This window comes from Nipponia nippon, unplaced genomic scaffold (genome assembly GCF_047370975.1).
Source record: "Nipponia nippon isolate SJK-2023a ecotype South Korea unplaced genomic scaffold, ASM4737097v1 scaffold_4, whole genome shotgun sequence".
Taxonomy (NCBI): Eukaryota; Metazoa; Chordata; class Aves; order Pelecaniformes; family Threskiornithidae; genus Nipponia; species Nipponia nippon.
Window position 1 is genome coordinate 64,771,417 of NW_028262358.1, and position 72,089 is coordinate 64,843,505.

The 72,089-nt window shown below is 40.4% G+C and overlaps 1 protein-coding gene across 1 annotated transcript; it reads left to right on the forward strand.

The window, feature by feature from the left end:
• Window positions 1-1,757: 1,757 nt before the first annotated feature.
• MOXD1 (monooxygenase DBH like 1) lies at window positions 1,758-52,668 on the forward strand. Its single transcript, XM_087775663.1, has 12 exons — window positions 1,758-2,109; window positions 13,810-13,956; window positions 15,430-15,597; window positions 15,724-15,807; window positions 33,400-33,579; window positions 35,847-35,949; window positions 39,057-39,223; window positions 40,675-40,866; window positions 43,650-43,709; window positions 45,611-45,753; window positions 49,240-49,408; window positions 52,174-52,668. The coding sequence occupies exons 1-12, from the start codon at window positions 1,840-1,842 to the stop codon at window positions 52,336-52,338; spliced, it is 1,848 nt and encodes a 615-aa protein (XP_087631789.1). The 5' UTR covers window positions 1,758-1,839; the 3' UTR covers window positions 52,339-52,668.
• Window positions 52,669-72,089: the final 19,421 nt, after the last annotated feature.

Genomic DNA, 72,089 nt, shown 5'->3' on the forward strand with positions numbered 1-72,089 from the left:
GTGCCCACTGTTGTGGCTGAAAGGCAGCGATCCTCCTACCAGATGTGTAATTCAATCGTTCTTTCTGAGAGTGAAGTCGCTGTACGAGCTTGTCATGGCCACACGATTGAGACTTTCTGTCAGGGTTTCTGCTATGTAAAAACATAATATACAGCCTTATAAGAAAATTAAGTAAAAAGCTAATTTTAAGAAACGTCCTTCAGTCCTTCTTTGCCCCTGCTCCCAGAAAACATACTTTTTTTGTAACTGTCCTAAGGATCCCTTCTTTAACGTGCAGTTTTACAAAGGGTGCACACCCCAGTTGCGTGCTGAGGTCGCACCTTTTGCCTGGAGAGGTATCGTGTACTTGCAATTTCTCCTTAAATTAATCCACATCCACTTGTAGGTGTTAGCAATTTTTAAGAAGAGAATCCAAAACTCAGCATCTGACCATTTTCTATTTTGTCAGTCATCTGAGTTTGTACCTTTGAAGTTACTGCTCTAATTGGAAGAAAGGTCACACCAATCTATTCCCTTTAAAAATCATTTTCATTTCACCAGTACCTAATTATTGTTTTTCTCTCATTTCTTATGATGTTTGGAGTGAAAGTAATTTTTGGTGCTTATCACTTTTTAAGCATTTTCTTTTCTAGTAGTTGTTTTGTAGTTTGATGTATTCCTCACATCACAGTAGGTGGTGAAATTCTGGAAGCCCCAGAGATACTTGTGAAATATTTTCATGCAAAAGCCTAAAAAAGAAGCATTATTAATTTCCTCTCATGTACTAGTTTGTTTGGTTTTCATGGAATTAATGTTTCATTTCAGTTGAGTGCCAGGCTTTCTCTTTCATTTAAACATGAACAAAACACAATTCAAACAGCGTAACTTCATCTTAAAACTGATTTTGTATTGCTTGGAGCTTTCAAGGGCCAATACGACTTCTTATGGACCATGACCTTCTCGTTTTGGGTGCTATGCTATTTTTCCTTTCCGTCCAGATTTGCAGGGGGCCGGGGAACATTCCTCCAAAAGCACCTTCCTGATCTTTATTTTCCTAGCGAAATGGCGGTGGCGGTGCGCGGAGGGGAAGGGGCTGCCGCTTCTCTTACCGGTGCCTCGGGGGCGGCGTGGCCAGGCTCGCCGAGCGGTGGTGGCACCGGGGGCGGGGGTGTCAAGGGACACGGGTGGGGTTTTGAGCTGCGCTTTTGGAGCCGTCTCCGTGCAAATCACTCGGGGGGTCTCGTTTTCCACTTACGGAGCAAAAACAACTCTCCCGACGGGGGACCTCCTGCTCAGCCATCCGCCCGCGGCACCGCGCTCTCGCACTCACTGAAGAAGCGGCTGCGAGCTGGAAAGCGCTCGTTTGCCTCCGGGCTTCCCCCCGCGGACTTTTCTTCCACCGGAGTCGGAGCTCCCGCGGGGCCGGGGAGCAGCGGGAGAGCCCCGTCCGCCGCCTCCGCTCCGCTGCCCCCGCCAGGAGGAGGATTTTCGCTCGCGAAGGCGAACTCCGAGCGGCTCCCCGGGAAGCCCCCGGCAGCCGCGGCCAGCGCTCGGCAGGTGCTGCCGGCGCGGCGGGGGCTCGGCCCAGCCCGGCCCCGCCGGGCGGCGCGGGGGAACCGGGGGCGGCCGCCAGCGCCGGGCCGGGGCGGGGAGCCAACAAAGCGGCTGCCGAGGGCGCGCTGCCCCGACGGGGCCGGCCGGCACGGTGCCGCCCGCAGCGGGGGCGGGGTGACCGGGGCACCCGGCCCCCCTTCTCCGCGCACACACACGCAGCCACACACCCGCACGCACGCACACCCGCAGACACCCGCGCCCGGGCACACGCAGAGGCGGAGGCGGCCGCCGGTGCGCGGCGGGAGGATGCGGCGGCTGCGCCCCTGGGCGCTGGTGCTGGGCGGGCTGCTGTGTGCCGCCGCCGGGCCGCCGCCGGCCCGGAGCTACCCGCACAGCGCGGTGCTGGACGGGGCGGCCGCCTACCGCCTGCGCTGGGGCCGCCGCGGCAGCGCCCTCGCCTTCCGCCTGGAGGTGCGCACCCGCGGCTACGTGGGCTTCGGGCTCTCGGCCAGCGGCGGCATGGCCTCGGCCGACATCGTGGTGGGGGGCGTGGAGAGGGGCCAGCCCTACCTGCAGGTAAGGCCCGGCTCCTTCCCCTGCCGGGAGAGAGCGCTGCCGGCACCCCGCTCCCCGCCCCGCGTCCCGGCTCCTCTTTGTCCGCCCACCTTCCCCGCTCTCTCGGGACGCCCCTCTTTCCCTGCCCCTCTTTCCTTTGCAGCCTCCTCGCCCCTCATCTCCGTACCTCTTTGCCCCTTCCTTCCAGCTTTTTGGTTATTGCTCTTGTTCTGCCGTCCTCTCGCCCCGGAGGAGCTCTTCCTTTTCGGTCCGCTCCCTGCCAACCTTCCCTCTAAACTTCTACATGGGTTTCGTCAAAGGTGTCAGGTTTCCTTCCTCTTTATCCAGAAAATGCAACAGCCCTTTTCTCTCTCCTTGGGCACTCTCTCCCTGCGGCCCTCTGAGCCTAGACCCGAGGAGGAGAGGGGAGGGATGGCAGAGTGTCTCCCAGCGAGATGAGGCACCTTTTCCCTCACCCTGCCAAAAAGTGATGGAGCTTGGATGCCCTGGTGTCGCCTGAGCTTCCCCTTTGTAATCCCACTGGCACGAGGGCACGATCCCGCTAGCTTCCCAGCCTGCTGACGTACTCCTTGGCTGGGGCACGGCTGGTGCTGCTCCTCTCCTCGGTGTTCCTCCTCTCCTCACCTGGAGGTGTTTTGACCCAGATATTGAAAAGGACTTACAGAGTAACCGCTGGGGCTTCTGGTACTTGTCCTTGGTGTGGTGAAGCAACCTCAGAGAAGCCCAACTGTATCGGCGTAATTCTCTAGGTAGGTTTCTGCAGTTGTCTAGATATTGCCAGGGCTACAGCTGGGAACAGGAGTGTGGGACATGGGCTCCACTGGTGCTTCCAGCGAAGCATCCCCTCCAAGAGGCACCGGTAGCTGGTGGGGTAGGAGCTGTGAGAGGGGGAGGGACCCGCACCTTTGGTCCCCTCTCAGCGACCTGAGATCCAGCCTGGAGCAGTTGCTCTGGGGCCGGGGGAGCAGGGACACTGTGTCCCACGGGTGAGTGAAAGGGGAATCAGGCCCGGCATGACAACTTGTTGCCCCCAGTCGCCTGAATAATAACTTTTAAAGAAGCGATTCAAGAACAGAGCAACACCCAGTTGTTAGTATATGGTCTAGGAGAAGCTGTCTTTTCTTCGTTGTGTTAGAACTAGTTGATCTTTGAAGCTGCTGCTTAAATTTTGTGAGATTTTGCTTTAAGAATATGAATTTTTACCAACATTTCATCATAAGAAAACTAAATGCTTAATATCCTTCCCCTAATATTTACCAAGATTTCATAAAATCAAACCTTTTCTTTCTAGAAAAAGGGAGTTTTTAGCATAAATATTTCCTTTTTTTTTTTTCCTATTAGTTACCTGTGTGAACTTTAGGCAACTATTTGTTTTATCTAATTTCAGACTGATGATTTTCAGAATATTTTTTCCTCCATATTTCAAAATGAAGATAATTTTTCCAAAAACCTCAGTCTAAATAAATCACTAACAATAATAAAAAAATAACTATTCTGGTTATTAAGCAATGAGCTCTTAGCTCACAGAATGTAAGGCTTGCTGGAGCCTTACATTTCAGAAGATACACCTATTAACCATTAAAAGAAATACAAACTTTGTACTTGGTTAGTTCATAGATCCTGTTAGGGTGAAGCAAGCCTTTTAGAAAGGCACCCAAAGCTAGTGTAAAGACATCCAGTGACAAAGGATCCATCACTTCCCTTGATAGTTTTTGGCAATGGTGAGTCTTTGCTATTCCTGATTTCCAGTATTAGTTTATCTGGGTTCAGATTCCAGCTACGTATTTTTTCTACTGTATTAAAAAGTCTACTCCCCCCCATCCCGCCTCCATAAAGTTATTTATATGCTGCAATCAAATCACTCCTCAATTTTCTTTTGCATAAAATAAACAGATTGAGCTCTTTAAGCATCCCACTGCAGGACGTTTTCCCCAGCACTCAAAGCACTTTTGTGGCTCTTTTCAGCACCTCTCACAGGTTTTCAGCATCCTTTAAAAATGCCTTCATACAAATCACATTCTTCTTCCAAAGATTTTACTCACTGGCATCCCATGACAAATAGGGAAGGGAAAGGACTGTAGCAAGCACCTTCTGTTACAGAGCACCTGATGTTTTTCCTGAAGCACTAATTTAGCAGAGAACATCTGCTACGCTAAGTGCTATGAGTTATTTTGTTGCACTTTTGAGTAGGTAAGGCACAGAAGAAACACTTCTATCTGTTAAGCTTGCTTGCAGCCTGAGGTTTTCTCCATCTTCATTTTTTCTTCAGTTCTAGGCAGCAAGGTTTCTTTCTAAACAGGAATGACGTCTTTTCAAAAAGTTGCTCTGTTTAAATATTTCCGTACTTGCACCAACAAGGAAAGGCCAGAAACAAAGATGACAGAGAAACAAAATTTGTGCAAAAACTTCTTCTGGCCAGTCAGCGGAGATTGCTATAAAATGAATAACTTGTTCTAGAATGCTACTTCGATAATATCTAATTCTTCCCTTTACTGGACACACAAATACAGTCAATATTTTACAAACACGTTCTGTGTTAAGTGTATATCATCATCATTTACAGTATTTACTACTAAAAAAGAATTTTTCATAGATAGTACCCTTGAAAGTATGTGGTTTTATGCCTAGCTGCACTCTATAAAATATGTACACCCTATAATGAAAGAACTTACTTTTCTTTTCGGTTTTAGAAATATGTTTTTATTCCATGATCAACAGTCGGAAAATGTGCATCGTGGTCTAAACTCTTAGAAGGGTCGTTTTTTGGTTTCTTTGAAAGTTTTGAGATGCTTGTTCGTGGCCTGATTTTCAGAAGATGTTCTGAAACACCTTTATAGCCTTTCAAGTGGGCATTGAAATTGCTAGTCTCTTGGGAGAATTTAGCCTCTTCCCCCTCCCCCTTAAATTCTCTCTCCTCCTTTAAAAATAGAAAGTGTTCTTGGAGGAAAGAGTCCTCTTCTGAGAGCAAACATGTCCAGGTAGTTAGACTATAGCCGTCAGTAAAGGTAAAAGCAGATCCTCCTTAGTCTGTGGAAGATCGGTGTATTGAGGTAGAGGAAAACTTCCAGATAGTTTCCAGAGAAGAGAGAAAACATTTCCTCTGGCATTTATTCTTCATCCTCTCAGAGCAAGTAGATGCTGTGCCCACCATCAGCAGGCAGTGCTTTCCTTGAAAAAATCTGGTGACTCAAAGTTCTGGATATCTGAGATTGGGTTTTACTTTCTCAGTTTTTAGGTGTATCCTGAACTTGGGTGTAACGAGTTATTTGTTTTGGTTTGCTTTTCCGTGTTTGAGCTGTATTTAAGCTAAAAGGGTGTCTGGCATAATAAGCAAAGGCTAAGATGATTTGAAAGTCTGAGGTTTAGTTCTCTCTAAATATATCAAGGTGAAAAGTGTTTCGATGTCATGAGAGAAGAAAAATAAACCTTCCTGGTGTACCAGAGCAGTTTTTTGGAGAGCTGAATGATCAGAGAATTACACATTTACTATCCTAACATTTCAGAAGTCTGGTGTTTGGAATGGGAACCTAGACATATTTGGGGAGGATGTAGAGATCATAGCATGAATACATATATACATACATGCATAGCTTTACTGCATTGTCATGAGGGACACACCTCTACCAAGCAGAGGGAGAAAAAGAGGGAGATCAGTGAACAAATTATTCTGGCATGTTACTGAGAGCCCTGCGGTGGTGACAGAGTGGCAGATTATGCGGGGTTTGGGTGAGCATGTTTGAGACTGAGTAGAGGATACCAATGGGGGCTGGTGTTGGAAAGCTGGGAGCTGCCTTTGTCTCTATAGGGATAGGGTGTACTTGGAAGGAGAGTTCATACTTAGCAAAATGTTACCTTGAAATATTGCCATGGTCACTTGCAGCATGTGTTACTCTTCATAAAAGTTCTTGGGGCAGCCTCAGCTTTTGCATCTAGTTTTCTTTCCTCCTTTTTTTTTTCTTTCTTTTTTTCTTTTTTTTTTTTTTTTTTTAAATGCATCTCTTTTGTGCTTATGAATTGACACAGCATGCATTTTCATGCTAGACCCATGCCTTTTCCTTGGTCTCCACCCCTGTCTGGAACTGTGCATCCCCACCCACAGCACGTAGCTGCTGAGAGCCCCGTTTTGGGGAGAGTAATCCTCCTTGATGAATGCCTATTTTGTGCAAGTTATACAAGAGGGTTGCATTGTTCAAATCTTCTGTTGAACTTGCACAAAAATAGTCCCTACTCAGGGTGAATAGGGACTGTGTGTCACTAAAAAGTACTTTATTATTCATTACAGCCTTGCTTGTTAACTGTCACCCAAACTAAAGAATATCTGTTATCAAATGTATCCCATAGAGTTAGCTTAATTGCTCATAGGGAAGTACTTGGAAGAGATTTTAAAGGACAGAAAACAGTACGCATTCTCTGTACTTAACTATGCTGCTTTTAAGTGCACTCATGCCAACAGCAACAAAAGAAGTGTTTAGAAAACAACTTGAAAGGCACCAAGAGAAAGATGCAAAGTGAGTGCCACACTGACATATCTCAGTTGGGCTTTGTTGGAGGTATTTCATGCCTTTGGGCATGGGGGCAAAATCTCCAGATGACTAATGAGTCCCTCTTGGCTTCGATGTGGGGCATAAAGAGACACTCCAGTGTACATCTCCACTGGCTGGGTGCTTTGTAGTTCCCTTTCAGATTTACAATAGTTAGGACAAGGAAGCAACAGTTGGTGAACAAAAGATGAGAAGAATTCTGTAGCTCTTGTATTTTGCAGGCTTGGGGGGGGGGGCTGTTTTGCAAGGCTTTTTGATCTTTATAGTATTTTTTTCTTGCCCTTTGGATATTGGGAACACCAAGAAAATGAAATTTTCTTACCACTCCCCAAAAATAAGTACCTGGGGCAGGATGGAAATGTAGCCACCATGAGTGATGCAAAGGCTTAATATAATGGGGGAATGATTTCATTCTTGATATAAACAAGTATCTTAGAAGTAGGAGAGGGAGAGGGGAGATTTTTGAAGGCACATATAGAGATTTTGGGAACAAGTATCACTAATAATTGTGCTCAAAAATCCCGTAAGTGTTTTTAAAACTTCCTCATAATTGAAGTAATTAAAGTAATTAAAACAAGAAAACTTGTACTGGTTAAATGTGGCTCCAGTGTAAGGAATGTTCCTTGTGATACAGTATAGTTGAGATTGGATCACACAGTATCTCCTACTTAGAGGTTTTCTTCCCCTTAAAACACATTGCTACATGTTTTATCTAGTCTTTTTGTGTTAGGACAGCCTTTAATCTAGCTTTATAGCTTCTGATATAACTGGAATATAACCTCTTAAATCAACATTTATTCTTGATGTAAAGACTCGGATAGGTCCTTGGGACTGTGCTGCAAAGTCAAATTATCCATGCTGATAGGCGATGTCGTATTTCAACCTCTAACTGCTTGTGCTTCTTACACCTTTGTGTGGCAAGTTAGAGAGCTCTCCACATTTCAGTGTTTTTCATTTGTGTGTGGAGAAAGTGATATTTTTATATCTCCCAGGAATGCCACAGAAACCAAGGGGTGTCACTGCCGGCTGTAGGCTACTGGGAAGCTGCCCCGGGCAGCGTTTAACTAGATATAAGAAATACACTGAAGTGTATTCAAATGACTTGCAGTTTGAATGAGAAAAGACGTGTCTCTAAGTAAATAACTGTGTTTCATGTTTAAAAAATACACACCCTCTTTTTGCAAAGAAAATATATGTACATGTACACACACATACATGCGTTATCTCTTTCTGTAAATACACAAGTGGAAAATGCATGTCTATGTATATGTGTATGTCTGCATTTAAAATACAGACACACCCACTGTTATTTGTTATAGATAAAAATTTTCTGTCCTTGTTAAAGTTAGTAGTACAACTGAAGTAAATAAGCCACATTTACTCCAGTGTAATTCAGTTTAATTGGAATTGTACCGGGAATTGTGTATAGCTTCTCGGAACTGCCTGCATGAGTGAGATCCAGGCTTCCTAGCAAGAAGTGAATCACTTCATACTAATCTGCAGTTTAGGTAAAAATAAATAAATCCATCAGTAAATTAATTACAAACAGACTGCTCATAGGGCAGCAGCTGAACTTCCCGATCCCAGTTACTTTAGGAACTTCTTGCAACTGCTTGATTGCTGTTGCTGTACCCTTTCTGTGGATATTTTTTCATTTGGGGCCAATCCCAAGATTGGATCAGTCAACTGGAATGCTCTCAAGGTATTCTTATACTGGGCAGTGGTGCTTTCAGACTCCTGCTTCGTGTTAGTTTTCTGTGGGTGGGCTCTGTTTTTCCCTAACATAAGAACATAGTAAGATCTTTGCCTGAAACTCAAGCTGAAATTTATTTGAGGTCGCAAAAAAGTTTGGTTTGCTTGTTTGTAAACTCATGCTCTGTTTGCTTCTTGCCAAATACAATGTAAAAGCAGCTTCTTTTTGGTGGTAACATCCAGTGTGTGTTGGAACCATGAGGAGCAGGATTCCATCTAAGTTGAATGCAACAATAAAAGAGAAATGTTAACCACAGTTTTTGGGTTTTTTTTTTTGAAACCCAGAAAGGCATAGCTTGGTGCTTGTTTCAAACAAATGTTTTGGTCAGTTCTTTTGCGTACTGTAGCAATTTATCCATCCTATTTATACTCAGATAGATCCCCTCCTGTGCCAACTTTCATCTTGCTTACAACTTCCCGATTCCTTTTGCCAAACTTGTCTTCAGCCCTGGTCTTAGACATCAGTTTCGTAGCTTGGGGATGTTCAAAACTCCATGGGTTGGCTACAGACCATAGGTGAGGACTAGTTGCAACACAGCTTGTTTTTCCCCTCATTTCCCATTCCTGGCTTGTCCCTTTACTTGCTTGTAAGCGTTAAATTGCTGCCGAAATGGAAGCGATCTCCCAGTTAGAGAAGGGCAACGTGCATAAATCCCGGCTGCAGAGCTGCTCGCAAGCCAAGTCTGCAAGGCGATTGCTGGACGGGGCCACAGTTTGAGAGTCATTTTATGCTTCTTGAGGTTGAAAGGTGCTGTATATAATTTAGGATGGGAAACGGATATCATAAACAAAACAATCTTGTACATTGTAAAGATCTGGGGAGGGAGTCCCATAAACACCTGTTCAAGTCTGCAATGACAGCTGGTGGTGCTTTCGGGGTCAGGCTTCCCTCTGCAGCTGTGCTTACATTCTTGAAGGAGAAACCAGCCTCTTTTCACATCCTTAAGGAATCATTCTCCCTGACTGGTTGTAGAGCAGCAATCAGAAACCATATATGCCGCAAAACATTTTTTTTAAGAAAGAAGTTAATGGGATCTGAAAAACAGTATAACATGATCGGCTTCACATCTGGAAAAGAACATAAAATAACTTGTACTGTCAGGAAGATTTTTCATTTTCCATATGTTGTTTAAACTTCTAGGTAATGTGAGGAAGGAGATATCTAATTATTTGACTGATTGCACAACTTAGTCCAGAGTTTAAAATGCCATTTTATGCAATATTATCAAAGGGAGTACAGAAACTTTAAATGTTTCACATGTAAACAGTTTGCATAAGCAAATTCTGAAATAAAAAAATAACATCTTTGTTATTACGTAGCATGACCAATAACACTTCTGAAAATGTTAAAACGAACACACACTATTTAAATAACCAAAATAAGATAGTCATGCTAGAAAAATATAGTAGTTTCACCCTTATCTTCTCTTTCTGGAATGCTTACACTTCTGTAAAGTTTGTGTGAAACTTTAAAACTTTATCTTCATTTAACATATGATATATACTTTTGTGTGTATAAGAAACTGAAGAATCAGGATGCAAGTGCCGAATCGGTACATAAATCCATGTTGTCAGGTTTGTGCTGTGAGTGTTTCAGAAATTCAGTTTTAAGGACTCGATAATTATTGCACATCTCTGCTGGGACTCCATGAAATTCAGGGGGACTTAGATCAGTATAATCTGTCCTACAAAAGACACAGGCTTTCTAGCTAACTGTATGGGATGGCAACACCAAATCTGTGTAAAAGAGGTCGCCACATTAGAGCCTTTTCCCACTCGGTAGGAAGAATAAACTGTTCCAATACAAGGCACATTTCAGACCATCTGTGATAGTCATCGAAATACTGTAATTCTGTTCATGAAAATGTCACACTCCTTTCTCTACAGAATTAAATGAGTGAAACTTGTGAATTTAGATAAGTTCTGTAGTCTGGCCCCGAGAGACTTTCGAACCGTATTTAGATATCCTCAGTTCAGCTGGAGCCCAGATGCCTAACGTCCCCTCTCTGGCCTCTGGTGGATCCATCCTCTGTGCTGTCTTTTGGCCATATAAGTCACTTTTCAAAGGCCTTCAGAGGTACCCAGCTTCCTCCTTTGACTAGACACAAGGACTTAAATGGAGTGTAGCCTGTCCAAATGTGGTGGCTTTGATTGCATTTGTACCATAGGAGCAGGACTTTGATTTATTTTTATTTTTCTACTCTGAAAGGACACATAGGAAATGTATAAAGATACAGACATATATCTATATAGATATATCTACAACTAACTTTTTCTTACTTTTCCAAGATGCTGCTGAAAAAGATGCAGCATTGCAGTTTGTCAATGTGTCTTCATTTTTTATAACCTCCTTTTGTTCATTACGTTTTGTACAGAAACACATGTCTTAAAGGCTTTTAAGCTCTGATGAGTAAATTGAGCAAAGTCTTCATAGTTTGACTTAAAATCTTCTCTGTGAAGAGAAAGAGATCAGTATGTTTCCTTGGCAATGTGGCCTTGTTTTGTTTTAAAACTGGTAAACAAACCTTTTTGATGTGAGAGGTTGAGCAGTCAAATCCTGAGCTGTTCAGAAATTTTTTTTGTTACATTATTTGATTTTATTTTTGTGATGAACACCTGGATAATTTTCAACAAAGGAAATAAAAATAGTAATGGAGGCAGTTCGCTAACTCCTAAATAGCTCCTGGCAAGCATACTCACACTTGATTCCTCTGGGGCAGTCCCACTGCACTCAGTGGAGTTGTAGGATTTGGGGAATAAATGGACATCTCTGTCTTCCTGGGCACTACATAAATTTGCTTCCCAGGTATTCTCAGCACCCTGGTATTCAAGGGCTGTTTCAAGGTGGCCTGTATCAGGCAGAGAAAGTAAGTAGGGACAAGGAATTCATTACTTCACAGAAATTTTCACATGGGAAAGATTAACATTAGTTGGTCAGATTAGCATCTACCCACAAAATAATTTAAGGTGAGTCGCTGAGCGAGGTGCTGCTCAGCATTGACAGCAGGGGTAGGCAGCAAGTGCCCGGGCAGGCAGCGCTGAGAGCGCCCAGTGCAGTGGTCCTCTCCTGGGGCCTGGCCTTTGGGACCACCTTCCCCAAAGCATTCGCTGGGAACCACAGCACGAGCGCCTCGCAGTGAGCCAGTGCTGTGACCTGTCTTTGACTGTCATCCAGGCAAGTGAAATAATTACACTGACAATCACGTTATCAAGGCACATCTGAGCTAATACCTTAATTGCACAACTTCTTCGAGTTATTTTTGCATTCTCCCCGCGGGCTCATGGAAGTCAGGGCTATATTACAAGAGGTATTTTTGGTTACGGCTGTGTCCTCTAGACTTGTTAAGAAATGGTGAAGTTTACCAGCAAAATATTTGAGCATGCACGCCTAACTTAGCTTCACATTTTTGAGCTTTCCTTCACCGCGGTTTCAGGCAAAGACTTTCAACCTGTTTACATGAGGAAAAGCTAGTGTTGAATTTGTATTCCTAATAATTCAATGTGTGGGTGATTATTCTAATACAAGGGTGCTTTCCTCCAATTGAATGTAACATTTCAGCAAAGATATCACACTTTAATAAAAGCTGATGTTCACAAGGTTACATTTCTCGTCCAGACAAGTCCTTACTATTTTTAAGATGGAAGCAGAGATTCCACAGAGGAGTGTTTTCAGAACAGGGACGGTATTGCATGTAGATGTACACTGCCTCTTTCCAAGCTCTGTTGCAGGATTAAAGTGGAGCGTTTGGATCCCATAAAGTACCCGTCTTCAAGTGCCATCCCAGAACAGGCCCATTATTTCCCTCTGGAAAAGCAAATCCAAAATTCTTTCTCTAAACAAACATAACTCATCAGTTCCCTTTCTTTCAGCATACAACTTCAGGTCCCAGACTCCTCTTTTGCTTTTTTGGTGATTATTTTTCTATGTGTGTATTCTTTCACATATCTACTCATTCATTTGTAGTCATAAGAAGCGCTGACAGGAAAAAGAAGGGCTCTTTTTTGGTACCTTTCAAAATTTTTGAAATTTAGATTTGTTCCAGAACTGAAAAAATCCAAACTGTTTCAGTAGCTTTGGTAAGACAGAATTAAATCTGAATATTTTCATACTGATAAAAAATAGTCAGCTTTTTACCCTTTTCTTCCTTGAAACTGCATCATGACTGAGAGAATTTTATACAAATTTTCATTCAAATTAATATACCTTAATGAAATGTTTGGGCATGCAGTTAGTTGTGCATCTATAAAAGGCAGACCAGCTTGTGAACTCTGACTGGTGTGCATGTGGTCTCTTGCACACACACAGATTTCTAGGGTGGGGTTAAGCTTAAGATTACAGCTCCTAAATGATCCTTTAGTGAATTAATAAGGTATCAGGTACTTTTGCTGGTATCAAAATACTTGGACGTAACATTTTACAGTCTTTCAGCTTGGCTACCTCCACTTTAACAAAAGGGAAAAGCTAGAAATATCTCTAAAAGTTAATGGAGGTGCAAATAGCTACAGAAGTAAATGCCTTCTAGGAACAGCCGGAGCTGCATTATTCTGCAAGGGTGCTGCACAATTAATGGTGTCTGCCTGTAGCCTGTTTGGCATGAGAAATATATCTATTAGTTAAAAGCCCCCCTCCTGATCCCAAACTGGGCAGAAACAGTCTAAACCTCAAAGGTGGGTGACCGGAGGAGGTGCATCTGAGGTGGTGGCAAGCCCTTTCCAGGTGGCTGGGGTGGGAGGGGAGGGAGAGCTGGGTCCCAGCTGCGTGGGGCCACAGGAATTTGGGGTGAGGAGGTTAATGACCCGGCATTGCTGCAGATGCTCTTCCATTGTACCGTGCCTCTGCTGAACCCCAGACGGGGAGCGTCTTTCTTACAAACAGCTCCCCCCGCCCCCAAAACCCCAACCCAACCTCAACCCAACACCTTTTGTGTGAACTGAGCACTTTCTGTGCTAGTTAAGCCATAGGGTTTCTGGTTCTAGTCGTTGTTCATTCAAGAGGTTTGCTTTTTGTGGGGAAGAAAAAAGAAAGAAAAAGTTGTGTTGATGTGACTACTAAGTGAAATTCGTTCTCTCTGTAATTTCCCCTGAAGTTCATGACACCCCAGTCATGATAAATTAGGCTTCTTGGTTGTTGGGTACAGCCTTTATTTCTGCTGTTACGTACAGGCAGCATGTTATTAAAGTTGCTCAAGACATTCTTTAAGCTGCTTATCAAGGAGACTTGCTTTCCTGAAGATTTTTAATCAAAAAAATGTTCCGTGTCACCGCAAATTTATCATTTGATACAAAACTATGATACTTCAACATTTTACATAAAGATGTGTTTTAAGAGGCTTCAGTATTGGACATAAAGTTTTATTTTTAATTTAATATTAGATCCTAATAATGGCCCACCTTTTATTTTTGACAGGATTATTTTACGGATGAAAACAGAGTACTTAAAAAGGACCCTCAACAGGATTACCATCTGGAATATGCCATGGAGAACAGCACACATACAGTATTGGCTTTTAGCAGAGAACTGCACACTTGTGATACAAACGACAAAAGCATAACGGTAAGAGGCTCTGCCTATATGTAGAGAGATGAAGTAATTACTACAGGCCAAATGTATATGTGGTTATGAAGCTGGTTATTAAAATCTCATCTTAGTAAAAGGACAGAATTAGAGAAATTCACTTTCCAAAACATCTGTTTGGTCAACTTGAATTAACCATGTAAAATACTTGTGCTAGTTTTATTAAGCTCTTATATTTTAATTTCAGCTTTCTTGGTCCTTCTACTTTAATGCATTGTGTTCTCTGATTTCTAACACACCAAGTGAACACAGGATTGAAACAGGTACCTCTGGGCCATCAAGTCCCATATCCCACAGTTATAATCATTCCAGAGATGCCAACTTGAGAAACACTTTTTATGTCTTACACTAACTTGTAATTGATCTTAAAGATAGACTTTTTGAAAAGTTTGGAGCGGATATATTTAAAGTATGTATTTGTTTTATTTCTTTATTCAAAATTAAGAAGTTGAAGATTTTTGTGATAAAACATGGTAAAATACTTTTTGTGTTTAAATTCTTCTGTTGCCCTGGGGACTGCTGTACTGTTTCCTAAGCATAATTTTAAATTATATGAAGTTGACGACTTCTGTATTGGAAATGACAGATAGGTTAGAGAGGTTTGCAAGACTTTCTATGCTTTGGCTTGTTTACTACTCATTTTGGAAGCATTGCTACAGTAGTTCAACATTATTTTCATTATCTATGTTTTCACAATATACGCAATAATAACAACATGAGGAGCTGAAAGGTGCAGGAAGCAAACCACAGCTGTATAAACTGCTAGATTTCCAGGCAGTCAATAGATCTATGGTTTTCGCACCTGCTCCAAATTCTCAGTGTAATTTAACATTCTGGGACACTTCAGGATTTATTAGAGTACTTTGTCTCAAGGGTGATTATTGCAATCTGAGAATGGTTTACAGAGAATTGATCTGTGCTGTGGCTGTAGATTGATTTTTAAGATGTAAATCTGTTCTGTAATTGAATGTCTATCTTCCCTAGCACGTAAGAACAGCAGTTCACTGAAGGTATTCACATCTTTACAGAGCTGAGCCTGAAAAATGTTTTTGGGGGAAACCTTCTGATTGCTGGCCAAATAAGTGACCGCTCTAGAAAAACCTTTTTCATGTGTTTATTTGGTTACCTCTTTATGAGTCTGTTCTGCTCTTTGCAGTTATGATTTAAATTCACGACATTAATGAAGGAATCTATCAGAGAGAGATTCAACTTCTGCGTATCTCCAATGAACTCTATGAGTATAAAACATTATTAATTTTAAAGGCAAAATTGCGTCAGTAGGTGACTGCTCCTCTGGTATACATTGTTGTTGTTCAAATACAGCAACACCTACATCATACCTATCATAGGAATTATGTGAACTATGTAAGGAAGATATTGTTCCTATTCCTTATGGACTTTTTGGTTTGTTTGGTTTTTTTTGTTTTGTTTTGTTTGTTTGTTTTTTTTCAGGAGAGCACAGTGCGGGTAATATGGGCCTACCACCACAAAGACATGGGAGAAGCAGGTCAAAATTACCATGGGTCTAACCGTGGTACAAAGAGTCTACGTCTACTGAATCCTGAGAAAGAAGAAGTCTTATCTGCCTCTTTGCCATACTTTGATTTGACAAACAAAGACGTAAGTTACGCTGGGTTTTGGGTTTATGTGGAGATGGGGATAAGGTAGCAGCCAAAGCTGTGGGCTTATGCAACAAGGTAATGTGACTTTTATAATATTGTGTTCTTGCCCTTTTCATTAAGACAGGTGCCTGTACCAGACAAGGATACAACATATTGGTGCCAAATGTTTAAGATTCCTGTACAACATGAAAAGCATCACGTGACAAAGGTGAGCAATTCTGACTGAGCAAATTTAGAGGAGCGCAGATAACGATTGCTCTTCAAATCAATTATTGCACTTTCAAAATTTGTTTCAATACTTACTGGAATGAAAACAAGACCTCTTGTCTGTCTTCACAAACATGGGTCAAGTGTACGTGTATGTGTGCCCAGGATCTGATTCTGGCGTGCCCTGACAACCGGCATGTGCAGTGACAGAGCCCCTTTCTTCTCATACGTCCTCTCTCCCTTAAGAAAATGAGGTTGAAAATCATTTCTGTTCATAAACATTTTTGGCAAAGACTAAGTAAAACCATGTTCCATCAAGTTTCTACTTTTATATAAGAATGTCATTAATTTCTTTTAACGGAGAGTAACTTTAGATTAAAAAATAATTAGATGGTGAAGTTTGTTCAAATAAAGGGGCAGGTTCTTATTTGATTCCAATCACCTTTTTTGCAATGACCGCAGTGGTTATGCCACATTATATCATGTGAGCACAGACTGCATTATCTTCAGCTGTGTAAAAGCCAAATATTATGAAAAAAGAGATGGATGTTGTAGTTTATTTAAAAATTATTCAAAGTGTATAAACATCTACACAAGGTTCAGCAGGATCCAAGGTGATTTCAAAACCCACATGCATAAATATGTTTTCATATAACACATTTTCTAAGTTCTCTTTCAGTTTGGAACTGAAAGCTTAAGAGTGCTGGGGGAAAGATGGTTCTCACATTCCTTCCCAGAAGCAATATACTGAAGACCTCCTAAAAGAGCAGCTTCCTGTTATTGTTCTAGACTGCTTGAGATAGCATAGTGAGATAACTCTGGCCCTCATTTTTATCTTTCTTTGAACCCATCAATGATTTAAAGTATACAATTCTATTCCGTTTTTTGGATTATTGTCAGTCATATTTCTCCAGTGCATTCAGTAAACCTGAAATTTTAAATTAACTCAGACAATTTAACGTGATCTCCAGTGTATGTCTGAGAAATACGTATAGTTATTCTGAAATATTGTGGGTTTCTGCACTTTATCAGAATGAAGAATTGCAAGGTCCACATTTCTGCCTTCAGGTACTTGATCTGTAATCACATTTGAAATTTGTGACAGCTACTTTCACAGATCTGCATGAAAAGCAGAATTTGCTTGTAATACAGTATATATGTCAGGATTCCTAGCTTTCTGCTTTCAACTGAGAGAGCTTCAAAATGGTAGTATCAGAATTATGCTTTCCATGTTAAGTTTAGTGGAAGTTGTAGATACCTGCTGTTCTGCTAAAAAGTTATCGGAGCTATTTATTATTTATATTTTCTGAACTTCTTTTTAAATGTTTTGCCTGACTGCACATACGGTTATTAATTTTTTTAAAAAATTGTGGTTGGTTGAAGCTAAAACATGATTTTAGCTCAGAAATACATTGACTAATTTTTCAGAATAGTTTTATATTCTTTATTTTTACGATGATGTATAAAGAATATTATAATTTTAGAAATCATATTTTGAAATCAGTAATTTATTTAGTTTTTTATAAAGTTAAAGATTAGAGTAAAATCCTCAGTGATTTTTCGCCTTCAGAAAAGCAAACAAATTTCATCTTGCCACTTAAAAAATGTTTAAAGAGAGAAAAATGATTACAAAAAGAGAGAAGAATTATGTAGGAACACTTCCTTAGCATTTGTTTTCAGGGACACAACTTATTTTTTCATATACGTGACTTTTGTACATGGCACACAGAGGTTTGTTGTGGAATTGTATCTATGCACTCTTGCAAACTGATTAAACATTTCCTGAAGCCCACTGATACACAAAGGATGGGACTTATGGCTACTCAGGAGGGTATTAGCTATGCAAACAAAGATTTAATTTCACAAAGCGGAGGACAGATGAATTATTTGGCCTGATCAAACTGTCTGCGTTAGTTAAGTACTTACATAGATGTTGATTCTGGATACCTTCTGTAACACCATTTTTATACAAACCTACACATCTCATTTTTACAGACAGAAAAAAAAAAGTTTAGAAAATGGTACAAATTTGTCTCAAGTATAATTCAGTCTACTTAAGTAGTGCACATGTGAGCTGACTTTGGCCATTTCTGCCCTCCTGTATGGTTTTGTGGAGCACTGAAGTGCAGTTCAGCTCTTGTTGGACAATGTGTGCCACCAACACCATGGAAATGTGTACACTTAGCTGTGCGTACGTGTAAATCTGCTGGTGATCTGGAGTCTGAAGTAGGTGCAACAGCCACAATAAGAATTTTTTTGATACTGTTCATCTGTTCTCTGTCATTCCTTTCTTCTTGAAAATTGCTCTGAGCATTTTATAGTAATGTGTTTTTTAAAACATCAGCTTCATCAGGAAAGCACAATATTTTAATGAATGAAACTTTCTGAGAAAAAATTAGACCTATCATTAAAGGTAGAGGCCAAGACATTTAATCATCTCTGGTTAACAAATGCCAGATTCTGAATCTAGGTTCTGAATTAAAAAGGATTTTTTAACTTCCATTGACCACACATTATTTTAAAAAAGAGTACCTCTATGCTGTCAGGCAGAACACATTCAAAGCATTTACAAATATATTTTGTAAATATAATCTAGTGGTGCAACAGCTGGGTAAGTGATAACACTTGGTCTTAGGGTGCGTCTACAGTAGTGTTTTAGTTTGGATGAGAAGCACACTTTTGAAGCGAATCTTCAAGTTACTCTTGCTTACTTCGGCGTGGTTACTGCCATGGAACAGTCGTGGATCTTGTGAACTGAATCCCTTTGAGTGCAACTCAACAGGAGGTTGTGCTCCCGGAGCACAACAGAAGTCTCCCAGGTGGAAATGGGCCCTTGGTCCATGGGACCAGACCGGAGTTTGTACAAATAAAACATTTCTGATGCTGGATAGTGTGGATGTCAGGACCACATCCTTTTCCTCTTTTGTGCTTTTTTTTCCTCATGGAAAAAACGTCCCCCAAACTGAATGACTCCCTGGATGATGGGAAGCTGTTATGCAGATATCCCTATATACTGCCTTTGCTTTCCGGGTAGCTCAGGCACGGTCATCCACCTGATTGCTTGCACAAGCAAGCTGTTGATTTGAAGTGAATCAAAAGGCTTGTTTGAGTAATGATTGGAAGGTCTGGGTTCTTCTCTTAGCACAAGGTGAAGAAAGAACTACCATAAGAGATCTCAAAATCAGTCGAAGGTAGATTATGTAAGAACTTATGTCTTTTTTTTCTCTTTACATAATATTCCTGCTACTTTCCAAGAACCTCAGGTGATGAGAAACAGCATATTTTCATTGACTGTTCTTGATCAAGCTACACTACGTGACATGTAAATTGTGCAAGAGATAAGACTGTAATCTTGCGTTCATCTCATAGGTAGAATAAGGACATGGATAAGTAATTTCTCCTTATGCTGCATTTACCAATGGAGAACAGAGCTTCACTGCAATAACGGGGCACCCAGCCAGGGTTAGGGCTTCTCTGTTTAATCTTCCTTTGTTTCACATCTCTTGCAACTTCTTCCCTAGGGAAGAGATTGTGTCTTCCTACATGTCTCTACAATGCCTTCTGTTACGAGATCTTCTCTGATGCCTCTGGGAACTCCTGGAGAAATAACTCATAGTGACATTATGCCTACTAAGAAATAAACCAAAATAAGATGATTTCTCAATAGCTGAGCATAATAGTGATGAGTTACCCCGATTACAACCAACACCAGTCACCGAGCTGGTTTTGTGACTCTGATGGAGTACATCACTCCTCAACTTCAAGCTGCCTACCTGGCTGAGCGGTGGCTGCTTGAAAATTTATTAAACTTCTACAGGTTTTTCCTCACGTGTTTTTTGTTAGCAGAGCCAATTATCAGGGTAATAGGTCAATTTTGAAAATAACAATATGCGGAACAGATGAAAAAGTTTGCTTGCAGGTAATCACAGGCAATCATCTTTCTTCAAGCCAGCTGTTTGCAGGATGGCTCCACAGTGGTCCTGGAGTGGTGGACCCTACCTGCTCTTCGCATGGGAGAGTGCACATCACCGCCTGGCTGCAGAATCCTCCTGCAGCTACATGTGCATTGGCCTGTTTTGCTGCTTTGAGCTTCAGGCTGTGGTATGTGCCCCAGGCTTAGTACCCCACAGGGATTTTTACTTTTCTCACAGACAGAAGTTAGCCGGGAGCTTTCTCAGAAGTAGCTTTCTTAGGAAAAAAGCATTCCACTTATTAGCCTAGACTTTCTGAAGATGGGTTTAAGGTTATTTCTTGCTAGGATTTTTGCAGTTCTCTGTAACTATCATTATTCTAACTGTTCCTGAATGTGCCTCTTAATTGCATCCCTAAAGTTCTCTGGTTTCACTGACTGCACCTGGGGAAGGACCTCTGCTCTGGCAGGACCTCTCAGAGGGAGGGAGGGACCTGCTGGTAGAGCAGATGCACAGGCATGTCTATGCATTGACCTCTGCGTGGAAAGGTTTCTATATCTCCCTGCTGAAGCCACGCTGAGGGCAGATCCTCGGGTGTGGAGAGCCCTTTCAGGCAGAGTCACTGCTGCGCCAGGGCTGGGAGCCGGGGCTTGCAGAGTGAGAGGTGTTTGCCCAGAGGAGCATGCGCTGAAAAGGGGAGTCTCTGCAGCACCCTCCCTCTTGTAAACTGCGTGTTTTAAAAGTCTCTTTCTTATCGCTCTTTTGGTTTAAAAAAAAAAAGTTATTCAGTGGCAGCACACTGGAGCTTCTGAGATCCTTTAATTCTTGTAACATCAAGATGCCTGATTTTCATGATTTTCAGTGTGCACAGATATGTGTGCTGACACGTCCCTCTCTACTTCAACAGTTTGTAAGACTATTTGTTTATGATTGTTTTTTTCTGGCTATTTGCCGAATTAATTTTTTTCTTACTATGAGCTGGCATCATGCAGATGTTTACCAGCAGCATGAAAGTGAAAATTTGTTTCACTTTCATGAGAAATACTTCCCAGTATTTTGGTAAATACAGCTTTTACTGTATGTTCAAAGCTTGTTTTTACTGCTCTTTCTACTTGTGGTTCTACAGATACAGCTTTTTTTTTTATTACTGTCTTTAGCTTTGGTTTCAATACTCCATGTCTTCCATTTGTTTAATTTAATTGTATTGCTTATTAATGTAACTGCATATGCTAAAGGTTCATTACTTTGGCTTTGCATTAACCGTAGGTCTCCCATGTGCTCCACTCTTTTTTGCACTGCAATTAAAAAACCTTGAGATACAGTATTTCCTTTACCGTCTCTGGATTTTCAGTGAATTCTCTATAACTGTGGTCTCCCACTACACCTGACAAATTGTTTAATGCTGTGTGTAAACTTCTGAAAATTTACAGTATTTACTGGTGAAGGAACGGTATGTATATTCTACATGCCAGATGTGCCATAATAGATTTGCATGAAGATTTTTAGCTTCAGTGTATAGCATGTCCATGCTAGTTTCAACACTCTGTAAACATTTTCCCTCTTTATTTTCTTAGTTTCTTTGAAATATACTGTGTTTTCCTCAGGGCAAGTAGTTCCCTGGGCTTCAGTAGTAATAATCCCATAGACAAAACATGTTGGACACTGAATTTCACTATTAAGACTAGGAAAAACAGTTTATGTAAAATAACAAATACAATTGGGTAGTAGGGTCATTTTCGCTGTATCTACATGTCTTTTCTCTAAGAATTACTCATTTTCCTATAGTTCCAAACTTTCTGGGTTTTTTTGAAACTAGTATAGTCAGAGAAATACTGGCAGAAAGGCTGTGATGCGGCTGTGCTCAAGAGCATAAAATACTTCAGATTCTGTAAGACATCTTCTTTAATGGGACACCCAGTTTTAGAGGGCATTTGGTGTTGGAAAGGAGGACAGTAGGTTGCATTTTGTAAGCTCTTAAATGTTTGGATGCCTGTATAAAGCACTCCTTCCATGTGTGTTATTTGAACCTGCTTATCAGAACGGAGTGAGCAGGTTTAGAGCTGCTGAAATGGGGAAGAAGCCTCATGCTGGGGATTAGACTATGTGGCCAAAATTCAGTATCTCTTAAGTATACCTCATGCATACTAAATTAAACTCGGGCAACATATTAAAGACAGTAAATTTCCAACCATGGAAATGGTTGGAACCATGGGCTTCCTCTCATCTAACTTGACTTATCTACAGGTCAGAGCCAGCTGCTTAAATGACCTTGGAGTGGCAAAAATAGCCGTTTTGATCATGCTAGAGGAGGTGTCTGAAATATACGAGCTCAGGCATCCCCTGTATGGTTCAGTATCTCTCTCTCCATTGACTGAAGAGAGAACTCAGACAACCAGCCTGTATTAGATATGTAGCTCTCAGGTGAATGCATCAGGGGACACATGTCCCACCAAAATGGTTAGGGGGCAGAAGAGATTGTGATAGGAGAAAAATTGCAAAATAAAACCTTTTATTTTAAATTTGCCTTTAGGAAAAATGGATTTTTCTCAACCATAACCCTATGTAATTTTTGGCACTGAACTTAGGATGCAACTAGTGAAAACAGGCCAAGCATATCACCAGAAAAAACTTCATTATTTAGCATTAACTGAGAAACATTACATTGGGCATATTTTTATATAAGCACAGAAGTTTTCCATTGTTGATTTCTTTAGAAAAGGGAGCCTCATTTCAATTAAAGAAAGGCCTGTATTAGAGCACACCAGCAGCTGCTAGTTAATCTTCATGTTCAGTTTCAGAGCAATCTCTGATAAGGAAGTAAAAACTCAAAAAAAAACTGGTTGCCAAGGGTAACTCTGCTTTTTGACAGTGGAATGCTTTAGTAATACCAAAGACCCCAGTGTGAAAATACAAAGGGACTCCAGTTTAAGAGACTGATTGATTGAAAGCCAGAAGGGCAACTTGTAGCCTTCAGTACCTAAATGAGGGCACTGATTTTTAACTTGAGTGATACCAGACAGTAACTGCTTGTTGTTCTCTGGCTTGAACTTTCACGTTTTGCTAAATGTGATAACTCTAGCAAATTGCATCCTGCAGCCTGGCATAAACGAATGTTCTGTATTTTCCTGTATGTTCCCCTGCAAAACAATTTCAGCCTCGGTAAATTAGATTGGCAACCAAACGATCATCTTAAGCTGCAGAGCGTGCAAGCTATCTGCCCTTTGATCTGGAGGGCTGTCTCTTCAGTGCAAGCCTGAATTGGCCCATTAGGCTTTGCACTTTTAAAGAATAATACAACTGAACTGGCTGGAAATTAAAAGTTTCCCAAGCAATTGTCTCAGGAAATAACAGAAATACTGTCTTCTCCCATATTCTGCTAAATTATTTCACATGTAAAATTATTTCATATATTATTTCATTCTGTGATCAAAGGTGAAACTACATATGACCACAGATTTTACTGTCACACCAAACTTTATATTTCTTAGTGGAACATATTCTTATTTTGCGGTAGTCTTCTTTCACTTCACTAGTATGCTTCTACAATAAGAATACTTAAACTATGCAGCTATTGCTGCATTATTTATTCCATACTTGGTATGCAAAAACGATCTACTTCATTTCTGTCATCAGCAAACTTGAGCATCTAGTTAATTTAATCCAGTTTCTTTGATTTTTCCTTTTTTAATTAAAACAATATCCATCCATTATGGCAATGTATTGACTACGCCAGCACATGGTTGGAAAATATGTATTTTATGTGATTTTCTGGTTAAATGAAAGTCAGAAGTTATGTAATTTCTAGTTACATACAAGCGTTAGATGACAGGAGCCTTAATTTACGAGATGACCAACAGTGAGCATGGAGAAGGGGAGGGTACAATTTCTGTGAAGTTCTCTGAGTTTCACCTCCCAATTCTGAGATTATTTATGGAGTGATCTGCAGGAGGGGATTGCTATTGATTAACCCTGTTTTGTCTTGTGCCATGTCTTTGTTTCTTCTTTCTCATCCTTAGATTTGTGTATGGTTTTAGAGTAAGCCTGTGATTAGGTAGTGTACTGAAAAGATAAGAAAACTGTCTAGGAATTGTCTGCAGTCAACTGATCAACACTTCTGATTCTAGCAGGCAATAAAATATTTCAGAGTAGAACCTGCCCTAGATGAGGGCATAAATCATCTTCTGTGCAAATACCAGAACAGCAAGTTCATAGGTAGTAAAATCTGACTTGATGGGGCTTGCACAGTGTGAGCTGAGTGTCTGGATGCATCACAGAACAGATCTACCTTGGTCCTACTAGCATCTTGGCATTGCTTCTTAAGATGAACTTTCTAATTCAGACAAGTCACAAGTAGCAGCATCTTAAGCAAATTTTCTATAAGGCCACATTTAATTGCTCCAATATCATTTAAATGGGGAAGAAATTTTACTTCCGATCTAACTTTAAAGTGTTTCTCTTCAGTACTGACCTCTCACTCTGCAACCCCAGCATTAGCTACTGGGGTTAGTTTTCAGAGAATGAATGATGTTATGATACCCTCTCCATCTCTGCTTCCACTTGCAATGCGCAGTAGTTGCAGCTATGTCCAGAGCATAGATTCATTGACCCACAGGGGTAAAATAGAAAGAAAGAACATTGGAAAGAACAGTGGAAAAATAGACAGACAATAGTCAGACAATACCACTGCACCATGTCCACACATGGCGTACGCGACATCAAAATCCACACAGATGACAACTGAACCAGAGGTAGATGGTGAATAGTTTCTCTTTGCACCAAGACTGAAGTGAAGTTTTACTTGGTATGAAAATAATTTACATCTTGGATCTAACTAAAATACACAAAAAGACCCCAAACCCAAAACACCCTAACCTGAGAAAACATAAGTATCTAAGCAAATTATTATAAGCTGCAGACTAATGATCTTCAGTTTCCTTTCTCCATCCCCTCATTTCAGTGACCTTTCCATTACTATCTCTTAAGTTGCTTGGACTGGAGCTGTGTTTTTCTGTTTTATGAAGTGCCAATTACAGTTTTAGTTTCTAGAGAATTAATACAGTATAATTTTAATACATTTTGCTCAAGTGACTTCAAAAGAACCATGTCATCTGAAAATGGCCCTTGTTGTGTGACTTCATGTGTGCTGTTGAGGGGTTTTGGAACCCTAAACAGGGTACCAGGATCTGGCTCGGGGTGAGAAAATATGGAAATCAGTATTAATGCAAGCATTACTTAACTGCACTTACTTTGTAAGCCACCTCATTTTTGTATGTTAACCCTGTACATACAAATTTTTAGAGGGTTATGAGCAATGGTTCCTGAGATTTGTTCTGCTGACTCAGGAGGCTGTGTCATGTCAAAATCATGACCCTTGTGCTTACTTTATCCCATGCTTTCCCTTCAACAAACTTAAGGTGCCAGAGCATCCAGGTTGGTGACTCCTGTAGAAGCTCAGTATCTGAATGCCTAAGGTCTTTCTCGTGTGTGTTCCCTTTTGGTAGTCCTTCACAGAAGTCAGCATTTCCTTGTCAGAAAACACGTTTCCTAACAGTCTACCCCAGTATGTGTAAAACAAGAAACGGACACATTGTAAATTATCACGTGCTCTGTCTTCGGGCAAAGCTGCACGTTCACTGCCAAGCAGGAGAAAAAGTCTAATGTTATTAAGCTACACGATTGAAGGGACATTTTGCAGTTATACAATAGCATTAAAACCTCTTCCATTGCCATCTCAAAGAAATAGATAGACATCACTCTGCATGAATGGTGATTTCATGAACAAAAGGGAGTACCTTTATTGACTTTATTATTTATACTATTCAAATTATATGTTCCTCTTGAATAAATATAAACTCTTTGTAGACTACCCATTTTGGCTTTAGATCTGAAACATATTTGGTTACATATTACTTTATTATGATATTGTTTTCACAAGAAGGTAAAGATGTTGCTGATTAATTGCTGATTAATTCCTCCTGGTGTGTGTCAACTGTGCTGAGAGTCTATGGCCGTACCGAATACCACAACCACTCTGCCAGTGTTTCTGCTGCTTAGGAGTGCAATGAGTGTATTGCCAGGAAGCGTAACTGAATGAAACATGTTTTTTCTTGACCTGAGCTTTTTATCAGCTTGCTCCTCAGGGTTATACTTTTTAACTGTTACTAAATGCCTTATCTTAGATCTTCAGACATACCTCAGGCAGAAACAATGTTTTATGAATATTTCTTTGAGGATTCTTTTGGATTTAGTTTAAACTACTGCATGCCTTTAAAGTCCAAAATTCTTTATGAGTGGCGGAGTTCCAGGCGATTAATTAGGAATAAGAACTTAGGAATGGACTTGATGGCGGAGAGAACAAGAAGCCCTAAACTCATCTCTAGTTCTCATTTTAAAATGTTGGTTATTGTGTTGTTTGATTTCTCTTTCCTAATTAAAATGTTTAAGTTGTTCTGAACACTGACATATAGAAATTCTGGATGTGCAGTGTAGTCATTAGCAGTAGTATGTGGGGACAGAAGGATTTGTGTGAATTTAGAGATACAGCCTCCTCTCCAAGCTAACAGCACAGCAACAGTAACTTTTACCTGAAAGTACGTATTCTTTTCAAATAAAAATTCTGCAGCTTGAAACAGAGGTGTGGTAATTACTTCTTAATGTGGTATACTAATAAAACTTTAATAAGAGCCTTCATTGAACAACACAGTCACTGAGTAAACAAATCCTTTCTTCTTTACACTAAGAACAGGAAATATCTGTGCTTTGAACAAGGTTTTCCGTTCATGTGGTAAGGACTTTTTCTCCACGGTGATGTTAGAATTTTTGTTCTGCATTTTAAAGTATACTCAAAACCAGTTAAACCCAAATGCCAAAAATATAGCTTAAATAAACAAACAAACAAACAAGTCAGCACTGTTATTTCAACTTGGGATTATGTCCTGTATTTGAATCTTTCTTTGGAAGAAAACCCCTCCACACATCTTAAGGACGAATCATGCAAATTTAAATGCCTTAAGTTGTATGGAATCTCTATTTTTGGTCTGGAAAATTTCCATTCTCCAAGAAAACCTTACCTAATCTCATTATGGGGTTTGGGGTGGGGATGGTTGCTGTTGCCTGGAACTTTTTCTCATCTCCATCTCTTTTGTATTAAAATGCGAGAAGCAAGATATGTCACTAACTACACAAGTTATATTTTCTTCCAACTGGAAGATGTGAAAAATATATATGAAAATAATTTAGATGAACATTTTTGTGTTTGAAGAACAATTCAAGTTAAGCAGTAATTCTCCCTGTTGTATGAAGATGACAATCAGTGAACCAGAAACAGCGGCTTAGCTCTGCCTCCTGCAATTCACTCACCATAACACACACCTTTTTAAGTAATCAGCACAGTATAAACTCAGAAGCACTTGGGACAGAGAGCAATTTAAAGGGCTTTGTTAGTAATGAAGACTGAATTTAGGATCTGGATTGTACAGTGAGAAAACCAGAAATGGACACTTAGCTGTGTACGTGCAACTGATACGGCTGATCTCAGGAAAGGTTATGGCAGCTAGTCCCTGTTAGACTGCAGCCGGTTGAGCATTGGAGGTATCTCTTTCAGCCCTAACTACTCTGTGGCATTAATTTAATGCTTTCTGACAGACGGGGTGGGGTGGGGGTGCTGGGAGGGTGGTCCCTGCCTGACCCCGGGATGCCTGAACTCTGGGCTGAAAGTCTGCAGCAGATTAGCGTCCCAGACGTGATGCTGGCCTAGGCAGGCTTTTCTCCTGACATGAGATGATAGCTATTATGTTGTTGGGGTTAAATCCTGGTCTGCCCTGGAGTCATGGACTTAAAATTTACCCCAGCTCAGAGGCACATTTCCAGCTCTTGGGTTTTTGCTCAGCACACCTCTGGGTTGTATGCAAGAAGCAATGTTAGGCAGAAAGCAAGTAGTGTTTTTCTTTCAGAACATTTATATGAAAATAAAACCATATTATTATTGATTTTTTTTCTGGAATACATGGAGTTTTTTGCTGAAAAAGACACAACTTTATTAAGCCAAGTATTCTAAGTATTTGCTTTTCTGAAGAAAAATTTAAAACCTCAAAAGAGATATTTTAGATAAATATTTGTTCATTCCACAAGTGCACTTCTGAAAAGCAAAAAAAAGGTAAAAAAAACCCTTGATGATTCCCGATAAGAAGGCATCATGCCTACCTTTGAAGAACTTTTCTGTTAGACAAATATTTCAATATGAGTACATGGTACACATTTGGGAAAGTACAAAGACCAGAGTAATGAGTAAGAAGATAACAGTTCTTCCTGAGGATGCGTATAGAAAGCAGAGATCCTATAGCTTGGCCTTCGGCTACAAAAATTCCCTCAAGTAAACTCAGTCAGTACTCAGTTTCACAACCATCACTTTTTGGTCTGAGTTAATCAGGGACAAGGCAAACTCATATAAATAAAATAACCGACCACAGGCTAGAAACTCTCTTAGATGCAGCAATGCCAGGACAAAATATTGTGTCAAATTTTTGCCCTCAATTTTGAGATGATAGAATAATGTTTTTTCCCTGTGTCACCACAGGCTACATACGAAAGGTGTTGTGTAAGTCTGTGGCCTTATTCAGAGTCATTTATATGGCAATATACCATCCCACAGCATCTTTCAAATGTAAGATTAAGTTGAAGCTACTTTTCCAGCTGGAAAAAATGAAATCATGTTTTTCACTGATATTTCAATGTTGAAGTATCACTTCACTGCAAAAAGATAAAAAACCCTGTTGCCATTTTCGTATATAAAAATAAATTCAGCATTTTGTTTTCTGAAGTTCAGTGGGCTATATTTTCTTACAGGGACACTATGGGGAGACTATGGGTATAGTTTACTAACTTTCATCATTCGTACAAGCAAGCATGCAAAACAAACCATAGCTGTTAACGTCAAAGAAAGCAAAGCAAATAAAAAGCGAGAAAACCAGGAATAAGCAAGAAAGACTTCCAGGTTTCTGCAGATATTTTTCCCTTGTAGGGAATTTAACTTCTTGGACCATTTGAGCTGTTTGCATTTTTATCCTATTTAATACATCGTACATTAGTGTCTTATCCCTGCTTATCAGCAGCTTGAGATGCAAGACTCTATTATGTTACAATTTTGGCTTGTTTTTTTAAGAAACAAAGACACGTGATGCATTCAGTTTGTGCAGTAGGTAAAGGGATAACAGGAAATACAGAAGGGAGGAAGAAAAATTGAAGCTGAGTAACCTGGCACTGGCAGATACAAACATTTTCTTTGTTCATGTGATGTCAGCCTGTTGACTAGTATAGAGCTTCTGTTAAATTAAGAGGTGGAAAGCACACATTCTATCTGTGTTAACTAACTTGATAATAAATTGAAAATTTGCTATATTCTTTGAAAGTCAGTATTTTGAGAAGTGCTAAGAGATACAATATGATGAAAGGAGCTCTGTAAAACCTCTCAACCTGCCCGGCAAGTACAGGTCATGCTAATCCAACACCATAACCATAACCCATACTTTTGGTTGCAGAAGGCAATGTCTTCATTTTGCATTTTAATGTAGTGTATTTTAAATACCTCTGTCTTTGGAAACCCTGATTTGTTGTGGTGGTGGATTATAGTACATCTACTATTTTTTATCTCTGTTAGTGGGAGGCAGACAGGTTCATATATGTCAATGTGCTCAGTTAGAAAGATCTTTCGCCCAAGCTTTCAGGAAAGGTAGAGAGGATGCAGGATGTAAGTCATCATGAAAAATAAAGCAAGAGCTTCTTTCTGTGGGTTTCATGAAAAGCAGGGGAGATCATGTCTTGTTGCACACACTTATTTTTTGCAGTCCCAAACGCTTTCAGCATTTAGGGCTTTTGTTATCTGAGCCTCTGGCAGTTAGGAAATGTCAAGCAGAAAATGCACTTTGCCTGCAGGGGAAGAAGTCACTGAGGTGCCCCAGTGATGCAGTATCTCTGCAGGCTTATTCACAACATGGCAAAGAGATGAACCCTGACAGCTGGGTCTTCCTTGCATGTCAGCAACAGTGAAAGTGCCATAGATGAGCTTCAAAGAATGAGGCAAACTGGGGAAAATAGGTAGTTATATGCATATTCCTTTTCAGTCTCCTTTCAGCCTCTTTCTTGACTCCCTTGGCTAACAAGAGGTGGGTAGGAATTAGCAAGAAAAGAGGAAGGAACTATGTTTCAAAGTCACAGGTTCCCTCATAATTATGGAAAAGAAATGGTGAATTCCCATTTCCACTGCAACTCATCTAAATTACTGAAGTCACCAGTGGCTCAAAGTATCATTTGAGAGTCCCCTTACACTGCGAGAACAGAGTAAACAAGACTATGTATAAATAAGAATCCAAATAAAAATGAATTGTTCACTAAAATCTGCAGTTTATTGACTATTATGTACTATGCCTACTTTTATAACATTTTTTCTGTATTTCACTCCTTTGCCTCAATTTACCACTGTAAATTATTATCTTTTCATAAGTATTCTAAAAGTTGCACTATTGCCAGAGACAAATTAACAAGACAGTCATGGTGACTTTTCAGGGTTGGTCCACTATTATTGTGACTGGAGACCTGCAAAAGTAGACTTTAGATTAGTTTAGCTTAGCTTTCAGTTGTGTGATTTGGTGATTAAACACTATCAAAGAACCAAAAACTTTATGCTTAAAAAATGTGAATAACTGGAAACTTTGAATGTGTGCATTAAACAGTCCATGTTTTAAAAACGAATGCCTGTAGTCAGGGATCAAGGCTGATAAAGGGCTGTTAACATAGGATTAACCTTGTAGGGGATGAGCCCTTTCAAATTGTGTTATCATTCATTGGGGCTGCAAGTACTCTGGAAACCAGGCCACCCTGATCTAGATATTTAATTGTAGATACCTGCTGTAGTGACTAATTTTACACCTGGGACTACTTATGTGCACATTTAAACGCATTAGTGATTTGCTGCATTTGGCCCCGTCTTTGAAAAACTCGGTCATTGTTCATGATTGTTTGTAAAGCTGGCCAGAAAAGAAGAATTTTGTTTATTTGGAAAAAAAAAAAAGAGGTTTTGGAATTTCTGTTCATCTTGGAGCAAACTAAGTTGTACAGATGCTCTTTGTGGAAAGTGAGGGAGGAAGAGAGAGGCAGCCTAAACAACCGACTTACTCTAAAAGCTAAAATAACAAATGGCTGAGTAACTGGGGCAGCACTCACCTGGGATATAGAATGGCATGTTTAAATCCCTGCTACAGTTAATCACTACAATGGAGAATAAAATAATATTTCTTAATTTTTTTCTGCTGAAGAACCTAAGATTTTTGTTAATAGATTTTTGACCACTCCTAATAGTTTCTTTTTTTCTCTATTTGTTTAAAAGGGGAGAGAGAAAGGTGGCACCTCTTTAACCAAGTTGTGATAAAATGTGTAAAAAGTGTAACTTCACTGCTGCTTTTCATTATTTATTCGTGCATCTGAAAAATATAAATTGTCCTACGAGATGCATCAGAAAGATGCTTCAGGGTTTGTTCTAGTTTTTTTTTTTTGTCTTTTCTTTGGTAAAGAAAGCTGAACAAACCTACTTTTTGAAGTGCTGTTATTGTTTAGGTAACCGACACTAAGAAAGCGATGGCAGGATGTGAGTTTCTAATTTTGGTGATGTCCCATTGTTTTGAGGGGAAGCTGGTTTTGAAGTAGGGATTGTAAGCACAGCAGGTGCTGGGATCTTGTAGCAGCAGGCAGAACTATCACATGATGGGACAAAAATACTCTTTTTTCTTGGTTAGATACAGGGATAATATTCCCATAACCGTTTCCCTGACTAACCTATACATTATGTGGAGCTTCTGAATTCTTGAGATATATACTGTCATTTAATGTAAAAGCTGCCATGATATGAGTGTGTTTTGGTTCTGCAGTATTTGGATAAATATGCAGGTATATGATGGAGCAGAGTGAAGAAGCAACATCAAGCTGAAATGGATTTCTGAATCTTTGTCAGTCAGTCTGATATATTTGGGAATAAATTCTTATCTGGTGGGAAAAATGGCTCTTATCTCCTTGTAAAATACCTTTTACTTCCATAGTACAGTAATTCGTGATGATGGTAGTGCTAACTGAAACAGGGATTACTGAGAACTGTACAGAAGATCTCTTGTGAAGTATTTCAGTCTTGCTATCAGAACAAAACTTCGGTGCATCCCTGTAAATTGACATCCTTCCATTGACTTCTAAGTGCAGTGAAGTGGGTGGTTTTGGGTTGTGCACTTCTTGGACAGACATGCAGGTATTCAGCAGCAGCTGGACTCCCAGAGAGCCCAACTTCAATGGTATTATGCAGATTCATATCAGTGAGGGTGGTCTTGATATGCACAGGCTCTGGTTGCTTCTTCCTGCCCTTCCTCTTTTGTAATTGCTTTAGTGGTTTGAACAAAGTGCAGGGAGATACATTTCTGGTAACAATATTGTGCTGACAATATTTTAGTAATGTAATAAACTGTTCTTGCTTACCCTTGTTCTGGTCCTCTGGTAGCTGGGGTTCATGTGCTTGCAAAACAAATGGATGCAAAGTTAGGATGTATGTACATTTTTTGCCTGTTTAAAATACCTTCTCTTTCCTAATATTAAAAGGCAATACTGCATGGCACCCTACATCTTAAAAGTTTCATTGCCAAAGCTTTACTTTTCTTGTGAAAACATGTTTATCATATTCAACTTGAAAGTAGATATGATAGAACGGGATGCAATCTTTGAAAGCAAAAGCAAGGGAAAAACTCATTTCATTTTAATACTGTTTCCTATATGCTGATATTTTGTGGAATATGATTTTTCTGAAAAGCAAAATATTTTTTTCAGAAGTATTCATGTTTGCCCCAGGGATGTCATCTCTGACAGAGAGGATTTAACATCATCCATCCAAATAGAGAGTGAACACTGTTACATGGGAATGAAATAATTTCAGCCTACCCTGAAGTTCGGTGGTCAAATTATACTGGGGGCACCCAGGCACCCCTGAGAGCCCTGCAGCTCATCACTGCCATAAACAAACTGGAGCACCCGACCTCTCAGGAATGACTTCATTTTAATAAAGTCTTTACAACTGAGCAGATTGTAAAATAATTCTAATTTCTTGTAGATGTCAAAAAAATGTGAAAGTCCATCTTGAGCTTCTGAGGAATGTGGGGTATACCTCCAGGCTCACCCTAGATGTACAGAATCTATGAGCAGCTCTAGTCTGAAATAGTACAAAAGAGGCAGAAACAGGGATGAAAAGTTCTGAGTAGCTCAGATACCAAGCTGGTTTAGCTGAACAGACTTTCAGCTGGTTTATATCCCCTTCATGCTGGAATGTGGCTAAACAAGACTGGGCAGGGAAAAAGACAAGTGACAGTGAAAGACTGGAGTGGGAGAAGAGGGAACAAGACAGATGGCAACAGAGGTTTCGTCAAGACACAGAATTTTCTTCCCGTCCCCCGTTGATGCACTTGGGCAACAACGTTTTTAATGCTTGGGGTTGCAGAGTGCTGAAGTAATATCTCAACCTAACTACAATCTAACGTCAAGTCTCCTCTTTTAAAAAAAATACACCATATCATTTTTAGTTCTGTCTGCATACCTGGATTGAAATAGTCACATTTGAGATGTGTTTTCTTTCTTTTTCTTTTTCATTTTAACATTGTCAGGTCGAACCATTGATCCAGAAAGGCCATGAGAATCTGGTGCACCATATCCTGCTCTACCAGTGCAGCAGCAATTTGAATGACAGTGTGCTGGACTACGGGCATGAGTGCTACCACCCCAACATGCCAGACTCTTTTCTTACTTGTGAGACGGTCATTTTTGCTTGGGCCATTGGAGGAGAGGTAGGATGAATGCCTGTCTAGCATGGTTCAGCAATGGGGCTTTAGGAGCGTGTGTATCATAATGAAGCTTCTTCCTAGTATATTAATGATTACTTAATCTCTCTGTTTTTAAGGGTTCACAATCACAATCCCTAAATTCCTCAGCAGTAAGTCCTCAACTTCTTGTTGGCCTTTTAAGTATGAAATGCAGTGAATATCCTGAGTGACAAGCTAAAAGTAATGAAAATAGTATAGAGAGAGTTGATGCCTTAGGGGAAGAAAAATGACCTGAAAGCATGGAAGTCCGTCACTGTATCAGCTTGGCCCTACCCAGCAATGACCAATATCTGTTACCTGTGGAGAATGACAGAAAGAAAAGCAGGTCTCTGTAAGTGACGGCATAAAAGACATCGAGGGAAGATTTTCCAAATGAAGTTAGACATGGATTTAATTCATTTTGTGCCTCACCAGGACCTGGTTACAGTGTTGCCCCATTCAGGCATATCATTCTGAAGTTTCCTACCCAGCCCAAAGAGACACCATTTCAGTGTAGGAGTGATCCTGTGTCAGTGCAGAGCCAGCACAAGGACCACTTTGCTCATGGCAATGGGGCATATCTACAGAAAACAGAGTCTCTGATGCCACGTTGACCCCAGGCTGTGTTTTCAGCTTATTTCATATGTTAATTTAGGCTGCAGTTAATGCTTTCAGCTGACATAAGGCAGCATTACTGCCAAAAGAATCCCACCCCTTCTTTACCCCCTTGATTCACTGTGTGCCCACACAAACAATGGTGTGGGGACAGAGAGGAACTGGGGTGAAGATTGTTTCTGGAGCCTTCCTTTGCCAGCCTGAAGTCCAAAACTGTCTTCAAGTGCTGCAGTGTGATGAAGCCAGAGCTGCTAGACGGACCCATCAAAAGAAGTTTAATCCACTATGAGCATTATCCCTGATGTATGCTTTGTGCATTTTCGCCATTAGCTATGCTCTGACCTAGTAGTTGTACTTTCAACTGTCTTAATCTAAGTGAAATAAAAAACTCTTATAAATAAGTTATCATTTGACAAGCACTATGGAGGATTTTGGAAGGATGATCCTGTTGTTAAAGATCTGTAGAGAGGAACCTGGCAGATCTGGGTTACATTCAGGTTTACTGGAGTACTCTTCACTTACTTCAGTTTACCCTTATGATAGAATGGAGGTGATAATATTTAATACTATATACTACGATTAATTCATTAATGTCCGTCAAGCATAAGAAAGTTGGGATCTCAAATTGCAGATTTCAGAAAGTTAGAATCTTAGCTGTACACTGTAAAATTATGCAGATTAATTCCTATAAAAGTGAATTTGGTAAATGAGTTCACCTAGAAGATACTGGTATTTCGGTTTGAGTCAGGAGTGAACTTTTGAAGTAAATCTCCTGGTTATCCCCACTTACCAAGCTTTGTTTATCATCACGAGTGGTTTGAGAATTTGCACAGCCCCCTTTGGGATGAAGGTAAACTGAACGTGCAGGGGTGAACCCAGCACCTCCCAGCAATAAATGGGGTTCAGTGCATGGGGTCTGACCAGAGCTTGTCCAAAGGAGCATCGTTTGGGGACAGTGGGTCGAGCACAAGCTGTTGCACTGTACAGAGCTATTTCTTTTGCACAACATGGCTTGCTAATGTAAATGTAAGAATGAGGATCATCTTTATTGTTCAAATCATTTTACTTAGAATGCAATGATTTGTGCAGGAAAAACAATTTAATTACGTACAACCTCAGTATTCCCTGGAAATTGCTGCTTTTAGAAACTGGAGACATTTAAAATGTAGAGTAACTTTTTCATAAGGGTTTTATTGTCTGACTAACTGCTTGATGATGCAATGTTTATACATTTAAGATGGAATTTTCCTTTTCCGCTCAAGTAATAAATACAGGATAAATAATCATAAGATCACAGGATAATGCAGGTTGGAAGGGACCTCAGGAAGTCTCTAGTCCAGCCTCCTACTCAAAGCAGGGTCAGCGATGAGGTCAGACCAGTTTGCTCAGGGCTTTATCCTCTAGCAAGCATAGGATCTACTATTTTATATTGACATAGTTATTTAGTGCATTTAGTATATAATAAATTTATTACGCCACAGTGCCATGTTCAGAAAGTTTTAGAAGTTACCTTTGTAAATTTTATCATTAATATGGTTGTATCATTGCAAAAAAAAAGTAGATGTATTTATAAAAAGAAATTAACTCTTAACCATGGCAAAAATACCTTAACTCTGTATGCGTGTGTTGATTTCCAGGGCTTCACCTACCCTCCTCACGTTGGCTTATCCATTGGCACAGCAGCTGACCCTCAGTTCGTTCTTATGGAGGTGCATTATGACAATCCATCGTACACAGAAGGTTTGTACCTTCACAGTCTTTAAAACATGCAAGATTGGAAAAAGTACTAGACACAAGTGCTTCTCGTTGCATTGCACAGCAAAGAGCAAATACAAAGCTAAGGCTTATTTTTCCCTGCTCAGTAGTTCCTGTTTCCCAGTGTTTTTCTCACTGCACTCAAATGCTTAACCTGAAGTTAGTGGGAGATTCATATATACAAAGAATTGTGGACCAGGTGAATACATCTCCTTTTATCACTACATTCTTTGTGTTATCTCTCTCTCCTTTCCTTTTACTGGAATATCCAATCAGACTGAGAGACAGCAGCACAGCACCCAGACTGTGAGACAGCAACACAGGGATGAGCCTTTTATTAAGTTTTTTTAGCATTTTTTTTAAGACGCCTACCTGAACTGTGGACAGTTTCTGAAAGTGAAGTATAGACTCAGGTCGATAGACCATTCACTGGGTAAAAGCGGGTTATCTTAAAAGATAAGCTTTTAATTTATAATGGTGTTTTTTAATCTTCTTTCTAAAATTCATTTATATTTAGAAGAAGCAAAAGGAAGAAACCAGGGAGGCCCAGAAAATCTAGGGAACTTTGAAGCTGACTTTTGGAAAGATACTTTTTTGTTCTTAAACAAAAGTTTATTGAGCCACTGTACCTGAGAATATTCTGGTGATTGCTATATATGAACTGAGTAGAATCTAGTGCAGCACAGTGTACTGGCCTTTCTTTATACCCCCATGTGTTTAAATAAAATCCTCTGTGTGGGTTATGGTGTTCTCTCTTGCTGCTATTCCCCCTTTTTTGTTGTTCTAGATGAACTATCTCAAAACTGTTTTATTTAATGACAGACTCTCGCCCTTCAACATGTGCATTTGCGTGGGACACAGTAAACTTCATTTGCATCCTTGATGTTGCATGCTTTCTCATCAAATATTACCTGAAAGCCTAAGAAAAACTGGTTTCGAATTGATCTTGTCCCCAAATTCACTATTTTATTTTAATCAACTCTGCTGTATGATACCGTTGGTTTAGTTCAAGTGGCACATACAAAATCTGGGAATCAATAATGTTTCATTTCTTTTTTAAGCAACAGGGACAATTTTGCCTTGTTGGGACAGTCCCAGGTGAACACAGGGTCTCACCAAGGACCTGGGAAAATTCAGACGTCGTAGGCAGAATGAGGTGTCTGTAATCCAGGTCATGTTTCTCTCCTCCCTGACAAAATACATGGTATAAGATCATTCCGGGAGTGGGAGGGAGTAGACCTGGGTGCTTTCACTGCTTTGGGTGGGGGCACACGAGTCCTCCTGACAGAGCACCCAGCCTGCCACTGGGTCACCTTTGTTTTCCCATTTGGGGATCTGCATTTTCCCAGCTTGAGTCTCGCAGTTAAAGGCTGCATTGTTAGCCTCACATTGTGATCTGGGGTAATGTTTTTCTAAGTGACTCAGATTGGTAGTCAGTGTTGGCTCCCAGTTAGACTCAAAACTGTTTGAAGTGCTCCTAACTTGGCTGGTTTTGAATGTTTCTGTTCATGAAATCCTTAACATTCACTTTTAATTGGAAAGGTGGCCTCTTTTGATATTGTTTATCAAAAACTCTTACATATCATAAAAATTTCTGGCATTTAAATGTTAACAACAAGCTTGAAGGGGAAATACCACAAAGGAAAAATTCAAGTTGATGAGATTGTACAAATAGCTTCAGAAAGGGAATGAGTATGGATTCCCAAACACATGAAAATTGGGACGTTGTGGGACAGCATATATTACCTGAAGTGTCATGATTTGTATATTGCAGAATGTCTCATAGTTGATTACCACTCTTAATTGGCTATGCATAGTTCATATCCTTTGTTCTTTAATAATTATATGCTACCCTCTCTTAGGTATTTTAGTGACTGGGTAACTTAGTCCCTGATCTGCCCCTCTGTCATTTGCCTATCTTAAAATAGCCTGCTGATTTCACGTTGATGTAAAATTTGGTTTCAGGCACTGCTATGTCTGTTATGTTTTTTAGAAGACCAATGTAGGTTACTAGGAAGCTTCTTACCTTCTCTGAGATACTTGGTAGGTTTTTTGCATTTTTAATTTTCATAGCTGAAATTTGAAAAGAGACAACAAAGAAGAATGTAAGAGATGAGCCAACAGAATGTAGGGCTTGTGCAACACAAATTAATCTTTGTTTTTTCCTTGTATCTTTCCTGATAGAAATGGCTAATACAAGAGAAATAATTATAAGCAGTTAGATGATAGAGGCAATATAAATTCTGAGTAGATACACAAACAAATGCATATGGCTAAACATTTAAATGAGTGAAATAAATAGATTCATATAATCTTGACTCTTACAGGAGTCAACCTTTTCACATCAGGCTTTGGTGCCTTAAACTACTTCTTGAAATCAAAAGAAGTCCTTGAGTGAGTGCAGCATTAAAATCCCATGTAGTTCTCTTGTCTACTTTACTCAGGGTGCTGGTATTATCGTCAAGGATAGGATTTAAGGAGTCATTTTTCATATGTTTAGTTGATGCTTTCTTAATTGGAGAGATTGCAATAAGGATGTATTTCGTCACCCGAGGTATGCTGTAATGTGACAGGCAAACGAAAATAAAGAAAAAAAATAATTAATGCTAGGGCTCAAGGTGAAGAAATAGATAAATTCACAAGTAGAAGACAACACACAGCTTGAAAACTTTAAAGGAAAAACCCACGACAACTTTAAGCTCTGTTTAAATATTTCATTTGAAAATCATACATGTCACCTTTTGAGGTCTTATTTCCTTGTGTTGTTTGCTCTGCCTGTGATCTGTCTTCTTTTCTCTGAGGTCCATGTTGGATAACTTAGCAGAAGGGACACAGGGGCTATGGGCAGCACGTATTCATCTGAAGCCCACAGATACCAACATACCATGTTTAACAACCCTCCTGTGGGCTGCCCCTATTTATTGCTTTCCGCATGGTTTGACTCATTTCCAGGTTATTGAAGTTGATTCCTTGATTTTCCTGTAAAAAACTTAGGACAAGCCTTGAAAAATGTGAAATAAATGGATTTTAATTTTTTTTTTTTTTTTTAATACTGATTTACAGCCACGGCTGACTGTGTTCTTTTGTTGCAGGTTTGATAGATAACTCTGGTCTGAGGCTAATTTATACTCCAGTTTTAAGGAAATATGATGCTGGGGTTATTGAAGCTGGTCTTTGGGTCAGCCTCTTCCACAATATCCCACCGGGCATGCCTGAATTTGTGTCAGAGGGTCACTGCACACTGGAATGTCTGGAAGAGGTATGTCTCCTGCCTGAATCCATTGGTTTTCATTCTTAGAAATAGTTTTGGACAGCCTCTTTAACTTCTTGGGAAGATTGATAGTTACCAGTTAAAGACATGTAAGCAAAGGCATCTGCTACATGCTGCCCTGCAGAACATTGAGTCTGTTTGATCTGGGTATTTGGGGTGCTCAGTATTCATGCTGCTTTACTGATATGAGTAATACTGGATGACACGGTGCTTGCGATTATTTAATAGTGTGTTCATATATAAGCATACATTGCTTTCCATGGCAAAGCTATTAATAGCCTGGAATAGCTAGCCCAGAAAAAATGTTGAGACACGTTAATTAAGATCTGTGCATGTGCAAAAGGTTCCTAATACTGAAGTGAAAGCCTAAAAGGTATTCTTAGACCAACCACAGAAACTAAAGACCTGAACAGGTTTTGTTGTATGGCCCAAAGTACAAAATTATGCATTCATTAAACACTTGGTTTCATTAAGATAATTTAAATTAATCTCTACAGATAATGGAAGCATTGTCTAAAATCTGTGATTAAGATATCATGGGAGATTCTCATGTACTTTGTCATTTACAGAGAAAGGCTGAACCAATGTCTGCTTTTTGTGATGTGATTTGGAGTGAAGGGCAAGTGAGATATGGAATTTAGGTTTGTTCTTGGTGGTGTTAAATGTTACATATTGTCATAGCATTATTTCAGCCTAAAAACACTTGAGTAATCTATTATCATGAGGTTTCTGACCTTAAGGCTGTACTTGAAAGGTATTGCGATAATAGATTATTTCTAGTTTGGGCTCTGAACAAGAATCAAAGTTTAGCATACCAGAAGTTCAGATCCATAGATCTCAGCTGGAATGGGAGTGATGTCAGATTTCTGTCAATTTGGAAATGTTCATTTTAAAATGTTTTTGACCTGGAAAAAGTTTCAGATGTAAACCTGCAGTATTTCGCTACCCGTTGACTTGAAGGTGGGAAGTAGAGAATATTATAATTACAGCGTCTTAATTTAAAGTGCTTCTCTTGGCACAATATTGATGATAACGTCATTCATAACTGCATAGAAATTCTTTGTGACAATAAACATCCACATTCAGCAGTATTGACCAACAGCAATGAAATAATTTGCACGTTTTAGTATAATAACCTTGAAAGTCTTAATCTATTGAGAATTATTGGCAGTCCAGTTGATTTTCATAAAAATTATGTGCATTAGGAGTCAAAACATGTTTTTATTTAAAAAAAAAATCACAGAAAAAAAATAACCCTTTTTATATATACAACCTTAATTTCACATACAGATTTGGTTTTGCTCTAGACTGCATTTTGCTGTAAACTGAGGGAAGGTAAAATGCATTTATTAATATATTTTCACTCTGTTTTGTACATTGCATTGCATTACATTACATTGCTTCTGGGCACACTGATGGTGTTGCTTTCCTCTGGCCAGGCTCTAGGTGCTGAGAGACCTGCTGGGATTCATGTGTTTGCGGTACTTCTTCATGCTCATCTTGCTGGCAGAGCTATCAGGATGCGCCACTTCCACAATGGCGAGGAGCAGAAGCTGCTTGCTTATGATGATGAGTTTGACTTCAACTTTCAGGAGTTTCAGTATCTGAAAGAAGAAAGAACCATCTTGCCGGTATGACACTCTTAATTCTTTCCCTGAAAGTGTTTAAGAGATCATGTGCCTAACATTTACTCACATTTAGGACTAATTTTGCTACAGAATTTCTTGACTGTTTTGTTCATTTTTCCACTTATTGCAGAGTGGCTAATGCATTAATGTTGCAGTGTCTCAGGAGCGTCCACCCAATTCACTACAGAACTGGCTTGGCCCATCAGTTCAAGCTATTCTTTGGGTGTGTTTGGTGTCCACAATTACTTGATTTGAACTTTACTGTTATAAATGTTTGAACAAAGCAGATTATAAAATCACACATGTGCCTGGTTGCGCAGCCTTTGTGCATCCAGCCAGCTGAAGAATAGAAACACCACCATGCGGCTTTACCGAACTGTTGGAACCAAGTAGGACATCCTGAGTATTTGCACACAGCAAGTATCCAGCCTTGCAAACATGTCTACAAATCAGCCAAGCCTTCTGTTTGTTTCACATTTTTATTTGTTGTTGGGAGTAAAACTGTGCTCATGTTACACATGAGGTTTCACTGAGTAAACAAAACCATTCGGAAGAAGAAATCATGCAATTCTATCTGCTGTTTTTGTGAGAACAATGTATCTTTTAGAAAAATCCCAACTGCAACTATATTATAAAGCAGTAGCTATCCATAGGCATTGCATGAAAAGAGTCTATATTTTTTTGGATGAGTCACTCATTTAAAAATTATTCACGCAGCCTTTGTTAGTTCCAGCTGGCATCTATTTTTGAAGCTTTGGCCTGAGGACAGAAAGTTTAATGCTGCAAAGGTTGGGTGTTCCAGGTCTGGCCTGCAGAGCAGCTGGAGATGTGCTTGTCCTGGTGCATGTGAACAAGCCTGTTACTTCATGGAATTGGTCAGATGCAATATATCAAACAACTGGATTTTGTTTATGATTGGAGCCAGTAAAGGAAAGGGAGCTGAAAAGACCATTGCAATGACTGAACTACAAGTATGATCAGAGCCCCATGGTTTAAACTTCCAGGCTTCTCTTCAAGTCGCTTCCTCTCTTATGTCTCTTCTCCCACACTGGGATACTTTGATACTTGCCCTTTAAAGGCAAGAAGCTAAAATGCTAACTTTCTAATTTAATTTCTACAGCAAAACCTGGATGTTCAGGTGCAGCATTTGAGTCTTTGAAATCCAACTGCTTGTACTCCACGGGGACTTCAAAGACAAACTGGTGTTACCTCCTCCAGGAAAGAAGTGTTGAAGGGTTTAGGAAGAGGGCTGGCAGAAGATGACAGGTTTGCAGAGAAAACCTGTAATGTTTTTAGGAAAATCCATGCAGATTATAGAGAAAGGCCTCTTAAAATTCAAGAACAAAAGGGAGTAGACAGCAGGAAGACTAAAAGAGGTATTTGATAGTATCAGCAACTTAAAAAAGAAAGCTCAAGTAAAAGCTGGAATTCTTTCTCTGAAGTAAGCCTTTTTCATGCCTTTTATTGTTTTCAACTTATGCAAAACTGCCAGTACAGCTTTACATACATCATTCTGGTGTAATTCATACCACAGTCTAATCAATTAACCAATAATATTAAAAATTTTCATACCAGTTCTTGTTATTCTCTCCTTCTGCCAGCTCTTCCAAGGGTGTATCCTTCTTTCAGCTTGTGGAGGCCAGATTATTTGTTTTCTTCGCGTACTAGCACTCTCTTCTGAATTTGGAAGCAAAAGATCTAATCTCACAAAAGGAACACTTTTAGTGAATGCTATCCAGTCCGTAAGCCACGAGAGCCAGAGACCTCGCTGGTGGGAACCAGCATACTCCTGCTGGGAGCAGCGAAGCTGTGCCAGTACACACTGCTTCAGAAAGCTGTCTCCATTTGGCCAACGTGAGGCTGACGCACCTTCTTCCAGCAGCCCGGAGTATAGTTAGCACTAGCATTGATCTGGCAATGAGACAGCCTGCAGGAAAGGAGAAATTCTCAACGTTTGAAGGGTGATCTGATTTTTTTCAGGGAAGATTAATACAATGCGTGATAAGGGAAGATAATGATAGAAAAAAGTTAACCAAAGCAAATAAACCTCTGGCATCTTTGTGATATGAAATTGCCCAAAAATACCAGATTTTTGATGTCTGGCTATGTTCTTCAATATTTTCATTTCTACTTGATTATCATGGTGATTTTGAGATTTGTATTTGATGAGGTACTGGGAATAAAGTTACTACCAAACTGTAGATCAGTTTGTCAAGACAGCAAAAAGTTAATTGTATGTACTTGAGAAGGTAAGCATCCAGCCTTTCCCATACATATGTGTCAATGTAGTTAAGTCTTTGCCTGCCACTCCTCTACTCCCAGGCTTGGCAGATAAATAGTTGTTATTGTGATGTGGAAAACCTTCTTTCCCTCATTTGGCAAGTATTTCTATCGAAGTTGGCAGGATAAATTAGCCTGGGGAAAGCTATCCAAAGTAGCACTGGGTGAGTTTTGGAGCAAGAATCATGTGTATACATTGTCTACATATATAATTTTCCTGAAAATAGGATTATAACTGGCCACCTCCATTGCTATTTTAAAAACAGAGACCAGACTCTTACTAAGACTCCTTTTAAATCCATGGGGGATCCCTGAGGATCTGGGACAATATGAATGCTAAGTGCCAAGGCATTAGCATATGCCGATTACCTAATCCTTTGCTCTTTCAAAAAGTCGTATCCACTGCTCTGATCTTTATTTCTTAAGTGTTTGCTGTCATCTGTGGTTACCTGAAGCTGGTGTTGATAAATTTCAGAAATGTGAATTTCCTAAATCTTGTGTTTCAGGGGGATAATTTAATCACAGAATGTCACTACAGTACTGTGGACCGAGTTCGCATGACATGGGTAAGAAAAGTTTTAATGGATCGAAATAAGTACACAGATAATATTGGGGACTAAAATCTTTTTCATAAAATGCTATTAAAAAGTGTGAACTTACTTGCTAATGCCTGTGTGCATGTAATTATGTATTATCTTTCCTTTCATAAAAATAAGCAAGCCAGCCCATAAAAGATCTTTAAAAATCAGACTTAGCTAGTAGAAGGAGTGCTTTCTTCATAACATGTATTAACATGCAAATTCTGCATATTCTAATGAATTATTTTTATAAACTTCTTATGCATTTTTCCCCGAAGGTGTAATTGCCAGTTGTTACACATTGATTTTTACTTATGCTGTGACAGAGATCGGACCACTTGCTTTCATGCCTAACGTAGAATCGAGGCAGAATGCAGGTCCTTCGGGCTGGGAGGAGGCCGGGTGCAGTGAGCCTCTGTGCATGACCTTTCTCATGTGGCGGGTTTTCCAGCGGCAGGGACCCTCCCAGACAGCTGCTGCTCCTGGGGCGGCGCAGGAGGAGCCCGCGCTGTACTCTCGCACCCATGCAGCTGAGGCACGAAGTGCGGCTGTGCTGCAGCACCGGGTGCATGTTCACGGCAGCGGAGAAGGCAGGGCCATGTCCAGGGGGTGAGCATCCCCTTCAGGGTCGAGGGGGTCCAGCTCAGGTTTGGCACATGGCAGCACACTGTCTCCCAGATGCAGTTTTTTAGGTTAGAAGAGGCCAGGCACCAGCCATTGCGATGTGGCCGCTTGGTTTTGGAGGTGAAGCAAATTCATCTGTTGGGACATGAGCTGGACTGGGCCAGCTGGCTACGAAACCAGAGGGCGATGCCAGACCCATTATGTTTATGGGAGGGACGTAGCTGCTGGCACTCAGCCTTTGCCAGGGGCTGATCCCACTTCCTCGTGAGGGGCTGGATCCAGACCTCTGGGAGGTGAGACCTGAGGGGTTTCTGTTCAACAAGGAAGATCTGTTCCTGGCGTCCAGAGAGCACAGCGATATCTCTCCCTGAATCATGGCTTGCATGTAGGCACATGCAGTAGGTATATAAAGAAAAGCAAAAGAGTGAGAATGAAAGCTTTTGCATTTTTGTCCTATTTTCCTGTGTGGTGACCACACTAGCTCTTGGCCCTTGGTTCGTGTGTTTTTTCTTCTCCATTCCTATTCCTGTGGTTCTGTGAGATTTGTGAAACTGTTCCCACAAGGGATTTAGGAACATGCAGCTCATAATCTTGTCCATACTTACCAAGATTAATTTTAAATTGGTTGTTTGCCCCATGGCTCTCAATGGAAGATTGTTTAATAGTCTGTTTCTTCTGCTAGCTAAAAATCTTACTCTAATTAATTATTTTATAGTTAGTGCTCATTTGTTCTTAAGTCAACATTATCTGTTAACTTAAATAACTCTTTTCTTTCTTACTTTTTATCTGTATATGTACTTACAAGGAGAGTCCATGTAGCTACATATTCCATCCCAGCCTCCGTTTTACTAGGCAAAGCTCATTTAATTTTGTATTAAACAGACTAATTATCCTACCAGATTTTTTCTACATCTGCTCCATTTTGAAGCCCTTTTTAGGAAACATGGTAGATATAAGTACCTTGTAGACAACTGAAAATAAACCTGAACTTCTCAGATAGTACTCTTCAACATAATAGGAGTCTTATTTTATTGATAGTTGTTCTTTCTGACATCTTTTAAGCTCAGGAGCTATTGCTTGAGCTTGCAGTGTATTTTGTAATTAATTATGTAATAACTTCTTGCTAGTCGATAACCTAATGTGCAAGATAAACCTGTTGAATTGGGCCTCCTGATACACGTTTCATTAGCATATAAATGCTAATCAGTGGTTTTATCTGTGGGATTCCAATGCTATCTTGATTAAAAGAAAAATCCCATTTTCAGGGTGGTCTGAGCACCAGGAATGAAATGTGCCTGTCCTATCTGCTCTATTACCCGAGAATCAACCTTACCCGATGTGCAAGTATTCCAGATATAATGGAACAGCTCCAGTTCATTGGTGTTAAGGAAATCTATAGACCAGTCAGGCAAGTAAAATGTTTATGAATATGTGTAGCACCTCTATTTCTGTCTATGGGATTACAGGGTCATTTTTATACAACCTTTATTTCTTTCTGGTAAAGCAACATGTTGCAGAGTCACTCATGCCACTTCTTTTTTGTCAATATGCTGTGCTGCTAGTTATTTCTCCTGCCAAATTATTTTGCATCTTTTTCTTTTTAATAAAAAAACAGTTTCTTCTGTTAAAGAAACAATATTTCTCACAGCAGTTTTTTTTCACCACAACCATCTGTAAAAAGACTACGTATCAATGTCATGTCAATGTTTCAAATCTATCAATTTATTATAACGTATCAGTGTTTCACATATATAGAGAGAATTTTGAAAAAAGAGTTTGGTAGCATGGGTATCGAATTACCCTGGGTAGATTTGTTGTCAGTAATTCTGCTGAAGTCAATCAGTGCAACCAGATCCTAGAACTGTTGCTCACATTAGAGCTTAACACTGTCTCGGTGACACTGACAAAAGAGCACAAAAGGGAAAGAACTTGTAAATTAGAAAGGAAATGGAGGGATTGAGAGAATGTTAAATTGTTCATAGTAAAAGATAAACGGTAGATAAGTACCACGATGGAGACAACTGAGAGAATTGGAGGCTTTGGAAGAATAACAAGTCAGAGGATGATATGCAAGGTAAGTAGAGAGGAAAACATGGAACCAGTGGCAGAAATCTGGCCAAGAGGAAGAAAAGAGCTTTTTAGGTGAATTGTTGGCTACAGGGTCTTGCAATTCTGTGCAAAGACACCGTATTCCGAGTCTTGTGCTCCTGCTGCTGAGGGAAGCAGGACACTGCACATTTTTGAGATGTAAATCCATGTCAGAAAGAAAAACGCCAAGCTCATTCATCAATTTTTCTTCCTAATAAAAAAAAAAACATGAGAATCTAAATATTGGCCCGCTGCTCAGCTCAAAAGGGGTAATATTACTTTGTTGTAGGATCTGTCTACTTCAGTGCTCCACAAATATTAAATATCCCCTCTGTGAATGGTGAGGGGTGGGGGCTGTTACCATTTAGGCAACTCAGGATCTATAACTGCCACCATGAAGGTCTGTGCCATTCAGCTGGCATCTGAGTGCTGGAGTAAACCACAGGCCAGTGAATTTTAAACAAGGTGTTACAGTTTCTCTGGTAAGTCAGCAGAAGTCTTGCTGTCCTTCATCATCAGAGTCCTTAATGTCAGTGGGATGACCTGACAACAATATTGTTCACTAAGAGCAAGAGTGATTTCCAGAATCTCACATAAAATTTAAATGTTGGTAGGAGATGGGAGAAAGCCTACTATAATCAGGATAAATGTATGTGAATATATAAAAATCAATAAACAGTGTATTTCAGTTTTTAAGTGTTCCTTACAGTGCTTAAAATTAAAGCATCTCAATAACAAATCAGCAGTGGAAGTGACTGTAAACAGAGTGAGAATAGTCTAAAGAGGAAAGTTCCCAGATGAATGAAATGCAGAAAAATAATCAAACAATAGAAAGTAGAATGCACTATTAGTGGTGAAAGGTGAATTACATTTGTATTGTTAGTTGTACTAAAGTAACATAGTAAGGTTTTAAAATAAAATGGATAGACCAATAGTGTGTCATCACATTTAAATTTTAAAAGTTGTCTTTCCTTATACAGTTTATCTTAATAAAACCATATAAAACTATTATTGCAAAGTAATTTGATGTGCAGGCTTACTGGTCTTAGTTCTGAAATTTATATCCAAGACAGAAGAGTTTGAAGAAAGACACAATGCAATCAATGTCTACTTCATTTTCCACACTATTTCTGCTTAAAATCTCTTTTAATATAGGGAGAACACAGTTTCTAAATTAGTCCTAGCTAAAAGAGTCTTTCTGAGCTTAGAAAGAAAATATTCTAACAAATGTATGCTCTCTTGAGTGTTCATTCATGATAACTGTACTTAAGGAAAAAATGCACATTTGGCCTGGGGAAATAAAGATGTTTTGAACAGAGTAAGTATGCAGACTGTCTGCCGCAAATGGAATAGTAATTAGAAGAAGAGATTATTAATGCCTCTAGTATTTATGACCTAATCCACAATTCTTGTTTCATTAAGCTCTGTCAGCCTAAGGATATATGACCTGATACTCATCTCTCTTGTGTCAGTCTTACACTGGAATTGCTTCACTGGCTCCTCTAAAGTCTCTCTTGACTTACACATGAAGGCAAGCTGGAAGCAAGATCAAGGCACTGTGGCTCACTTTAAAACTCTTTTTTTCTTCAGTCTGGTGGCACAGACAGTGGTATAAATCATGAGGAGCTGAGATAAAAGCTATTGGGCCACGATAGTGTAAAATAGGTTCTTGATTAAAATTATGTCCTCCGTGCTTAGGTGGACTTTGGCATAGGCAGCACTTTACCCAAAGCAAGTGGGAGACAGCCTACTGCAAGATAACACAGATCTGTCTACAGTGCTTTGAAATGATAACTCGTGCTCCAACCAAGTTATTAATTAGGTTACTTAGATAATGTTTTAACTACTTTTATTCTTCCACTAGCTGTATTGGACTTCCTGTTTTTAAAAACTTGACCCATCCACCATGTTGTTTCCATTCATCCCAGTAGAGTCAAACAAGGAGAAAGCAAGAACAATGGAAAAGGTTTTATTTAGCTGTTTGTTTGTTTGTTTGTTTGTTTTTTTATTTTCTTTCTTTATTTCCTTTGAGTTTTCTTTACTAAATGAAAGACAAGAAATCTCATTCCTTCCCTTTCCACATCTTTGGCTGGTGGGGAATGGGATTGGCCCAACTTGTTCATGGGGAGGATTCCCACATGTGGGCAAATAGTCAGATCTCTCACAGCAGAGCAGCAAGTCTCTATCCCACCCCTGGCCAAAAGTCCCCTTGCAGCAAGCATGTAGGGACATGCCAAAAGGCAATGTCCACACCAGCAGTTATTCTCATTTGATCTTTTGGCACTGCTGCCAACCAATGCATGTTAAAGCAACTCCTGTGCTAGGCTGGGTTTTGAGCTATTATCTGAGTTATGACCAGAGTTTGGCAAAGCCATCTGGAAGCAGCTTTCTAATGGCAAATGTTTCTTTACAACACTGTCTGCCAAGCCTAGTAGAGGGTGTGGTGCTTTTTTTGTTTTGTTTTTTTGAGAAGTTACAACAGAAGATCTGTTTTGTATTGCCTGTGTATTCAGTTTGTAGATCAGAGAACAGCACTGTAATTCTTTTCCTTAAAGTCCTTCATTTCTAAAAGCATCTGGCAGCAAGTCCTAAACTTCTGACAAACTTTTGTAAATCTGTTAAAATCAATGAAACTGCACCAATTTTCAGTAACAGAGAACTTAGCTGAGAAAATGAGTTAGGCGTAATATACGTGTTGATAGTACATTTGTATTTCTGAGTAGGTTCTCCAAAAGCTTTTCCTCATCAGTTCCAACCTGATGGTATTTATCTCATTTTTAAAATCTATTTATTTATTTTTCTTTAGGACTTGGCCTTTCATTATCAAGAGTCCTAAGCAATATAAAAACCTGTCTTTTATGGATGCAATGAACAAATTCAAATGGTCCAGATCAGAGGGTGTCTCCTATAATGAACTTGTGCTTAAACTACCAGTGAATGTGAGATGTTCAAAAACAGATAATGCAGAATGGTCGGTAAGTCTAAGTGTTGAAAAGGAGGCAACAATGCTATGAAACAAATGTGATTTACTGTGCTTCATTGAGTGTGAATAAGTACCTGGTTATATGTCTTCAGACTGTTTTCACAGCTATATTGCATTTATATACAATAACAAATGATGAGAATGTTTCATCAATGCTTTCACCTAACTCAAGTTCTAGAAGTATTTAAAAAGAATAGAAAAGTTGGAGCTTTGATCAGCACTTGGGATCAGTAATAGGAGTATGGAGTCTTTCAATGTGTCTGGGACTGATCAGAGAGTAACCATGTGTCTAGATTATGTGACCAAGTTAGAAAACTGTTTTCCCTTGGCTGCCTCCATTGTCAGGGACTTATGTTAGGGTCTTGTGATGGATGATCCAAAATACCGAAATCGGGTTTCTTCTCTGAGTCGCACTGTAGGGGGAAGCTTACTGACTACATAAGGAAGCCTCAAGAATCTAACTTCTTAACTCAGGCACCTAGACTACCTAAAGTTATATGAGGACTCTTCCAATATCTCTTGCTTTTAACCCAGGCATCTAGACTACCTACAGTTATATGAGGACTCTTCCAATATCTCTTGCATTTTTCTTGGTCTTGTGTCTTAGAGATGTCTATAGTATTGGGCCAAAAAAAGTACATTTGGATTATCTGTTTCCTTTGTGCACCTTTGGAAGATTTTATCTTCTATAGTTTTCCTTTCCCAACTCTCTTGATGAAAAAAACTATAAGCTAAAAAATAATTCCCCAGTAAGTTATTATTTATTCTAAATGTCTACTGGTATTTTAACAGGACTGCTGGGAAAAGCTGTCAGCTTTAGTGTTGATGTGTGTTTATAAAGAACTGCTAGTGCATGTAGTATCATCCCTGAAGGAGATGCTGAAAAATATATATTGCTCCTTGAGCTCCTTTACAGAGTCCAAATTCAAGACTCCGTTTTGCTTTTTTGAGCTTTTCTGCTCAGAAGGGGAGATTGTCTCATTGTACTAGCTTATCTCCTACCATGATTTTAGGCCAGCATAACAAAGCTGATACCAGATACTACTGATGAAATGCTTCCTAAGAAAGGACCTTTTCCTCATTCCCCTCACCCCACAAAACAGCCCACGTTGCCTCGTAGTGGGTCACACAGTGCTTTCAGGTGGTGGAGAAATTGCCCTTCCTGCAGTAATGTTCTCGGGTCTTTCCAACATCAATCAGACTCTTCTGCCCATGGGATGTCAATGAAATACTGTGTGCTATAAGTAATCAAAGAGGTTCTATTTTTTTCTAATATTTGTCCCACTGCAGACCTGTGAAAAGTAGTTATTGACAGTACATATGACTATTCACCAGTTTTGGTTAAACTTCTGGACCTTTGCAACTGCTGGCCAGTAGCAGCTGCATAGCCACTCTTTCACTGATTATTTGTCAGAGGACAAGTTAAGATGATGAAAAGCACACAGAAATTTTATTGGGAGGGGATAGGCTTTTTTTTTTTCTAAATGGTATGCTTTCTGGAAAATGCTGTTCCCGTTTATCTTACAGGATGAAGGAACAATACTTACAACTTAAAGAACATAGTCAAACAGTGAGCTCACTGGAACTGGGAGTGCTTAGTTCTTCCTTTTAATCATAGTTTCCTATTTCAAATGACTAGGGCATATTCATCAAAGCTGAGATTAGGACTCTTTCCTTTCCCTTCCCTTATTAGTGATATTACATTAAATTGGCTATCCTCATCAGAATCAAGAACAGATTTAACCTGAATGGCCAAACAATCGGTGAGTTGTTACAAGAAGAAAAAAACTTGAAGCAGAGGAAGTGAGTTGAAAATACCTTCATCCTTCTGTAGGATGGTCCCTTGATCAGTTTTAGCTTTGTGTTGTGTTTGCTAAGATTAAGTCAATATTTAGATTTTTTTTTTTCTGCAGTACAGGGTAATTGCAACATGGAAAAAAACCCACAGGAAGCACATGCTGTGCAGGTGGGCATTCAAACTTTCAAAAATGTTTGTGTGCAGGGGCTCTCTTTTTGCATAGCTTCTTTTCTTTAACATGGAGGGAGTACATTTAGGAAAAGCATAGCCGAGCAGTGTACCCAAATCTCTCCAATTTCATGTTGAAGCCAGGACAGGCAGGTAGTTATGTCTAACTCCATAAAAATTGCACTGAGTTTAAGGGAAGAGTAAAAAATGCTCAGTATATAGAAATATGACACTGCTGTAGGCAGCCCTGCTTGAGCAGGGACATTGGACCAGATGACCTCCAGAGGTCTCTTCCAACCTCAACCACTCTATGATTCTGTGAAATAAATGTGTGCACAATTAACTGCCTGGTACATGCAAGTGTAAGCCTTGTCTGTACAAATGAACATGTTCAAATATCTTCCAATATCCCTATAGCACTGTAACACTGTAAACTTCCATTTTTGTCTGCCAGAAAGATGAAAACAAAACCCAAACCAACCAATCCCACAAAGCAAAAGAAGGTCATACAAATCAACTAACAAAAGCCTAACCTTGCTTTACTGGAGAGGATGCGAGTGTGTACAGCTGTTCCCGAGCTGAGAACGACGGATGTGCACACTGGCTGATCATTTGGCATGCAATATATTAATATTTTTACTGAGCTTGATGTCTCCACAGTAAGAGTCACAACCCCAGTACAAAACTAGCAATAGCTTCTCATGCAAGCTGCCAACTAGTTAGGGAGCAAAATACAGATCTCTAATCTTATGTGACAAAGCTCTGATCAATTTTTATTATTTTAATTGCAGATCCAAGGCATGACGGCTTTACCCCCTGAAATAGAGAGACCGTACAAGACAGAACCAGTAATATGCAGCTCATCTTCCTGTTTACGTTGCAGTTTATTCCTCACCCTGTTGTTTGTCATACATGTCACAGCCAGTACCATAGGAAACACTGGGCCCTTTGTATAATAATTTTTATTCATTTGTGTTCTGTATGCCATGCAAGTTCTGATGTGTTTGCACTGTTGCTATTGTAGATTTATTTTTTTATGTATTAATAAACTAAATTTGACAGTTCAAAATAAAATGTGTGCTTCCTCTGAAAACTGTGGGGTTTTTGGCTTTCAATATAAAGTATGTATAAAACACAGTAGGTACACTGGCACATTGCATATTGAAATCTTTTCCCGTACCATTTTGTTACACTTTGTCCTGGCTCTTTCACGTGGTGTTTTCAAAACCAACTATGTATATGGGTAAAATTAATAAACTAAAAGCAACTTAGTTAACTACATTCAACCTGGTGTGTGCTGTATTATTTTCTCTTGGTTCTTGACATCTGCAGGTTATGAAATTGTTTCTGTATGGACATGTCTTGCAAAGGTGTATTTGGGCATGTCTGACTGACACCTGCCATAAAGCTACAGGAAGGATTCATTTAGGGAGGACATTTCTGGGAGCAACACATTGCAAACCATCTCTCCACCTTGAGAGAACTGAATGCTATGGGTGTGAAAGGGATGAACCCCAAATCTCCCCACAGCGATTGCTATACGAGTCCTTCAACTTGCCAGGGATTTCTCTCCCCCTTTTCTGTTCTTTTTCTCTTCCCCAGTCCCTGGCAATTCAGTGTGTTTCTTTTGTCTTAAGATATTTGTACGGAGAGTAAAGCTTTGGCGAGGGGGAGGCACACCTTTGCTAGGTTCGATCCAGATAGCAGTAGCAATAAAGATGTATCTCACAGCCAGGCTCTGGCACGCACAGGGAACCAGAGTACAAGCCTGCCAGGAGCTATTTTTAGTACATGCCGAGCATCACAATAGGCCAAACTGTTGATTAAGAGGTTATTTTTGTGTCTCGTGTAAAAATTTTAATTTGTTTATTTTTTTCGAAATCTGCAACTTTTTTACTCAGATGGTATTGGGCAGGGAAGATTCCCAGACGATACCTAATTTATCACTCCCCACTGAAATTATGCAACACAGTAGAAAAGGACTTTGAACACCCAAACCCCCCCTTATTTTTGTAGCCACACTGCAGTTGCAGTAAACTATAATTTTTCCATAGTGCTGCATAAACTTTACGAGAGCGTGGCTATAAAAGTAAGTTGTTTGGGATGTTGAGAGTGCTTCCCTGACCACTGCAAGACCTGCACTATAACCTCTGTAGACTTAGTTACACACAGACTTGGTTACGTACGTTTTATGTCACTGAGCACTTTTGCGCAGTGTGGTGAGTCCAGAGCAGATCAAGAACCTGACTAAGCTGAGATAAACAGGTTTTCTGAATGTTTTTGTTCATTGACTGTTAATGACTGATACCTGTCTGTGTAGTTGCAGCTCTTAACAAGGGCAGGCTGTTATGATGCAAAGAAACATCACATAAGAAGGTGTCCTGGTTTCAGCTGGGATAGAGTTAATTTTCTTCTTAGTAGCTGGTATAGTGCTGTGTTTTTGATTTAGTATGAGAATAATGTTGATAACACACTGATGTTTTGGTTGTTGCTGAGCAGCACTTACACTAGTCAAGGACTTTTCAGCTTCCCATGCTCTGCCTGGTGCACAAGAAGCTGGGAGGGAGCACAGCCGGGACAGCTGACCCAGACTGGCCAAAGGCTATGCCATACCGTATGGCGTCAGGCTCAGTGTATAAGCTGGGGGAAGAAGAAGGAACGGGGGGCCGCTCGGCGTGATGGCGTTTGTCTTCCCAAGTAACCACTATGCATGATGGAGCCCTGCTTTCCTGGAGATGGCTGAACACCTGCCTGCCGATGGGAAGTAGTGAACGAATTCCTTGGTTTGCTTTGCATGCGTTTTCTCACTTTTACTCTTCCGATTCTCTCCCCCATCCCGCTGGGGAGAAGTGAGTGAGTGGCTGTGTGGTGCTTAGTTGCCAGCTGGGGTTAAACCATGACAGAAGGAAAATAAGGAGAGGATTCGGGAACTGCCTTCTCTGTATTTGAGAAGTGAGAAAGAAAGTATTACAAAGCTGGTAAGGCTCCTTTGTGGGTAGCCAAAATGACAATGTGTGTGATTGATAATCAACACAGAAGAGAGGCACTGAAGCAGCTATTGCCTCAAGTAGAGATGAGAGAGTTAATCAAGTATAGATTTATTTTCTAGGAGCTATAACAATCTCATTACAAAATTTATGCATAAAGGGAGTTTAAAATGAGTGATGAAGACAGAGGTTCATGGGGCCTGCTAAATCTTCCTGATGCTGCAGTCTGCACGTAGGGTAAGAGCAATTCCCTCCAAATCCTGGGAAATTTCTTTGCCATTGTTGGGCAGCTGCTTTCTCTAAATATACCTGGACAGTGGTATGTTCTGCCATCCTTCCCACTGGTGCTGGATAAGGTAAGGAAAAGGTGTACGCCAAATAGCATATGGCTTTTTTTGGGTCAAAACCCTGAAGTTTCAATACAGAAATGTAACTGTTTAGGTGTCTCCTTCCTGCCAGCAGAACAACTATACTTTTCTGTTTCATGTTCCTGAATAGAACTGGTTGAAAAATGAAAAACAAATGGCAGTCATGGTGAATTATAGGTAGAAAAATCTTCCAAGTGATTTTTTGTGCGGATCTGTTCTGAACATGAAAAGCTAGGGCATCCTCCAGCTAAGATATCACAGAGTCCAGGGTGCACCTTGTTGTAAAAGCAGTCAGCGGGATCCTTGGCCTTTCTTACACTCAAACCCATCCCTACAGTAGGCATGTTTGAACAACTTTTTGTCAGGGAGTGAGGAGAAAAATAATAGGGAATGAAATGAGAAAAGAGCATTTGTGTTGAACAGGGGAGCCCTTTCACATGCAATGAGGTCTCTCATTTGCTAATAGACGTGGGCTGCTGGCATCAGTCCTATGTTGACTTGGTTTGCAACAAAGATAAAGCAGATCTAGGGTTATTTTCCGTTTGCTTGGCTGTTCTCTGATTTGATGCAGTTTCTTATCTATGGAGATTTCCTTTCCGTGGGCACCCGTCCTAAGAACATGTGAATAGATGGGTGTTTGTTGTTGCCATCCAGTAGGCCATGAGATGATGTAAAGCAAAACTGGCCCAGAAAGGATGTCTGTGAGAGATAACTGCCAGTATATCAGGAAGACCTGCCGTATACACTAAGAGTTCATTTTTGTTTAACCTGCAAATGTTTTATGACTTCTGGAGGAATGGAAAGGAAAATTTTGCTTCACAGGTAGATAAAAAGAGAAACTGGTGATACAGTTCTGGGATACTTCCAACTAAAAAGATCCAAACCAATGTGCACATTACATTATGAAAGAAACTTAAAATAAGAAAATAAATAAATGGTGAAAATCTGAAATTGTAAAAAATTTAAAGCAAAGACAAAGGTGAGAAATGCCACAAGATAACTCCATGCCACTGAAGAAAAAACGGGTGGGGAAAACAGATACCTAGTCACACTGCATATGAAAAAGCTCTCAGACACAGATTTCTGTGGTTTTCTTTCAATATTGTGCAATGCTAAAGCATGTACTCTTGCATTGTATAGTTACCCAAAGCTTTCATAACAGTTATAGTTAAAAGTATATACAGTAAATACTGTTTTCAAGCAAACCATGGTAGAGGAGAGGATATTGAGTATACAGTGGAAGATCAATGAGTTAGAGATGATGAACACAAAATGACTAAATGTAGTACCTCCTTTTAACAATTTTGCTATTCAGAGCTTTTCTGTGTGAAGAAATGTGTTAAGAGTTTCTAGTGAAAAGCTAAATATGTAACTATTTTAGTGGGATAAGGAATTGCATTCTGGAATAGCAGTTGAAAATCCCATTTTCCTTAAATCAGATTCCCCACACAATGGTCCAGCTGCCTGTCACCTGTAGACTATCTATAGATATTCTATTAATACTATTTAATCCCCTTTTGGTTTTGTTATTTATTCATTATGAAGCTTCCATTTAATGAACATACGGCTCTCCTCAAATATTCATGTTATCTGAATCAACAACCATTTGGGATTTTGCCTGTTTGTTGTAAAACCAGGACAAAGGAAGACTAGGAAGGGAGCACTGGAGTTTATGTAGCTCTTCGATTTGCCCCTATAGGGGAGGGTATCATTCTCAGTTCACATATCCCATCCACAAGACCCATCGTACGATCCCGTGGAAGCACATCTGTGCCTGTATCGCAGTGACATCTAGGCTGGGTGCAAGTGGGGACTGACACAAAGGCGAGAAGCAGAGTCACAGCCAGCGGGAGTGCAACTGTGCTGGGCTTAAGCCCTTTCACTGGGGAGGTCTGGCTTGGTAACGATACTGGCTGGTTAAAAAGAGGGACTGTATGGCCATATTATCCCAGATGCTGAAGAGGCACAAATTTAATAAATAAAACCTAGCAGAAACACTGGCCTCATTCTCCTCTCCCCCCGCTTCATGCAGAAAGTGACTATTTTTAGACCAATTATTACTTCTGGAATGTTTAAGAATGCCCACTCCTTCCGCTCTCTGCCTCTTATTTCTGATTTTTGGTACATCCCTGTCTTGCATGAGAGAGAGAGAGATAGCAAACTTATCTTGAACCTTTTAACAGAGGGGAAAGCTGGGAGAAGAAAATGACAGCTGTGACACAGAGTGCTCTTTGGGGCTGCTTCCTCCATCCCCACGGAGGTTTCCCTAGGCCACGGGTACCCCTGGGAGCATCGCCTCCCCAGACACCAGCGTCCTGTGGCTGCACCGAGCCTGGCACAGGCTGAACAAAGAGGTGGGGGCAGCCATGAAGTTTCCCTTCTTCAGCCCCTGCAAAGTGCTTGCCGTGCAGATGCCCACTCCCGGCAACCAAAACCTAAAGCCTGGTGCCCAGTGCACTCACCTAGGATAAATGTATGAACACAATTTACGGTTATACATCAAAACTAGAAAAGCAGAATATTTTCTCAGACTGAATTTTTAGTTTTGTGGTAACTCTAGTTTGCAGGAAAGCTGTAAGATATCAGGCGAACGTAAGACGACTTAAGATGTCTAAAAATGTGTCTTATAGTCTGCTTCCGAGAGCTGGCCATTTTAGGAGGAGTTATTGCAACCTGCTCAAAAGAAGACATGTTAAAATTCAGTACAAGCTCTTCCAAACCACTGAACAAGAATCATACCTATCACCACTTGAATAATCCCACATAATCAGATGTGGCTCTTGCTATTACCCACTTGGTTTGCGTTGTACCCACAGACTTCAATGTTGAAAAACATTTTCAACAGGTACAGTTACACTGCAAATTTTTACAGATAGAAATGTGATTCTCTGCTAAATTTGTGATTGTTTCTCCTACTCATCCTGCTCTTCTTCAAGGTAAGATAATATGAGTATACTCATATGAGGTAATGCTGATGAAGCACCGTTTTCTTTTGTATAGTGTGTAAGTACCAACATTAAATGGTGCAAAATGATTTTTAAATGCTGTCATTAACATAATTGTTCTAAAACACACTTTTCCCTGGTTTATGTAACTGCAGAAGGCAGAGGAGAATAGTAACTCCTGCTTCCAGTACCTACGCTAACTCTGACTACCTTCAAGACAACCTGTAAAAACTTTCAAGACTACTTGTACCACAGCTGTAAAAATACTCAGAGAACAGGAAGCTTTTCCCAGACAACTGTGGTGAGTGAACCATTGACTCCAGCAACATTTGTTTGCTCCATGTCCTGCCTTTCCAGTCTTTGTAGCACTGAATTTATGACTTCAGTGGTGACTTCTGCGCTTGCTGTGCATGGGGAAGTTCAGAGGCTCCACTGCTCTTTGCCCCTTGGCCATGGTGAGGGGGGCTGGAACTGACTGTGGCCACCAGCTTTTTCATGGCTGCCCTGCAAACTGCCTTGGGTCTCAATGAAACTGATAAGGAGTTGGTGAAATACGTTTCCTTGTTTTTAAAATACACTCACAAAATTGGGTAAAACTGTAGTTTAATATGTGATGGGAACGCTGAACTGAAGAAACCACATAGTTGGATTGTATGTATACTACATGGATTTTAAATATGCATGGCTGCAGAATGTAAAGACATAAAGAAAGTGGGACTTTTTAACAGTGCAAAGGAGGATAGTTGCTCTGATATACAGGGAAAATGTTCAGTAACCTGTGAATACCTGCCTTAGAAGCAAAATCTTCATTATAACATATAACCATTGTGCACAGTTAGGAAGGTTGATGAACGGCATAGAGGTGGCTGGTTAAATACTTGTTGGAGTTTCCTTTTAAAATTACTGAAGTTTAAACTATATTGTTAAGATTTTTAAGAAGGTCTTTTGAATTAAATATCCACCTTCTTAGCTAAATGCAAACAAACCCTAAAAGTGTAAATAAATTACTTCAGGAAGAGGAAGGGTGGTATGCTGGGAGTGTGTAAGTGATAATGTTACAGGCTCAGATGGCAGCAACTGCCTTATCACCACTTGCTCAGAAGAAAATCATTGTGCGATTCTTTGCTTGCTCCCTTGACTGGAAGAGTCCAGGATGGACAGAGCACGGCTTGTATTAGCTAGGACAGGCAAAAGCTATCATCTCCCAGACTTATTAGGATTAAACTATTTCTGTTTCATTTTATTTGAGTTAAACTCTTTCTATTGTGCTTTTAATTATTAAGATCATGTCCAGATCATACTGCAGGAGTCAACTTCTATTGTGTTGTAGGCTGCATATAGATAACTAACTAAATAGATGTATATTGCAGCAGTTCTGAGCTTGCAGAGCATGCTTTTTGGGAGGGCGTTGACCGTCAGTCTTGAAATATCACACCCTTTTAATCATTGAAAAGATACAGAATACACAGTGGGACATATTTTTCATTCAGCTTATACCTTTTCCTTGTATTTTAAGCCTCAGATACTAAAAGCATATGTGGGTTGGTTTTTTTTTGTACTTACTGTACAAACGGCAGTCCTTTTTCCCTAGTTGCCATGCATCCCTACATACTGTTGATTTTACCTGGGATATGCCAGAGCTCCTTAAATGACATCAAGTATTATTCCCTCTACCTAGCTTCAAGCCAGCTGAGGCCTCTAGTTGCTCTTTGTAGCAGAGGAGGATGGTGCAGAACATGGGCCCTCCTGGAGGGACAACCCTCCCCTGACAGTATTTCATGTGAAGGAACACTTTGCACAAGATCATACTAACAAAATATTTACTTCAAGTGAATGTCTTTTTACACATGAGTCTGTATGCCACAGACACATGTAACAGCGAATCTGGGACATCGCATCTGATCTAGGATGACATATTTCAATTTTACAACTAACATTGTGTTGTTGAGGTGAGCTCTGAGAGATAGAAAACTCCTACTGTAAAACACAAACAGATTGTATAAATACTCCTTGAGACTCAGAGAGTTACTGGCAAAGTAAATTGCCTTTTGTGAGGCTGTTCTTTCCTATGTATGCCTCCCATGGGTTACATATACATCACCTTGTAAATGCTTCCAGCTTCTTCCATCCTAGTGAGCAAGAAACCAGCTGGGAGCTGAATGTGGTTCTCTTACTAATTAACCACCAGGCAGCCTCATTACAGGTGGTTTACAACTCCCTTACAAAATACTGGCAAAGAAAAAAAAATTACTCTTTTAGATTTATGCAACCATTTCCTCAGCACATTGTCATTATTTAGTCATGATTTTACTTCTCTGTTTGCAGTGATTTTTAAGAAAGATAACGATATTTTTTTCACTGGAAATTTCTAATCTCTTGAAAGGAAACCTGGCAAAATCCAAGCTGCTGACTCCTTCCCCTACTCTAACCTAGGGACCATGGTTCCTAGGTCAAAGTTTCTTACAGCTTGATGCAATACTCTGAAGAGTCTTGCTTTATGAAGGAGCAAAAATAATGTGACAATCTCAAATGCCTTTCAGGTTTATTTAAGCCTGGACTATCAGTACAAGAGAAAATACATTAAAAATACCTTCTTTATCAAGACAAATAGCATTTCTGTGGGTCTCCTGTTGGTTTTACTAAGAATTTCTGTTCTCAGGTCTAAAAGAGAATGTTGTGCACTATATTTTTCTTGTTAATTGGCTGTCTTAAGATTGTATGACTGGCTTGTCATCAGAGGATGTCTTAAGATATTTAAGGGGATAGGGTTTGAAAGCTTCTTCATAACCTGTGCAAAAACCTTGTGAGGCATTTCTGGGGAATACAGCAAACTTCTATAAATATCTATGTCTTTTAGACATCAAGTTACAAGTCTCCAATATGTTGTGAAAGCCGTGAAAGCCATAAAAGCTGCTCAAGTGTTGGCCATTATTTGTGGCATCATGTAATAAATCTGGGAGAAGCTATTCCCAGATTGTGCCTCTCTGGGGAAACTGTAATTGAAATACTGAACCTAGACACATTTTTAGACTTATCGGGTTGGATTCACTGCTGAAGTAAGGTGACACAAATCCATTATAGAGATATATGAGTCTACCTCATCCTTCAACAGCAGACGAGTTGGCCCTTCAAGGCTGTCAAGATGTAGAAAAACAGGTCGGAAAATTGAGAAAGGCACCACAGGAACCAGACAGCAGGAAAAAAGTAAAGATAAATATATCCAGTTGAACATACCTCCAGAGGTTAGTGCTTTTTAGCTAAGGTGGGGAAGAACTGAGCTGTAGAGAGAAGAGATCCCTATATATGAAATCTGTGGATATTTTTGAAAGGCATGATGGAACGAACAACTGGCTTCATACCTAATGCACTGAACCAAGCTTAGGAGTCCTGGGTTCAGTAACCTACCCATGCCATCACCAGAAGTATGTCTGCAGTTAAACTAATACACACTCCAAACCACTCCAAACAGGGTGATGGTGGATAAATCTGTGAAAATGTGCAGGCGGGAGCTGGATGCCACAGAGATAGAGGACTGCCAGAAATGTACAGGGAATGTATTGGCGCAGAAGAGGAGAAGGAATTATTAAAGGGGGTTTGGGGACAATTAGGCAAAATAAAATTATGGAAGGCTAGAAAAGACTATTAGCCAAGACTTCCTGATTATGAGATCTGTCCATTTGCTTGTTCATCTCCTATTTGAAGTCCTGGGGCTTTATTGTCTGGGAAAGGTAATCTTAGATTTGACAAAAACTGCCTACTTTACGGAACATTCCTGTATTGGCAGAAGATAGACTGGTAACCAGATAAGAACTTTCCCTTGTAAACAGAAAGATAAAACATGCCTTTTCCAAGCACCTCTTTCTTTTGTAGGTATATCTTTGCATGCATCATGTTCATAACCAAAACTGTTAAAGGACTAATATCTGTTTGCCAAATTTGATACGCAGAAATGGCTCTTCTGGTTTCTTTGTTGTGTGGGTTTTTTGGTTGGTTTTTTTGGTTTTTTTTTTGTTTTTTTAATATGGCTTCACAGAGTGTGTCTATATATTGGTTTTTAAACAGCGTTTGTATGACATTGGAACAGGTTAGAAATTTTGGAAATTGCAAGTTGAGGAAAAGATTTCATATCAGAAAAATATATATTAAATTCACTAGTCAGCCTCAACCCCAGCATGGACAGTAAAAGACATCCATCTATACAGTGTCCTCTTCAAAGTTTAATTTCCACTGAAAACTCTCAGTTTTCAAATTCTGCACTAACAGGAAAAGTAGGGCTGTTCCCTTTCAATCAGTACTTGCTCGTCTAGGAGTTATCTTCATTTATTTGGGTTTAGTTCCCAGCTAGTTTACTACTATAATTTTCCATCTCTGGCCTCCCTCTCTTTATTCCTTTATTCCTATTCCACAGCCCTAGCTAGAATTTTCCTATTCCCCCGCTCATCACATGTAACACAAGATCCTTGCTGATCTTGTTTTTACTACCAAGGTTTTCATTTTTTCTTTTGTCTCCTAAGAAGAAAAGCCACTTACCTTACTCTGTCTAGCATAAAGAAATAGTTATTTTGCTTGTTCAGCCGTGATGACTACCAGAACAAGGGTGCTGCTCCTGCCTGCAGAGCAGGGTAACAGCAGAAGAGGAATTTTAAAGGGCTGAATTCTGGACTTGGTAGCAGGTAATTGCCACCTTCTCCACACTATGCTGTGGGTCTTTCCCCTCTGTGCCCACCTGCTAGCCTTTAAGCAATGTGCGGCTGAGATACCCAGGCAGGAAAAATGGACTTGCCAAGCACACAGTGAGATGTAGAGCTTGTACAAGACAAGCTGTTCACGTCTTTTTTTGGTCCCATTCCAGCTGGTATTTAATACACCACTTAATTTGCAGAGGATGGAGGACAATTTCCTATGAGCAGTCAAGTACTTCTTTTTTCTCCTTTCATGTTTTCCTCTTCAATGTTACATTAAAACTTGAAAAAAGGAGAACCAGACTGAAAAAATAACTGCTTATTGAACAGCACTCTCTGCTGCCTCCTGAGAGGTTTGCATGTGGTATCTGCTCTAAGCTTTTCAAGGCTAAAACAGACACTTCATAGGATAGGAGAAATGCCCTCTTCTGACAAGGAGCTAGAGGGGGTGGTGTTAAACAGTCTTTGATGCCAGTCCTAAATCCTGCTTTTTGCCCTCCCAGGCAAGGGGGAGAGCTCAGCAGTAATGAAGGAAAGGAAGGTGGGGGGCTCAGTGTGCATGCATGCATTAAAACCCGTCCTCGGTCCCCACCTGGATAATGTCCTGCTGATGCAGCATCCTGTGCAGGTGTAGGAGGAGAGGAGCTGACATCAGGCAACGCCAGCGATGGGGTCTGTCAGCGCACTTGAGAAAATACCTTTACAGCAGCAAAAAAACCCAACCCAAACATCTGCCTTCTTCAAATACTAAGGTCTTGTCCAGGGACAAAAGCTGAGGCATTTTATGTGTAAACTATTACATCTTCTGTAATTTATATCAGTGTAAAAACATTTGCAGTGGCTGGCCTACTCCCAGAAGGAAAAGGAAACAAATGGTACCAAGAAGGAGCCAAAAAGGTGAACTTACACCAAGTTACACTGGTAAAGCAGCGTTATTTTTTGAAGTGTTTAATCCACCCCAGAGCTAAAGCAAAGCTGCTATGCAGACAAAACATTATCACTAAAAAAAGCATCATTTAAACTCCTCCTTTAAGCTTAATAACATAAATAGCAGGAGCTGAGAGTGTCGAGCAGCCCCAAAATGAAAGGAAATTGAAAAAAACAGAATAAACAGAATTTGAAACAGAGATTTAAAATTAAGGCCCTGCCATCTTGTGGTACCAAGGGAGAATAACTCCAGCGCTGCAGCAGTCACTGGCAGCCCTGGCACCCAGCAGCACAGGGTGGTTTTTCAGCTCCGGCTCCTGAGCAGAGCATGGCTGGGAGGCTGGGTGCCCGCATCACCTCACCTGGCTGGAACAGCCCGCCAGAGAGGGACGCTTTCTTGGGGTGCTGTTCCCGCTGCGGCAAGAGCCCCGTCAGCCCCGACTGCTGTGTTTGAACAATCAAACAACTGGTGTTTAAAGAAATGACAGGCCATGGGAGAGGCAGGGGTTTAAATACCATAGCATTTCAGTACTCACCTAATGGGAACTATTAAAACACTTTCATCAGTTTTATCTGCCTATTTTATTTTTCCATTTCATCTTCATCTTTCCATTAGCACACAGGGTGCTTAATCTACATTTAGATATACCATTTGGGTATATTGGGATATACTATTTGAGTTTGCTGAATCCGGCATCCCAACAGAGGTGATGCTGCTGCCGCTGCATGTTCGCAGGTCCAGCCAGTAGCAAGGCTGAGTGTGCATCCCCTACAGGCACACACGCACAAGCATGATGTATGCATATATGCAAATATACATATACATGTGGCTGGCCCCACAAAGCAACACCAACAGTGACACGTACACATGCATAGACAGCACAAACAGCCTAATCCTCTTCTGTTCTCTGGCAGTTCACGATGAAGGTCGTGAAATACATACGGCTATGTAATGTGAATCCCTTGGGTAGCTGGCCCCTGGACTTACAAGTCTCCAGGGCCCAATGCCCTGCTCCATTTGCTGGTGCTCAGATACACACACACATACAGACACACAGACACACCACCCTCAACTCCCAAGCCCCTTGCCCTGCTCACCAGCCAGTCCAGTGAGATGTTGGCTGATGCTCACACACACATACACACCTCCCATCCGCTCCAGGTGCTGGCACCCGGACACGTGGCCCTGTGACCCATGGTCCTGCTCCAGCTGCTGGTGCTTAGACCCCCATGTGCACACATGCAGAGGAAAATAGTTTGAGCTGAGTGAGAAGCCAGGACAGGCTGCGCTGATGCAGCGCAGGGCATGGGCAGACAAACATACTGACCAGCAGCCTGATTATGTGCAACTGGCCCCTTTTATCCCCTTAGCCCTGTGTTTTCCCACCCTTGTTTTTGCCCAGTCACCTCAATCGCTCTGCCTCCCTGCCTTTGGTTCTTCCCTAAACATCCTATAATAAATCCCAAAATAATCTTCTCTTGCATCCCATAATGAGTCCCATACCCCTAGGCACAGCCTCCCTCAGTTTGTGCGGTGCTCTGGAGAGCCTGTCCCATTCACTCTTGTGGTGGCCATCACCCCCAGTCACTCCCCATGGGGCCGATCGATCCCCTTATGATGCGCTGGGAGGCTCCAGGCAGTGCCCCTTTTCTCTCATGGATTATTGGGCTTCCCCTGCCAGCACCACGCCGCTGTGCTCCCCCTGTGTATGGAGATGAGCCACATAACAATGTACCTTTTCCTAGGCTGAATAACTAGTTGCTGTATTACTTAAAACCTGCAAGGCAGTTCTTAACACTATTCACTATTTCCCACCATTTATTCTCTAGAACTGATGAGGCAGAGATCTTGTAGAAACCACAGCACGCGATGAAAAGGTGCACATGGGGGAGAGCCAAGCTGTCACTGCCTGCCTGTGCAACCTGGGAGATGTGCTTCAAAAATGTTTCTTGTTTTCCTGCAATTTCATCTTTAAAAATAACAAGAAAAGAAAATCAGAGATGCCACTAGGTGCTACCCATGGAAATGCCGACTGCTCTTCCCAGATGTCAACAATTCAACAGCCAAATGCCTACAATTCAGTTCCTCCTGGGCAAGGAGAGAGAAGCATCTGCAATTTTTGACCACGATGGTTTGCACCAGTCAAGGAGCGGTCCGGGCAGACAGCCCAAAGCTCCCCGGTTCCTGCAGACTGCTGCTGCCAGGGGCTGGGGCAGCAGGTAGGACACAACACACGGCACCCCGCAGTGGGTGCAAGTGTGGATTTGTGCTGTGCTCACACGCTCTGAGATTGCATTTCCAAAACAAGAGCTTGAGAAAGAGCAGGTAACTCATTACGGCTGGAGTCCCGCAGGGATTTGCACAGGAGCGGCAGAGAGGAAAGAGGGGAAAAAGATGCATCACCAAACAACAGGTTTGGCAGACATCTGCTGGCAGCAGCCCAGTGAAAAGAGACTACTGGACCAGCTGGTTTACTACATATACATCAGAGCGTGCTCTAAGCCCACTCGTACTGCCTGAGCATCCCCCTCCTCCCAGCCTTCGTGCCAAGCCCAATTTCTACTCCATGTTTCAAATGAGAGGGGTGCTTCAGTGCCTCCAGGGAAAAGCAACCAGAACATTTTTACTGTGTGAAAAACAATGTATTTTTAACCAACCTCTTACTTGGAAACCAGTGAATCATTTTGGCTGAACTTTTCCACAAATAAAGCAGCCTAAAGCAGACTCTAGACATGGAAACTTTTGTCCAAATGAAGAGTTCAGAAAAAGTATACACAACTGAGAATAGAACGTGCAAAAAGGAAATGATGGGGAAACCTTAGTAGTAACTGATGCCATTTAAGCATTTACAATAATCCTACTGGAAAGCTGAATAATTCAACAAAGACCTTTTTTATTCCTTTTAACTTTTTTTCTTCAATGCTGATTTTTACTTCCCTTCTAACTCATCTCCTATGGAGATATATAGCAGTACCTGAGACAGATTTGTGCATTTTTACATCTCCCTAATATAAAATATTACCACTCATTATGATCATCTTTTTCTTCAGCATTTTTATCACATGTGGAAGAATTAGCAAGATTTTTATGAAATGTGATTATTAGAAGTGAGAATTACTAAGAACTCGAAATTCAATATTTTTCTCGGGTATCTTACAGACTTAGCCAGACTTTACCACACATGTTTATTCTTAATTCAGTTGTGAGTTTTATGGTCAATAAGTCCTGTGCTGGTTTTGTGTTATGAAAAAGCAGACTCTGAAATATAAATCACCTGGAAAATGCTGTGTCACTAGCAGTTATAGCTTGCTTCCCTTTGTTTTCTGCTCTATTCCCAAGTAATTTTGTTATAGAACAGGGTAATGCCGATAATAGATTATCAACTTCTTTTTTAAGATTGTAGGTGAGGGAAAAGTTACTTGGAAAATATTGTGTATTGTTTCTACTGTATCATCCCTTCCTTGGAAAAGGTTCCTTCTTGCCCAAATAACATCAAAGCAGTGGAAAATGAAGACTTTTTGAGGTGTGCACGATATGCCTAAATCAACCTCCCCACTGCCTGTCCTGGAGAGAGCTTCCCCCAGCTCCCCTGCCAGCATAGGGCAAGGGCAGCTGGCTGCCGGCCTTGTTCCACAAACCAGAGGCTGGATCATGAAAACAGAGCCAGCTTGTTATTGCCTCCAGAGATGAGACAGCAGGTCCGAAGGTAAGAAGGACTATTTTATCCAGTTCTGTAACTTTATTCAGCTCATTCGGACTGAGATTTGGACTGCTTGCTATTCATCTTCCTTTTCTGTTCTCAGCCCCGTGCCCCAGTGGGTAGGTGACTGGACACACAGGCTCCCTCATCTCCCTGTGCCTGTTACCGTGCTGCAGGCAGCCAGGGAAGAAGTACGAGTGGGCATTGCATCAAGGGCAAAATCGAGCTCATGACATCAGAGGTATGATCATAGGAACAAAATCCCTATTCAGGGTGAAAAACGGGGTCAGTGTGTAGCTTTGACTTCCACACAGAGCCCAGCTGAGAACTATTTTAATCAAATACAATAAAAGTAATAAAGATTTATGCTACAGCTGTCAGTAGTGAAAAGATTCCATTCTCCTTCATCCCACAACGGATCTCTGGTAGCAACTGAGTTCACTAACCAGCACCCATCAAACTAACTCTCCTCTTCCAGCACTTGTTTAACAGAGCTTTAATACTCCCGCACAGAGAATCTGGGAAAGTATCTAGCTAGTCATATTGTTTAAAAGAAAAATGTAAACCAGAAAATGCAAGACAGAGTACTTCAGTGCAGCGGCAGAAGGTTAAACAGCAGACAGACTAGGCGACAGCACGTAATCATTTTACTCACTGCTTTGACTCTCTGAGTCTCAATATTTTCCTTTGGTAAATGTGAGCTTAATGTGCCCCTGCCCACCCCAGAGCTGCTGCAGATGAGAAGCATCGCTACGGTGGTAAGGGGCTGCCAGGATGCTCTCTTCCCTGTGGCAGCTCTTCCAAATACCTGTATCAGTCACTAGCACTCATCCTTTCTGTAACTGCAGCCTCGATGCAAGAAATCCTTGCATCTTTAAGCTGAAAGCAGAACTGACAAGTGTGACAAAAGTTATGTTCAAGGGAATTTGTTATGAACTGGTCTTAGATGCTTACTAAACATTTATACATCAGCTTTCAGACCATGTCATTCTCAGGCAATTAATCAGCCTTCCTGAAGATAATTATGCCCTTTTGGCTGTAATATTTTCCCCTCTTCAAACTCACATTCTTTCCCTTCTTTGGGCGGGCCAAGAAATGTCATTTTCCATTGGAACCAGTGAATTAATTAAGCTCGTGTCTGTTAATTCATGCTTTCTTCAGTCAATCTGGAAAAGGTTGTTTCCTAGGACTTGTAGAGGCTCACAGAGCTTGTTTTGGAACCTTGTGTTCACTCACTTCTCACTTACTGACACTGCGTCCTCCAGAGCTCTGTGGAGATAGGCACCCTCCAAGTCAATAACATGGTTGTGCCCCATGACTGGAGTTTGTCAGGAAAAATAGCCGAGTAAGCTACACTGGCTGCTGCTGATCAGCTGTGTTTATCTAGACTGAGTTAATAAATATGACCGAGTCAAGATGGTGATTCTACTGTCTGTGGCAGCTGGCCAGGAGCTCCTGGGCAAAGAGAGAAGCTCAGTGACACAGGAAGGCAAAAGGCGAATGTTTGCTGTTGGTACACAACTGCTAAAACAACTTACGCAGATCACAGTGGGCTGAACAATCAGCAAGGTTGATGTGATGACCTAGGAAAAGGCTGGCGTCCTGGTATGATATCTGGAAAACAGAGGGATTTTTTTCTTCCTGTTTTCTTCAAGCTGCAGTTTGGGAAAAGAACTGCAAAAGCAGTCTGATGGGGAAAATATTTTCTCTGTACAGGGGCTGTCCTGATAGTGAATTTTAATCTATAGCAAATGCTGTCTTTCCTCTCTGTCTCTCTTTCTCTTTTTCCCTCTCTTCATAATACCCACACTCTATTTTTCTCTATGCTCACACACACAACAAACACAGACCTTGAAGAACCGATAATATCTTCATTATCTGCAGGATGCTGTTTCTCTCACCGTGTATCACAATGTAGTATGAAATGACTGGCTTACTGTAAGCAGGACAGCAGCACACAGGTAGTGTTGCCAGCTAAGGCTCTGGGCTGGAAACTAGAGTTTTGCTGAGAGATGGAGAAAAGAGAGAACTGGATATCTGACAGCCTCTGACTAGCGGTCAGCCTGAATCACTCATTGCTTCCTTGAAGTTTCTTGGACTTTTCTTTTGCACCTGGATGCAGACCACGTCAAGATGTCCTGTCTGTGTCTGAGCTTACCCAGACAGTCTGTGAACTTCAAATTGGTTTAAACCAATTTTAAATTAGAGCTTTAACCACCCTCTTCTCTTTGTCTCTTTGAGCTTCTCTTGTAATCACAAACGTTGCAGAACAAATTATTTTAAAGCATGTGAAAATGCACTCCATTTAACCTCACTGAAATTAATTTATGACCACATCTGTAGTAAGACATAGAAGTTTTGCAAAGAACAATCTTAATACAAGAAGAATTTATAATATCTTATACTATGTCTCAGGTGTGTATTTAAAGGGTAAATTGTGATCCTCTGCAAGATGAATAATCTGAGGCAACAACGATTAACAACAACAAAAATAACAGTTAAAAACAGCAACAAAAACATCTCAAGATTTTGGCTTCCTGAATTTTCACATGACAATTTCAGGTGATCTTTCTACTGATTGCCAAATGAAACGAGTAACTGGTCATTTATTCATTCCGTTTCCTTGAGGGGAATTCTGATGCCCTGGACTTCTGATAGGCATGTGTTACTTGTCTCAAACTGGGTGCTCAAAAGCACTGGCAAGGAGAAACAGTAATAATTTTTGAAAAATTTCTCATACCTTCATATATATTCAGAAATGACAATTCTGATTCAGTCTCATGAGGACTACTGACACATATAACCTTTAAAAAACAGCCTACAGGATCTAAATATAATTTCTTATTCACATTTATTGCACCATTCATGACTTTATAAAACTGTATCATTCTCTCACTCCACCTATCTAGCTTGTCTACTCACTCACTTCTCATTTGGAAGCCCCTGCGTATCTCTGATCACCTATAACATCTTGATGATGCTCAGTTCTTCAGAGAAGTCTCACGTATTTTGAAGCATGTCCTCTGCTGCCATTATATCACATTCACGCACAAGTTTACTAGGTCCATTCTCTACCATAGTTCCTTCCAGTTCATGGCAACTGGACATCTTGGCCTGTACCTCCCTGTCTTGCTCATGGAAATTTTTAAAATTTCTGATTTTAAAGATTCACAGAAACCTATTTTAAAACCTTCTTTCCATTCTTCTGATTGTGAGGCTTTTTTAAATGATACATCATACACTACAGGCAATAATTCAGCAACTCCACAGTTGAATTCCCTTTAACTAGTATCATCTGGCCCTGACCTTGTAGTGAAGGGATTAGTAGTATCTCTGAAACTTAAAGCAGAGCACAGGCTGCAGAGTAAAAATATTTGGGGCAATCACCAGAAAATGTCATTGTATATGTTTATCTAGAATGTTAGTTGAACTGTACCCTTTCAGTAGTTAGATTTTTAATAAACAGCAAGTTTGCATTTTAAGGACTCAAATTTTGTTTCAGCTTATAAAATAGAGACTTCTTGAAGTCAAAGAGTGAATGTTTTTCAGTTACCTGATACTGCAAAGGGATGATTCAAAGTGTTGTGCTGTAGGTGGAGAAGCATTTCCTCTAATTACTGGAAAAAAAGGGTAAATTAACCAGGGTCAGTATGGCATTAGATGTGGTGCACTCCTGTGCATCTCAAATTTTTTGAGAGATGGCCATTGATGTTCTCCTCCAGTGCGGAAGCATCTCTATCTCTGGAGACATGCAAGACTACAAATCCCTCATGCCTGCCAGCTGAGACCTCCAGGTGGCATTTCAAATGTCAGACTTTTCAGTGGAGAAAGGAGCGTGGTCCCTGCCAAGATTTCTGTCTTTTCTTCCCTGAAAGACGTGTGCGTCTCCCTTCGCTGACAGCTTACCATTGACCAGGAGTTACCTCCTCCCAGCAGCAGAAACCTGTCCAGTTCTCCTCCCATTCACGAGTACCCACTTGAGTCCTTCCTGTCCCAGCTGTGGAAAAACACCCACTCCTTGGCCAAGAACACCCAGCTCTCTTGGACCGTCCAGACAGAGCCAACTCCAGGGCTGGCTGTGAATGTGAGGAGCGGACCGTAAACAGTACGATACTGACAGGATTGGCCCACGGTCAAGGTACTCAGTGCTCTCTAGCAGGCTGCTAGGAGATACACCTATACTTACATCTGGATTATCCTCTAAATACAAAGCCTTATTTTTCCTTGTCTACCCTGGATCTCAGTACAAAGTGCACCCTAGGTGACTGATTTCTGAGAAATGTAACATTGGATCTGTGATAATGAGCTACAGGCAACATACAAAATGCTTATGTTCCACCGCAGGGTCCAAATTTGTGAAATAAATATTTGCTCTCTTGTATGTCTGTGGGATCTTGCCATAGAGAACACTATGTGCTATAATGTGTTTCGGAGCCGCCCATGGCAGGACTTGGACAGACCTTTCACTGCTTGTTTAGCATGGCATTTTCTTTAGACTCTCTTCCCATTTTCTCTGCTCCTTTGGAAAAATGCTTTATAACGTACTTCTGTTAATGTATCATGTGTCATATAAACAATAAATTGTGTATTGAATAAGGTATAGTGTATTCCTTTTAAAAGTTGGAATCCTACTGTGCTGAAATGTACTCAGACACATCAGACAGGATCTCAGCCCAGAGACAATAAAATTCAAGCAATATTTAGGAACTGAGGTGATGGAGAGAAGAGAGATTGGAGTACAGATAGGAATGTACCACATCAGCCAACCACACGCCAATTTAGAAAGTTTTACATTGTCAAGAAAACATATCATTAGTGTTGTTTAGTTAGATATATAATCCGTACCATTTGTCATTAAAAGATATCAAAGATGTACATGTACACAGATTACCTCATACCAAATGATCAGCGTATGTTCACTAGTAGCATTTTAAAAGTTAGAGACTGAGAGTTCTTGCCAAAAATCCATTGTGTTCTTGTTTAAGCATCACCATATTCTTTACTTTTATGAAATCTAGGCTGCTGAGTGTGAAAATTTACTAAGGAAAGTTATTAAGAAGCAATTCAGACCATGGGAAATGTACAGGAGGGAAGACC

Coding starts and splice junctions, on each gene's coding strand:
- MOXD1 (XM_087775663.1), top strand. CDS start 1,840: ATGCGGCGGCTGCGCCCCTGGGCGCTGGTGCTGGGCGGGCTGCTGTGT. Junction 15,598..15,723: donor TTGATTTGACAAACAAAGAC/GTAAGTTACGCT, acceptor TCATTAAGACAG/GTGCCTGTACCAGACAAGGA. Junction 49,409..52,173: donor CAGATAATGCAGAATGGTCG/GTAAGTCTAAGT, acceptor TTTTAATTGCAG/ATCCAAGGCATGACGGCTTT.